Source organism: Malania oleifera, chromosome 3 (genome assembly GCF_029873635.1).
Source record: "Malania oleifera isolate guangnan ecotype guangnan chromosome 3, ASM2987363v1, whole genome shotgun sequence".
In the NCBI taxonomy this organism is placed as follows: Eukaryota; Viridiplantae; Streptophyta; class Magnoliopsida; order Santalales; family Ximeniaceae; genus Malania; species Malania oleifera.
Window position 1 is genome coordinate 6,122,405 of NC_080419.1, and position 72,089 is coordinate 6,194,493.

At 37.5% G+C, this 72,089-nt stretch overlaps 1 protein-coding gene across 2 annotated transcripts; it reads left to right on the forward strand.

Annotated features, from left to right (window-relative positions):
- Window positions 1-9,148: 9,148 nt before the first annotated feature.
- LOC131151374 (uncharacterized) lies at window positions 9,149-46,699 on the forward strand. Of its 2 annotated transcripts, XM_058102620.1 has the most exons (7): window positions 9,152-9,672; window positions 19,957-20,122; window positions 34,892-35,068; window positions 35,175-35,258; window positions 44,645-44,726; window positions 44,856-45,297; window positions 46,403-46,699. In XM_058102620.1, the coding sequence occupies exons 1-6, from the start codon at window positions 9,299-9,301 to the stop codon at window positions 45,287-45,289; spliced, it is 1,317 nt and encodes a 438-aa protein (XP_057958603.1). In that variant the 5' UTR covers window positions 9,152-9,298; the 3' UTR covers window positions 45,290-45,297; window positions 46,403-46,699. The 2 variants fall into 2 exon arrangements, with proteins under 2 accessions (XP_057958602.1, XP_057958603.1); XM_058102619.1 differs by lacking the exon at window positions 46,403-46,699 and having other exon boundaries at window positions 9,149-9,672; window positions 44,856-45,416.
- Window positions 46,700-72,089: the final 25,390 nt, after the last annotated feature.

A 72,089-nucleotide genomic window follows, 5' to 3' on the forward strand; every position in this document is an offset into this window, starting at 1 on the left:
CCTTCAAGTTCGACATTTTTCAGTAAGGAAATCAAACATTATTATATGTCTTGGCTCAGTCTCCTTAACTTGTTGAAGACTTTGCAAACCAAAAGCCCTTGCTTTGCTGTTTGTGAGAGGGCCCACAAAAGTTGAGTTATTAGAGGTGTTAATATCATCATCTACAGATCTAGGAGCTATCAAGGTAGTAACAACGTTCTTGTTGGCCTGATTCTTTGTCGGAGCCATTGGATTGGATGAAAAGAAATTGAAAGTTTGTGGTGAAAGAGAAAAAGATGAGAGGCAGAGTTGTCCATAGGGCGTGCTAGAAATTCGTAACAAAAAGAAAATTTGTGCCTTGAAATTAAGATAGGTAAATTTTGTAAAAATTTTGATTTAAAATAATTGGTAAAAACTATGTGGATCTTTACAATGAAGAATAAAGAAATTTCTTTGATTTGATCTCCTTGAAAGTGGAGTTTGAGGAGTGTATTCTTGAATGAGACGGTGTGGATCTTCTAGATGAAACATTTAGCTATGTCGAAAGATAAGCTTATATCTAATTTTCATAATGGCAAGCTTGATTATACATGAGATGTTTGAGTAAAGAACAAATTGCACAAGTATAATATGAAATTTGTTGAAGTTTCTAAATTCCAGTGTTGAAGAGTGAAGACTAGATTGATGTATGCCTTTTCTCTCTCTCAATTCTTCTTCTTTATTTTTTTTTTTCCGAGGTCCTATTGAGAAATGTCACAAATAGTACTTATAGGCAAATATTTAAAGTTGAATGAGCTCATTGATAATTTGCCATAACTTTATTCAATTTGGACCAATTAAATACTTTATTCATTTTTGACCAATTAAATTAGTTCATTTTATGTACTTTTTTAAAAAATCTACAAATGGTTAAAATAACTAGTCATAATTAAATTTATTTTACTTTAACTAATTAAATTAAATATATTCATATTTTACATTTTTATAGTATTGTCACTGTGGACGAGAATATCATAAAATGAAAAGAAAGATCTTACTTCTCAATATAATTTCATCATGTATAAAAAAATAATTATAACCACATAATTCAATTAAAATACATACATAATAGTCTGATGTATGCAGTAGGTGTATACGCTTGTGTACCTAACATTTTTTTTGTTTTGATAAATTTTACCCAATTCATTTTAATGTAGAAGACATCAATCTTCTTTAGATTTGACAAAAACAAAAAAAATATGAACCTTCTTTGAGAGAATAAAAATTCCACTGGTTTCTTTAATTTTGATTTTTGATATATTTATATTCATGAAAAAAATATTTATTTGCTAAATATAAAGAAAAGTGTATGTTTTTTGATAAATTTTAGAAACAATTTATAGAATTTATAAAATTCTTAGAAAAGGTTTCTAAAAATTTTAAAATTTCAGGAGATTCTTACTTTTTTTTATCAAACCTTCTCCCACATTTGGAAAGATAATAAATTTGATTTGTGTTGAACTTGAACAAAATATTATATAAAAATATATTTTAATTTAACAAAATTTAAATTTAATTGTGAAAAATTTATGTGTGCATTATTTTTCTTTTATCCATCAGCAAGCTAATTATGTAATAGAAAATCCTTTGCCTCTCATCCCAAGAAATTTCTATGGAATGAGAGTCAGGCTGGGGGGGAGTGGGAATTCACAAACTTAAATGAAACAGATCATTAAATTATTCCTGAAACACAAAAGACAGTTGCCACAAAAATTATTCAAGATCAAGAAGGAAATGTTAAAATCAATTTCCAACCCTTACTCACAAGAAGCCACAGTTTAGGACAGACTTCTAGACAGACAATTGATCTAGGAAGAAAAAGTATTTCAAGTCTTTACACTTGTGTTGAACCAAATCAAACAAATCTTAAGTTAAAAGGAGTTGATTTTGGTCCTGAAATACCTCAAGGATATTATCAAGAAATACCTGAATCAAGTTCTCCAACAGAGTCACAAATTTTAACAGAAGAACAAAGAGAAAATCTTTACGAAGAAAGAAAAAATGTTATGGTTATTAATAAAGAATTTAAACCAAATATAGAAATAATTGAGAAAGATTATTATCATGAATTTAATGCAAAAAACAGAAAATCATTTCTCAAAAAATATAACCAAGTAGAAAGAGAAAAAATTAGAGAAGAATGGTTTGAAAAGATGGAACAAACAAAAGAAGATATTCCTTTCTTCAAATTTGTCAAAGATAGACAAACGATAAATGTTATTCAAAATCCAGTTAAGAACTGGAAAACCACTGATAATTACTTTATCAAAGCCGTACATCCTCCAGAAAACTCAATCAAGTTTAATTATAAAGGAAACGAAATTTTAGCCTCACCTTATAAAGAATCAAAAGGTAAAGGAGAAATTGATCAAATAATTAGTCAAAATAATTACACAAATCAAATGCTAAGATCAATAGCTACTCAATCAACAAGGATTGAGGAACAACTTGAAAACCTTACTGAGATAAAGGTTAGCAGTACTTATGAAAAAGGTGAATCAAGTAAATCAAAAGAAAGACTAGAAGAACCAATTGAATTCAATATAGTTGATCATAATCTTAAAAATTTTAACTTCGACAAACAAAATGAACTACTCATCAAAAGAATTGATGAATTAGTTAGTCAAACCTCCAATCTTAAAATCAATACAATAACCAAAGAAGAAGCTATTAATGCACTTGAGTCCAACTTTACGGAATAAACCTTTGACATAAACAAAATCAAAGACTGGAAAAGTCAAAGTCAAAGAACTTATTATAAGAAGCCTACGCCGCCAAGTCTTTTATCAGAAGAGTCAAATGACTTACTTCCTCAAAGAAACTTTCAAGGAAATGAAATCCATGAATGGAGAATTGATAGTCTTACTGAACATCAACTTCATTCCTTTTTACATCAAATGGCTATGGCAGCAACTGCCTATAGACTACATTCAAACAAAGCCAGTGAGGAACAAATTGTTTCTCTTCTTACTCATGGTTTTATTGGAACCCTTAGAGAATGGTGGGATCATTATCTCACTCCCTTTGAAAAAAGACAAATTTACGAATCAAAGAAAGTTAAGGAAGAAAATGGAATCCCTATGCAAGAAAGTGATGCTGTTGCAGCATTAATTTGGTCAATCTTTAGACAATTCATTGGTGAACAAAGTAGTCAACACGAAAAGAATAGTGTTATTCTACTTAACCTAACTTGTCCAAAATTATCAGACTTTCAATGGTACAAAGACACATTTATTGCCAAAGTTATGGGTAGACCGGATGGAAGATCTGGTTTTTGGAAAGAAAAATTTATAAGTGGATTGCCAAAACTCTATGCTCAAAGAGTAAGAGATCGCGTTAAAGAAACTTTAGGCACAAATCATGAATCAATTACTTATGGTCAAATTGTCTGTACAATTAATCATGAAGGTCTTAAATTATGTAATGAACTCAAAATTCAATCCCAGATGAAATCTGAGTTCAAAAGAAATAAAGGTGAACTTGGAGATTTTTGTGCTCAATATGGGTATGAGAAAATTCAAGCACCTTCAAGAAAACATCTTAAAAAGGTTCATAAGAAATATAAACTATCTAAAAAATATTATAAAAATTACGATAGAAAATATTATAAGAAAAAGAAGAAGAGATCTGAAGATACTTCAAAACCTCGAAAAGAAGAAAAACCTCAAAAATTTAAGAATCAAAAAAATTGTTTCAAATGTGGAAAAAAGGGACATTATGCAAGAGACTGTAGGATCAAACAAGAAATAAAAGAACTTAACATTAGTAGAGAATTAAAAAGAAAAATGCTTAATTTAATCATTAATAGTGAATCAGAAGACTCTGAAACTTCTTACTCAAGCTTATCTGATAAAGAATTTATCAATGAAGTTAATACAAGTTCTGATTCATCAAATCAAAATACATCTTCAGAAGAATCCTATCAAGAAGATTTAGGATTTTGTCTATGTAATAAATACTCAAAATTTGTTAACGTTATTTCAAAAACAAATGAAATCATTCTTTTTTTTTTGGATTACGCACCGGGTATCCACGTGTCCGTTTTACGGTTCACGTGATTAATCCTGCGCCCCTTGAAGTTGACCCCACAACTTCAAAGGGAGGGTAAATTCAGGAATTTAGGGGTGGAAATGAGTCCAAGAGGGTTTGAACACCTGACCTCATGAGAGGCACTCCCGCAGCCCACACTACCACCTGAACCACACCCTATGGGTCAAATGAAATCATTCTTGAAATGATTGAACACATTCAAGAACCAGAAATTAAAAATAAGTATCTACAAAAATTAAAAAGAAATTTAGAAAAGGATAAACTTCCCAAAATTAATGAAGGTTAATCTTGAAGACATATTTAATAGATTTAGAGATAAAGAATTACCAAAAGAAAATTTATCCATTCAAGATTTACAAAGAGAAATTAATCAAACAAAAGAAGAAATAAAAAAGCTAAAAGAACAAAGTGAAGAATTTAAACAAGAAATGCTTCTTTTAAATTCAAAAGTTGAAAAAATTAATAACGAAGGAAAAGAGAAAATTAATTCAGACGATGAAGATGACTTTCAAATCAACCAAGGATTTCTTCATTATTTATCAAAAGTTAATATTCATAAATAGTATTCAGAAGTTAAGATTGTCATTAATAAAGATTTTATCCTTAAAGGTTGTGCCCTACTTGATACAGGAGCAGATTTAAATTGTATTCAAGAAAGACTTATTCCTACTTGTTATTACGAAAAAACAAAAGTACAATTATTTAGTGCAACAAATTCTACACTTAAAATACAATACAAAATTTTTAATGTTCATATTTGTAAAGACAACCTTTGTCTCAAAATCACTTTTGTACTTGTAAAAAATATGCAACAAGAAATTATTCTTGGAACACCTTTCTTTACGATGATATATCCCTTCACAGTAAATGAAAAAGGAATTTTTACTTCAATCAGTAAGCAAGAAATTACGTTTGAATTTATTGACAAAATGCACGAGAAAGAAATTAATACGCTTAAAGATTTAGGAATAAGTAAAATAAATCTTATTCAAAATAAACAAAAGCATATTAAATCCTTATCAAGAGAAATTTATCATAGAAAAATAGAAGAACAAATTCAAACTCCAGAAATTAAAGAACAAATTTACTTGTTCAAAGAAAAACTTGAAAAAGATGTCTGTTCGGATTTACCAAATGCTTTTTGGGATAGAAAGAGACATTCTGTTAAACTACCTTATACAAAAGAATTTAATGATGAAAAAATACCTACAAAAGCTAGACTTATTTAAATGAGTAAAGAATTACTCGAATACTGTAAAAAAGAAATACAGGAATTACTTAGCAAAAAACTTATTAGAAGAAGTAAATCCTCTTGGAGTTGCGCAGCCTTCTATGTTTAGAATCAAGCTGAAATAGAAAGAGGTGCTCCAAGACTTGTTATTAATTATAAACCTTTAAACAAAGCCTTACAATGGATTAGGTATCCAATACCTAATAAAAAAGATCTACTCAACAGACTTAATACTGCATCAATATATTCAAAATTCGATATGAAATCTCGATTTTGGCAAATTCAAATTGATGAAGCCGATAAATACAAAACAGCATTCACGGTACCATTTGGACATTACGAATGGAATGTTATGCCTTTTGGATTGAAGAATGCTCCATCAGAATTTCAAAATATTATGAATGAAATTTTTAACAAATATACAAATTTCACAATTGTATACATTGACGACGTCCTTGTATACTCTGAATCAATAAGTCAACATTTTAAACATCTTAACATATTTTACAATATTGTTAAGAAAAACAGTTTAGTCGTTTCTAAACCAAAGATTAAGTTATTCCAGACAAACATTAGATTTCTTGGACATCAAATTACAAAACAAAATCACCCCAATTCAAAGATTTTTAGAATTTGCTGATAAATTCCCAAATGAAATTACCAATAAAAATCAGTTGCAAAGGTTCTTAGGATGCCTTAATTACGTTGCAGATTTCATTCCAAATCTTAGAATCTTAATCAAACCACTATTTAAAAGACTTAAGAAAAATCCTCCAATCTGGAGTGAAGATTGTACCCAAATTATTATTAAAGTTAAAACTTTGGTTAAAACTCTACCATGCCTTAGCCTACCTGACCTTGAAGCTTTTATGATTGTTGAAACCAATGCCTCTAATGATGGATTCAGAGGTATTTTAAAACAAAAGGTTGAATCAAAAGAAACTTTAGTAAGATTCCATTCGGGAGCCTGGTTAGGACCTCAAGTCAATTACTCCACCATTAAAAAGGAAATGTTTTCAATTGTTTTATACATTCAAAAATTTCAAGATGATTTAATCAATAAAGAATTTTTACTTCGGATCGATTGTGCTAGTGCAAAAATATTATTGAAAACGATGTTAAAAATCTTATTTCAAAACAGATTTTCGCAAGATGGCAAGCAATTCTTTCGGTTTTTGACTTCAAAATTAAATTTATTAAAGGTACCTCAAATTCAATACCGAATTTTTTAACAAGAGAATTTCTACAGGGCAATAATGGCAAGAAGGCAAGTCGCCAATGACTTTTATTCAAAAACCTCTTCTTCAAAAGCCCCAGAAATTGCTTTATCAAACAGATTCTCCCCACTGGAGAGATCATCAAAACCTCAAACCCCTAACTTCAAAGACATTATGGAAGGAAAGGCTGTTTCTCCCCGACCTTCTCCATCAAAAGGTCCTTCAAAAGGATATTTTACTTAAAATATTTACGAAAATTTATTTCCAGTTGAACTCGAATGGGAAGCCTCTCAACCATTTGAGGTTATCAAAAAATATATCTTCAGAGGATGTCACTTTGAAACTCCTGATATTATCAAAGACAGAGAGTTTTACAAATTAATTCTTATTGAAACAAATTCTGTTATCATTGATCATACTTATGATCTTCAAGAACCACCAAAGATTAACTTTTCAAAAATAAAAATTATAAAAGTTATTTCTCCCGGTGTTTGGGGACAACATCCTCGAACTTCAAAAGAATTTAAAGGAGTTTATATTCCTCAAACTTATGATTATCAAGATTACCAGAAAGCCTGGTATTATGTTTTTTACGTAAGAAATTTTACTCACTCCTGGTTCATTCATTTTGATCAAAAGATTGTGAAAACCTTCCCAAAATGGTTTCTCACCTGGTTCTCTTTCTTCGGAGCTGAAGCAGGTATTTTCCCAAAAGAAATCCAAAATGATTTTGAGTTATTCAGAAAAAATTTTAAGCTCCCTCTTGATTATTCAAAAGGCCGTCTTAAAGAGACTGCTAGTCTCCTTTTCTTTTGCTCATTTTTCATGATTACCTGGATTTTTTGCTGGGATTATGTTCTTGTTTCCCCAGCAGATAGTTCTTTTGGACATTCAAAAACTTTACAAAGAATCTTCAAAATTCGTTGGTGGGATAAATTTATTATGCCAGAAGGAAAAGTTCATGCATGGCTTTCAAAATCCTCTTGTCCAGAACCCTTTGATCAGAAAAAGAAGATTGTTATTGATGAAGAAGACGATGTCATGTCTACAGTTTCTCTTTCTTCAAGAAAGTCAAAATCTTCTACAAAGTCAAAATTACTCAAGATGATTGCTCAACTTGCTTCCGATGATTCTGGATCCGAATCCGACTCGCCACCCGCTCCAAACTTCAATTTACTAGGATCCGATATTGAATTTTGGTATAAATTTATGAATGACCTTGAGGAAACTTCCTCGATGTAGACTATTTATCAAGACAAAGACAGACTTCTTTGGCATCTGCGACAGGCCATCTTGTCTTTTATCATCCTCGACTATTTATCAAGACAAAGACTTCTTTGACATCTGCGACAGGCCATCCTGTCATCCTCGACTATTTATCAAGACAAAGACCCCTTTGGTATCTGCGACAGGCCATCCTGTCATTTTATATTGTAAATTATGAGTGAGGTTTGAGTGTTTTTACACCTGTCCACCATTTGGGGCCAGGGTTGTATTTATTTTGTTCAGAGTCAATATTTTATTTAAAGGTGGTGGGTTCCCCACACAAATGCAGTCGTCCATGTGTTGTCACCTTTATTTAAAGTATTTTATTTTGTTGCGTCAGCTCGTTTGTCCTGTAAGGATTCCGTGTTTTAAGTGGTCGATGGGGCTCAAAGAGCACCCGCACTTATTTCCCCGGACTTCAAATTGTTTTAAGTCCGAGCTAGTCTGCCTATAAATAAGAAGCTTTGCTTCATTTGTTAGGTGCACCAAGTTGAGGGTTTAATTTCTCATAGAGAAAGCCTGAGTCTTTGAGCTCTACTCAACTATTCTCTTCTCCCATCCCTCTCAACTTCTGTAAGTCCTTCTTATTAATAATAAAAGTTTGTTTTATTAAAAGAATTTTGTTTAATCATTTTTAAGTATGCTCTGCACTTGCAACTTTGTTTGATCTGGTGCATCAGAAAAACTGCTAGTTTATTTAATATATTCTCAAGATTGCTTAAGGGTTGTCTGTTAAGCCTGACTAGTTCAGTTAAACAGACGTAATAGCCAGTCCCCCCAACGGATTCTTAGTTATCCCTTAAATCCGAGAAGAACTGCTTTCAATTTACTCATGCTATTTACGATGCTTATGTCCTTTTGCTTGCCAATTGTTTCTTTAATTTTGATTTTTGATATATTTATATTCATGAAAAAAATATTTATTTGCTAAATATAAAAAAAGTGTATGTTTTTTGATAAATTTTAGAAACAATTTATAGAATTTATAAAATTCTTAGAAAATTTTTCTAAAAATTTTAAAATTTCAAGAGATTCTTACTTTTTTTATCAAACCTTCTCCCACATTTGGAAAGATAATAAATTTGATTTGTGTTGAACTTGAACAAAATATTATATAAAAATATATTTTAATTTAACAAAATTTAAATTTAACTGTGAAAAATTTATGTGTGCGTTATTTTTCCTTTATCCATCAGCAAACTGTCGGCTTCTTTTAACCACGCACTTCTAAACGCGTGCCTCACAACTTCCAATCGTCGTCATTGGGCCATGCGCATTCGCCCCGCGTGCTTCCCTCCAGGCTCCAGGAACTGCATGTCATCCTCACGCGCTACAAAAGATTCGCGTAAAAAACTTCTCTCTCCAATCTGGTGTCATCTCACATTCTCTGCTCCCTCTCTCTCTCTCTCTCTCTCTCTCAGCATCGTTCTCTTTCTTCCTGCGATGACCAGAGATCCATGTAGCTCGATCCCTTGAGGTTCGTATTCTAGGGTTTCTTCCATTTCAGAACGCCGGAATGGAGGACAGCTTCTTCGATCTGATGGATTTCTTGAAGAAGCCAACGGTGGTGGAAACATTCGTCGACATTTTGCTCTGTGCAGTCCCCATTTGGCTCGCCGTGATGATTGGCCTGTTCATCGGATGGTCCTGGCGCCCTCGATGGACCGGTCTGCTGTACCTTGGCCTCCGCAGCAGGATCAGATTCCTCTGGACGCTCCCGCCGGGGCTCGGCGCTCGCCGCCTTTGGTTTGCGTTCACGGCCTTATCGGTGTTCTCCGTTGGCCGCAGGCTTTGGTTCAATTGCAGAGAAAAGGTGAAGCAGTCGCCCGGTGCGAGCCCAGAGTCGTCGGCGACGGACGCGTCGGCGGAAGGAAGTGGCAGTGACATCAGGTGAGTTTTTTTTTGGAATTGTTTTCGCGCGTTTTCTAGCGTTTCTGCGCTAGGATTTTGTAGGGTTTGTTGTTGAATTTATGCGAATCTCTTGCTTGCAGATTCATTTATGCGCTAGTATGCTTTTTTCTGTCATTTCAAAAACCTCGTTACTTCTTTGATAGTTGAACCAGGTCTCAATTATGGGAGAAGGATAACTCTTTTAGTTATAACCGAGCCTCAGGATTGTCGGTGGGGACCAGATCATGTGTTCCGTTTCGGAATTAAACTGGGGATTGTATTGCCTGACTGTATAGTTACTCAAAATTCTGGCCTGGTCATACAATGGAACTTTGTAAGATTGGTCTAGAGAATAATGGTCTTGATGGAGTTCATTGAGAAAGGTAGATTTTAGACGAAATGTGAATGCTAAAGGCCTGTAATTTGCATGAAATGAAGGGTGGTAAATTTGTGACTAAAGGCGTGATACCCTTTGCCCCTCAGTTAAAACTCAATCTTTAACCCAAGGCCTCTCCTCTGAGCTCAATTTCCCCAAACTTGGGTTAAGGAGTTGGACTGCTTCAGACTTTCATGTAAAGCCAAGCGTGGTCTCACAGGCTGGCTAGTCTAGGGCTCGGAATGACCATGGCTGCTTGGACCAGTCCTCCTTAACCCTAAGTGAATCTTATTGTAATCTTGTACATATATATTTTTTACTGTTTACTTCTGTAAATGGAGCCATATGACTCCTTAGCATATTATCAAATTGTGTGTCATACCCTTTATGGGATATATAGGTATATAACAGGCACAACGAGGTACTGTGTAACAAATAAACGATTTCATGAATGCCGTAATGCATAAAGACTCAAATGTGAGACAGAAAGACCATAGAAGTATCTAATTCTGCATTCTGTCACACATTTCATTGCATAATGATGTAGGAAAGGAATAGAAAATTAGAAACAAAGAGAGAGATGGAGAGAATTAGGGGAGAGATATAGAGTGAAGAAGAGAAGAATAGGAGGAGAAGGACAAAAGAGAAGAACAGAGAAGAAAAGAGGTTGCTGGACAGAACAGAGAATTGATGACAGAGTTGAGAATAGAACAGAACAGAGAAAGAACAGATGGAGAAGGGAAGAAGAAGGAAGAAGAAGAAAGGAGGAGGAAGAAGAAGAAGGGAGAGACAGAGAGAACTGGGAATTTGATATATTGTTTCATACATAACAAATGAAGTGCTTTTACACCTAGTGTTACAACTAAAACTTATATTACAAAATAACCCCAAGTAAAAGATGTAATTACAAACATAACCCCAATGTACTTAAAATACACAAGTAACCCTAAATTATAAAATAAAATTTTTCCCAAACTAAAAAGTATCCTAGCTATAGTATAAAATCCTAATGCTCTATATTCGTGGTTCTCCATCAAACTCACTTTGTTAGAGAAAAGTCGATCTCGAGTTCTAAAATGTTGTAGTAGGTTTAACTCCATGAGTCATGAGTGGGAACAAAGTTGAAGATGTAGGCAAAGCAAGAGGTGGCACGAACTGCATTGCATCATCAATCATTGAAGAGTTTCTGAAAATGTACCAATTGCAAATAGAAAAGAATGCTGCAATGTCCTCTACTAAAATGACAAGTCCTCCAAACAAGAGATCAATCTAGTATCCAAATTTTTTTGGCAGCTAAAGAAAATATGCATTTGGTCCATATTCTATAAGGATGGAAACTGCTTCACTAGATTTAGTTACAGAAGATGTGGAGGGAGAAGATGCGACCGGTGGAGGCACATATTTACTGAGTAAAGGAGAAATCATCTCAAATGGATTTTCAACAGTAGGCTCCATGATTAAAGAATTTTCAACAGACTTTGAAACAATAAATTGTCGCTCATTCTTTGGGTTAGAAATGGACAATTGAGGTTGAAGAGTAGTCATTGGCAAACGCATTTGTCCTAGTAGTTGGCAACTCATTTTCAAGTTCATTGCAAGTCTCAACATCCAAGTTTGGTGACAAATTGAGGTCCATTTCTGGAAGCAATAATATTTAAGGTTTCTAAAGACACGCGGAAGGCCCTACTTCAATAAGAATATGAGTTGAAAGAAGACTCAAAAAATTGTGCAATAATAATATGCAAATCATTTATGTAGTTGTAAGACTCAATTATGCAACAATTTTCTTGTGCACTTCTAGTATTTGATTGTTTATCCTCAACAATTTGGGTATTCTCTTGAACATCTGAGGTAGGGAGATGACTACCTCTTGACAACTTAGAAATTGATGTAGTCTAATGAAAGTCAACTTTAGAAGTGGTGTTATTGGGGGATAGATGAAGAGATCTCTTAGCTTCTAAAGCCATGCCTCAAATAGTGTGGTGGGGTGTATAGGAGTTTTTGATTTTTCAAAATAATGTACAAAAAAAAAAAAAAAAAAAAAAAAAAGCCAAGCCTTAGACCCACTAAGTGGGGTCGGCTATATGAATCCTTTTCCGCCAATTTATGTGATCATGAATCATTTCTTTTGATAGATTCAAGGATATTAAATCCTTACTCACTATTTCCTCCCAAGTTATTTTAGGTCTACCCCTACCCCTTCTACTACCCCCCATAGTAATTAAGTCACTCTTTCTCATAGGTGCACTATAAGGCCTACGTTGCAAGTGTTCATACCATCTGAGTCGTCTCTCCCTTATCTTATCTACCATAGGAGTTATACCTAACTTACCACAAATATGTTCATTCCTTAATTTATCTTTCAATGTTATACCACTCATCCATATAAGCATTCTCATTTCAGCAACTTTTACTTTTTGGATATTATGTTTCTTTGTCGCCCAACATTCCGATCCATATAGCATAGCTGGTCTTATAACTGTCCTATAAAACTCCCTTTTCAATTTTAAAGGTATTTTACGATCGCATAGCACACTTAAAGCACTTCTCCATTTTACCCAACCTGCTTTAACTCTATGCATTACATTATCTTCAATTTCTCCTTCAACTTGCATAATAGGTCCAAGGTATTGAAATCTACAAGTGCTATTTATTTCTTCATCTTCAAGTTTAACTTTGTCTACAATATTCCTCCTATCATTACTAAAATTACATTTCATATATTCTATTTTGTTTCTACTTATCCTAAAGCCTCTAGATTCCAAAGTTTCTCTCCATAATTCTAATTCAGCCTCTACTCCGTCCCTAGTTTCGTCAATTAATACAATATCATCTGCAAACAACATACACCGTGGGACCTTCTTTTGAATACTCTTAGTCAATTGGTCCATCATTAAAGCAAAAAGATAAGGACTCAAAGCAGATCCTTGATGTACACCTATGGTAATTGGAAATTCTCTAGTTTCTCCATCTATAGTCCTTACACTAGTCATTACTCCATTGTACATATCCTTAATGACATCGGTATACCTGCAACATACACCCTTTTTTTCTAAAACCCACCATAGAACTTCCCTAGGTATCCTATCATTTGCTTTCTCAAGGTCAATAAATATCATATGCAAGTCCCTTTTCTTTTTCCTAAGCTTTTCCATTAATCTTCTTAAAAGATAAATAGCTTCTGTGGTAGACCTCCTAGGCATAAAACCAAATTCATTTTCTGAGATCTATTTTTCAAAATAATATGCTTTCTAATTTCATTGCTCATCCATGTTTGGAACATGATCATTGCTCTAGGTTCCTCACTAAGAGCACATTGATACATTAGTTCTCTAAATTTAAGGTAATAATTGATGTTGCTATAAGAAAGTTGCCTAAGACCACACAATTTGGTCCACTAAGTGCTCCTACTAATTGCTCCTTGCAAGAATGTGGGGCATCTTTCTCCATTAAAATATATCTTATTTCAGACCGCAAGGTAATGAGCGGGTTCTCCAAGATAATTTTTGGCTTGTCAATTATTTGCCAGTATTGCTTTGCTAACCAAGAAGTTTTGATCGAATTAAAATTCTCCATGTCATCCAACCAATCTAAGAAAAATTGAGCACTTGAATTATCATTAAAATCACATGGACATCTAGATTTTGTTAGTTGTTGAGAATTTTCCAGCAAGGTGGGAACTAGATATGTGGAATTGACTCATCATTAGTTTTTTTTTTTAAAAGAAACAAAGAGAAAATATGGATAGATGCAAATTCAAACAAGTACTAATTAGATAAGTAACATTCAATCAATTTCTGTGGAACCCAAGTTCTTGGTGGTTGTCCATCACATAATCATATATCAATTTGTCTAATGAGTCTAAATACCAAAGGGAAGTAGCTAATGCAAAACAATTGTTCCACTTAAGCCTCATTTTCTTGCATCCTTTTGTGTATAGTGGCTGTAGCCCTTCCTAATTGCTCTCCGTCTCTACATATATAACTAAGCAAGGAGAAAAATAATAGAAATAAGATTTGTGAATTAAGAGTTACTTGTCAACATTTATATTATAACAAATTTATAAATTCTACAATGTTTTGTCTAATAAAACCCCTACACTTTCAAAACATATATAAATGTTGTCATTCAAAATGCAAATTTTAGATGCTGTTTTGATTGCATGGAGGATGTGAGGAGGAGGGGAGTGTGGAGTCTTATTTAAGTTGGATTTTGAAAAAGCTTATGAGAGCATCAAGATTAGGTCCTTCTGCTATACCGCACTTTGAACTCTCGGCCCTTAACATATGTTGGGATCCCTTGAGAGTGGGTGGCTTATTTTTGCTTTTTCTTGCTGCATCCTCCTTTGTTAACCAATAAACTTTTGAAGACGGGAGAGAATGACAGAGGTTGAGAGAGTTGCGAAGTAAAGAGGGCTAGTCTCAAAAGTCCTATTCCTAATTTAGGATGTCTGAATTTTGGTTTGTTTGATTTTATTTTATTTCCACTTACTTATTTTAGCCAAGTGTGCCATCTTAATTTGGAAAGTAGATTTAGGAAAGTATCATGAAGAAAGTCGATACCTAGGTCGCGGAGGCGAATGGCTCGCTTAAGATCGCTCCCCCTCTCCCTCTCTTTCTCTATTATATGAAATGCCCTTCGCTCTCCCTCATGTGTTCGGAGTAAGGGATTCTCTTGTGGAAGCTGGTGCTGAATCGATAGATTGAGATTGAAGTAAAATCCTTCGATCTGCAAATAGACAAGGTGGGGGAGCACCTCTGCTTGCTTGTGGTCGATATAATGTCTCCTGAAATAGGTGGGTTAGATTTTCCAAAAAGGCTGTGGTTTGGTTTGCTGAAGGTTTGTTTGCTTTCAGTCATTTGACTCATTTGCAAAGGGGCTTTAGATCTGTTCGAATGGGTATCATGAAGCTCTGGATGTCAATTAGATGGACGAAGGTGGGTAAGTATTTTTAGTTTGGGTTGGGGTGGAAAGGGAAGGCCTTCTCAGTTTTCATTCCTCGGGGTGGAAATGGTGATGGGTGGCGAAGCTTCACGAGTGTCTTTCGTGAGATATTCTAGGGTTTTCATGAGGAAATTGGGTGTATAGAAGCATTCAACACTTCACAACACAGATCATGGAGTTAGATGGTGGTGAAAGGCAAGAATTGTGAAGGTGTTGGCTGATGTAATCATGTTCAATCTGAAAATCTAGGATTGAACGCTGGGGACAAGGGCTGTGTCGTCAATATAGAGATGCGATGGAGCTGATTGAACTTGGGGCCAAGGAAAATTGGCCAAATTCAATTGATCAAAGCGAGATGGAAGCTAGGGTTCCGGATGGTGCAGAGACGATCATAGAGGCAGCTAGGGCAGCGTTTGGGGATGAAGCCATGAAGAGAATTGGGCTGGGATGCGTGCTTCTTATTCTGACTTGGCCAAGTAATTTAAAAAGGAACTATTTCTTTATTGATTAAATTGGGCCAATTAGTTGAACAGGCCAATGTTTAGGACAGCAGAGCTTGAACCCCGCACCTCCAACACAGAGAGGAGGGTGCCTACTGCCATGCCAAGCTTGTATTTTAGTAAAATGAGGAGGAAATAGTTAGATTTGGATACTTACTAACATGGAATGACACTAACAAATGTTTGTATGTTGTAAAACATTAGATTAGTATACACTTAAATCTAATATCTTTTAAAATATTTATTTATATGAAGTATGAAGTATGGACATGCGCGCATACACCATATGATAAAATGGTAATGTCAAATTTTATGCTAACATCACCACTTTGACCTCCATGTTTATTTAATCAACTTAGTTTTTACTGAGTTGGTCACTAGTCTAGGTTTAAAAAAAATGCTCGAGCACTAGCTTTTGAAGAGTCCAAGTTCATTGTTTCTTTGTTTTTGAACCTCCAACATTTGAAAATTCGAGGCCAAAATTTTTGTGGCTGGGGGAGATTTGAAATATAGCAAGAAGCAGGGCAATGAGTGGATCCTCGTTGGAGCCTGATTAAGGAGAATTGGACTGTGGACTTATTGGATTTCAAACCAATATATTTAGGAGTAATAAACTAGTTATTTTTAGGGATTTGTTTGTAGTATATGTGTGTTTTAGGGGTTTATTTGTAGTTTCTTGTATCTTTAGGGTTTTATTTGTAATTTTCTTGAATCTTTAGTCTTTTTTATAAATAGAGTGTGAAAGCCATGCAAAAGGTAGTTTTGTGAATTAAAAAATTGAAGTGAACGTGTCTTTTCCGTCCACTGGATCTCCTTCCTGCTCCTCTTTTGTTCCTTCGTCCCTTCTCCTAGCAATTTCTCTTCCAATTTCCCTCAACAGTTATTCCAAATTGCTGTTCTGCATCACGCTGTCGTACAAAATGTTACCTTTTCTTTATTTGAGAACTTCAATTTACCACCATTACAAAAATTTCTAACATATCCATTATTATTGGAGAAAAACCTAAGAAGAAGACTTCTTTCCCCTTTTTCTTGTCTTTTGGGAAAATTTTTATATTTCAATTGCACTCAAAGTGTTCCTAGTATTAGAATAATAGATTATATTGAAGTATGCATGATTTTGGTAGTTGTCAAATTCATAGGACTCTCGATTTGAATGTACAATTCAGTTCAATTCATTATCCTAATGATTCAAATCTAGTATGTGAATTGACGTACAGTGAATCATTTGATTCTTGCTTCTAATTTTACAATTCACGATTCCAAAAGCAGTTGTCTTAGTTGTAGTTTGAACATAGTGTCGGTGAAATGCAACTACACCAATTTTTAACGCCTTAAAACCTTTTCCAAGGCTTCTAGAATTAAAATAAATAGAATTCATCAACTCTTTTCTATCATTTGAATTGTTTGAAATATTTAGTGTTTTGAAACTTTTTCTAATGAATTTGAGAATCCCGATCTTGCTTTTTTTATTTTTTTATTTTTTTAATTTGCCTCAAGAAAACATTACTTGGAAGCTTGAACTGTTTGCATGTGAAGATTTTTTGAAGTCTTGATATTTAGATATGGGCTATTTTTCTTTTTCTTCTGTAATGAAAATTTTAAGAAATAATATACTTTTCTTGTGTGCGCGCATGTTGCGTCTTAAGGCACATAATCATTTAGTTTTGTTTTTCTTAAATGCATTTGCTTGTTTTAGATAGATAGTGTAAATCACAATGTTTTTTATGTGTTAAATTATCTTATAATTTGACTCATTTGTCAATTCTCGAGTCACAAAGTTTCAATTTTGATTCACAATTCAGATCTTGACAACCATGGATTTTAGATTGTAATGTGTCTAGAATCTTTGACATAAATCTTTTTATACAAAAGTAGTGCTCCTAAAATTTGCTTTTATTTTTGCTTTAGTTTTGGTTTGAAAGATGTGTGCCATGTGGAGTACATATTTAGCCTCCGTACTTATTTTTAGATCCTGCGACATAAGATTTTCAAAGGCTTTGGAATAAGAACACCACCAAACAAATTAGGCATCTGGCTGACAATGGAATTTAGGCTCTTCAAATAAAGGTTTGTTGGAACATGCGAGTGTGCATTATATATTATCGGGATGACTGGCATTCAGTTGCGGTGCTATATAACTTTTTAGATCCTGGGTATATACATGTATATTAGCCATTACTGGCACATAAATTTGCCAATGTGAGGCATTTTTGTTAGTATTTGATTTGTTTTGTTTTGGAACTTCTTGTTACCATTGTGATTGTACTTTCTTTCTCTCTTAACATGTTTCTTTTATATCCAAAATAATATATATATATATATATATATATATATGGAGAGTTGAGATGAGCTGATGATTGTTGTTCATGTTGCTTCCTGGGCTTGTGAGATATGTTGCTGAACCGGCTGAAGATCCCTTTAAAGTTATTTGTTTCAGTGCCTATTGTGCCATTCCTTGTAGATGAAGTGGCAATGCCATGGGTTTTATTTATGTCTGCCATTTTCTTGGATTGGTTGCTAATTCCAATCTGGTTGTCTCCATGCCATCGTTTGAGATGCATAAATCAGGATTCTTTAAATTTTTTTTTTTGGGAAAATTACCATGTGTAGATAATTGTAGAATTTGTTGATGCATGTGAGTGCATTATTTTGTTTCCTTATTTAAGAGAAGAGGAAGAGGGAGGTAACGGGAGCGCAAAAGAAGTTATTGAAGAGAAGGAAATGACAAGCTTTTAACTAGGTCTTTAAATGGTTTGGTTTGCTGAAGCAACCTACTTTGATTAGAAAAAATTGGAACCGGGATTTACTCAAATCATCCTTACATCAAACCCCAAACCAATTGAAATTTAGGTGAACAAAATTTTGTATTGTGTATAACTGTAGGCTCAAAATGTGGCCTAAAGAAGTAATAATAGAAATAAATTTGAGATGTTCTTTAAGAATTCAACTTTAAATTTAACTAAATTATTATTAAAACCGTGGATTGTAAGCTCAAAGCACTCCATTTTGAAGTAAAAACAACAAAATACATACTTGTTGCTTAATTTGACTAAATTGAACATTTTTAGTTCATTCATCCATCAATCTAACGAAAATTAACATAGTCCAAAAAATTCTAAGTTCCAAACTCTATGTTAAAAGATTCCAAGTTTGCAAAGTTGGAAACTCAAAAATTCCAGTGCAAAATTGACCGAATTGAGCATGTTTAGTTCATTCATCCATCAATCTAACGAAAATTAATATAATCCAAAACATTCTAAGTTCCAAACTCTATGTTGAAAGATTCCAAGTTTGTGAAGTTGGAAACCCAAATCATTCCAATGCAAAATTGCAGTAATCCAGCAAAATTTAACTAAACATAACTAAGAAAAATTTGAAGTTTCAAATTCAAAGTTGAGATCACATGCTCACAGCTAAAACAGAAGAGAAAAAGCAAGACGAAGCATCCAACTTCAAGTCTTCATGGAGAGCTTGAGAACTTGACCTTCATGGTGATGATGATGTTTTGAATCTGTTAGGTTAAGAAATCTCAATTATATTGTAATTTTTTCATTCTATTAGTTTTAAATTTACTTACGTGGTGTATTATTATGATGATGATGTTTTGAATCCATTAGGTTAAGAAATATCAATTATATTGTGATTTTGCCATTCTATTAGTTTTAAATTTACTTACGTGGTATATTATTATTATTATTATTATTGATACTTCAAAGCATATTTGGTTAATTGGTATTCCATTGAAACTTAACGCTCAAGTCTAGCATTCAAGTCTCAGCTTGACAGTTCTGAAAAGTGCAATTTTATTTTAAACTTTTGATTCCATTTAGTTGGGACAACCCAAGTTGCATAGATTTGAGTCTAACTTAGCTTGTTTCAATTCAGTTCTTTTAATGGTTCAGTTTGTGTCGTTTTATTAGTTCTGTTCCATTTTCTAGTAGAATCGAGAACCACACAGTTATGGAGACTCTGGACATGAAAAAAGGCAGCCCGGTGCACAAATCTCCCTCGTATGCGGGGTCCGGGGAAGGGGCGGATCACAATGGGTCTATAGTACGCAGCCTTACCTTACATTTTTGTAAGAGGCTCTTTCCACGCCTCGAACCCGTGACCTCCAGGTCACATGGTGACAACCTTACTGTTGCGCCTAAGCTGCCCTTCAGACTCTGAACATGAAACATGACCACATTCTAAAAAGAACCAAACTGACCCGGTTGGTTCAGCTTGGTTCTTCTGTTACCTGCTTCTGTTACAGGCTTAAAGGCTTAGTACTTTTAACAAGTTACACGACACAGAACAAATGGCTTTCTCAGATGCATGCAGAATTACGTCACAATCATTGGCTTACATTTATTTATTGCTTGGTTGAATTTTCAATGCTGGATTAGATTCTTTTTTTCATATTCTTTGTGTTAAACTTTTGCATTAATAATTTCTCCCTACCCTTTCCATGCTTTCCAGCCCCAGCAGTGGAACTGCAGAGAGAGAGCAGGATCTTGTCGCAGCGAATGATTTAGAGCACCTATGGCGTCTTATTGAAGGGAAGGTTGGGGAGATGACATGGCAAAATATGATGGAGCGCACCACCCCAAACTTTTCGTATCAAGCTTGGCGACATGAACCTGAGGTAGATTCTAATCTGAAGTTTTATGAACTTGAGGTAGTGTGTCATACATGCTATCAAAGTATTCCTAAGAATTATTGGAATCACCACCAAAGCTATTTTTGACAAATCACTTGATTTTGCAAAATGTTGGTTCTCCAACCTTCATTTCTCTTGACGTTGTGGAAGAAAGTACAGGTCAAAGAACTAGACAGTCCTTTTTACCGACATTTTCATCTTCATCTAAGTTTGTTGGGACTTCAATCTCAGCATTGATCACTTGTGAAGTTTTTTAATCGTCTTTTTCTGCCATTGCCATGAATTTGATTAGAATACTGTCCAGGATGATATTAAAAGTTGACCCTTGAACATATTTTTAAATAGAGAACAAGTGACACTTAACTTGTGGACTTTTATAGTGAGTGGAAGTGAATGTATTACTTAAGAACTCCAATGGGGGTTGCTGAAGTATGGAGAAAACTAGTTGCTGAATATGAGACACCACAAAAAACTGTCTGCAAAACCTATAATGGGAAGGCAAGACAACTATTCAAAACTGGTCTTGTCCAAAAACACAAGACAGAAAACCATTTCCCTCTCAAACTCTTGTAGGAAGATTTCATTTTTCGGAAGCTGTGGCATTTCTTTCTCCAAATTAACCATAAAACTGCTTAATAAATGGCATCCCCAATACCTTTGTCCTTTTTCTAAACTTGGAACCTCTCCAAGCCTGTAGCTCTTTACCCATACTTTCTGCTATGACCTAGCTAATGCCTATACAGCGGACACCACATAGACTTCATTCAATTGCAATGCAGGAGATGGTGATTAACTGTTTTCTTTTCATCTTTACACAAAAAATATCTATTAACTATACAACCTTAGGCTCCTTCTGACGTGAAGAAGGCCACCTTGATTAGAGAAGTTGAAATAGAAGTGAACACTTTTGCCAACCTACCCAATGAAACTTGTCTCACACAATGCCACTAATAATCTCCTGAAACTAAAGGTTTAGTGTAGCTCCAGGAGGATTAAATTGTGTATCTTCCTCTATGCAAGTGGCAACTTGAACTGTATTACCAACTACAGTGAGACAACATGCAACAAGCTTCGATGTACTTATTGAAATCAACCTTTTTCCTGTACAACAATGATGTTCCCTATCCATTCCATATCTACACTGGTATTAAATGATAGGATTGACTACTGTAATTGTCTAAAGTCATGTGTCCTTGTTTCAAATTGTAAAGTTGCAGTTGAACATGCTGTTGGTAGTTGGAGGTGGGGGTGGGGGGGGGACAAATTTATTGCAGATCTTTTTGCATTCTCTCATGTTTTGATGCCTTCATATCTCTCTTTATAAAGATCTCTTGTTGAATCAACTAAATCCAAGCTATGCCCTTCAATTTAGATTTAGCCAAATGCAATTTTTGTGCTTCGTTTGTACCATACTGTTGAAAATAATTCTCCAAAGAATAAGCCTAATGATCAAATTCATCAGGTGGACCATCTCTTAAAATGAGGAACTTCCTATTTAATTCTCCTATATAACAATTTGTTTGGGATCAAAACTGTATATAATTTGATTCAATAGAATTCCATTGAATTCTATTAAATTTATTTAGGAATCCAGTAGAACTGCATGCCATGAATATGATTACAAATGAATTCTATTGAACTTTTTTTGCTTGGTAAGGCAACAGATAAGAATAACCGTACTCACATTTCCTATTTTGCACCTTATTCTAGCATGTATTTCTATTCCCTAGCAAAGAAGAGAAACGTAATATACTAGAGCAACGTGAACTTATTGGTAGAGAAAAACTTGTTGGAGATAATCAATGTGAGGGAAGAAGCCTAGTGGCTTGCCAGCCAGTACCAACAATAATTGAAGAACTGTTGGAGTCAATAATGTCAATAAATGGTGATTTGGGGCCAATAATGTCATTTGACAAGGACAACTCTCCAATTCCCACAAATTATTCAAAGACCCAACTCTCTTTCGTCCAATTTGTGATAAAAAAATGTATCGTTTTTGAAGTGTAACTTAAGAAAATTCTAAATTTCTGCATACAAGTCACTAGATTTGGTAAAAAGAAAAAAAAAAAAAAAGGATTGCAATTTGCAAGTCTTGTGATTTGCCAATATGTTCATTCTGTGTGCAGTACCCAAAGATTATTCTGGTCTTACATTTCAAAATTGTGGAGAATGACAATGATTTTACCACATTCCTGTTTGGTAGGAAATTCAGTTGGCCACTTGCCCAAAACTGCAACATCTGTCGTTAGTATGATAGGCCAGGTAGGGATTGATGAGAGGGAGATATGTGAAAATTGGAATACTAAAGTGGAGAAAGATGGAGGAGTTTGAAGAGGAAGGTGGAAGGGATTGAAATGCTTAGATAACAATTGATGCCGTACAGCCACCAAGAGGAAGACAAGAGGCAGAAGAGAGAGGAAGAAAGAAAATTGATGAATGTAGAGGGGAGGGGGAGATTTGGGAGAAACACAATCAATTCTAAATTTGATTCCAAATAACCATCTTGAGTAACTGTCATACAAGTATACAAAATGCTAATGTATTAGAATTTAGAAAACTAAAATTAAGGAAACCACAAGCAGAGCAGCTAAGTCCTAGGGCATACCCACTTACTTTTAAGCGCCCTCATCATGAAACTCTTATTAATTAAACCAAACACATTTCAGCCCAAGACCCAACACTGTTAAGGATTCATTTACATTGTTGGCCATAACCTAATAGCTCTAAGATTTTTGGTGAAGTGGCAACTTGACATCAACAACCACTTGAACCTATCATTTCAAGTTGGCCTCCAAAGAGGGTTGACTTATCCAATCTACCACTTCTCATCCTACATCAGTAATATCTTAAATTATGGAGCATGGACAATATATGAATTTGCCCTTTTCATTTATTTTCTTGCAATTTTTAGTTGATTTTATTAAAAAAATTATTACTTTTAATGATTGCTAGGCTGTTTCTTATTGGAGATGGCATGCCTTTCTAGACTTGGTGATGCAGGACAGATGTTAGAATATATATATAGATAGATAGATAGATAGATAGAATTGTGAGAATTAGAAGAAGAGGAGGGAGGAGAAGAAGAAGATGAAGAAGAGAAGCAGCTGCCGCAGCAGGAATACAGAACAGAGAAGGGGAGGGAACAGAACAGGGGTGAGAGACAGAATTAGAAGAGAGATGAGAGAAGGAAGAAGGAGAAGAGAGGAGGAGGAGGAGGAGGAGGAGGAGGAAGAAGAAGAAGAACAGTAGAAGCTGTGGGAGAGAGAGAGAAACAAAGAGGGAAACTGCAATCTGATTCAAACAATACCACTAATACAACTAATACATATTTACGAATTGGACCCAACTAAACACATAATTACAACTACTAAAATCCCTAAAAACACAAAGAAGTCTTTCCTAAACCTACGCTTAAAGTACATGTGCCAAATGGGCGGCCCAGGGGGTATAGGTGGTCCTCCATCATTCTTCCTTGGCTGAAAGGAACTCTGCTCTGCAGAGTGGGACTGAAAATATGACTCCAGTAAGTCAGGAGCGCTGTCATAAACATCATCCTCGGCAAGCCATGTAGTGTCTGACTCAGGCCGACCTCTCCACTGAACCAAGTAGTGATGAAAACCACCATGGGGAGACGTCACAAACTCATAATCCAAAATAGGCTCCACTGTTTCCTGTGGTCAAGAAATAGAAGGAGGCTGAGGAGCGGCTGAACCTGCATGGGCATCAAATGGCAAACTAGGAGGCTCAAAAGTGCGTCGGTAAGGTGTCAAATCCTCTACATTAAAAACTGCTCTATGGTCATATGAGTAGGTAAATCAAGTACATACGCATTAGGTCCAAGTTTCTTAAGGATGAGGAAAGGGCCAATGGCATGAGCATGGAGCTTTTTAAATGAATTTCTAGGGTAGCACTCATTTTTTATGCTAACCATGACACTATCACCTGCATTAAAGTCTCTACCTCTACAATGTATATCTGCAGCAAGCTTTCATACTACTAATAGCAAGTTTTTGCCTAACCTCAGCATGCAGCTCATGAATGTGATGGACAAAAGACTCAGCAGGCTCAGAAATATGGGCATATGGTGGCAAAGGAACAAGATCAGTGGGTGCACGGGGTTTGTAACCAAATACACACTCAAAAGGACTCTTACCTGTGGACCTATTCACCGAATTATTATAAGGAAACTCAAAATAGTGGGCAGCACCAAGTTTCAATTGCCCTGTTTTTCTACCACAAAACACCTAAGTAGGTCACCAAGACTCCGATTCACAATCTAAGTCTATCAATTGGTTCGAGGGTGGCATGCAAAAGAAAACAAGTGAGTTCCACACATTTTCCAAAGTGTCTTCCAAAAGTAGCTTGAGAACTTGATATCCCTGACACTATGGAGGTTGGCAACCCATGCAATGTGATGACCTCTCTAAAGAATAATTTAGCTACATAAGATGCATCGAAAGTCTTATTATGTGGAATGAAATGTGCCATCTTGGAGAATCTTTCAACAACAACAAATATGGAATCATGTCCCTGGGCTGTTTTGGGGAGTCCAAGAAAAAATTCCATACTTAGGTCTCTCCAAGGCATATGTGGCAATGGCAAAGGGGTACAAAGGCCAGTGTTGTGCCTCTTAGCTTTGGCTAATTCCTTGGCATGCATTTCCCAAACTAAAAGATCTCTAAAGGAAGTATGGGGAATGCATGACCTAGTACGTTTAAATAGGTATCCCTCTCGGATGATGAAATCTATAAAATCCCTACGAGGGCTCTCACTCACCACCTAAAAGATAATCCCAAAATCAGGGCAAGTGGAATACTCATCCTTCAGACGATCAAACCCAATAACCTCAACTTTCAAGATATGGAGAATAATTGCTACCCTGCTAAGGCCATCAGCCACTTTATTCTCAACACTGGAATGATGCTTAAGAACAAAAGTGTACTCATTAAGGAACTCCACCCAACTAGCATGCTTCGCACTCAACTTCTTCTGCGAACTCAGATATCGCAAAGCAAGGTGGTCAAAGAAGAGTACGAACTCTTGGGGTAACAAGTAGTATCTCCAATGTTGGATGGATCTCACTACTACATAAAACTCTTTATTATATGTGCTATGTCTCTATTTGGAATCTGAGAGTTTCATTGAAAAATGCTATAGGATGTCCCTCCTGTCTCAAGACTGCACCTATACCTATCGCAGAGGTATCACAAGCCACCTCAAAAACTCTACTAAAGTCCGGATGCCCAAATATAGGTGCTTCGGTCTTCTTTTGTTTTACCTCTCTAAAAGATCTAGCAGCTGATGGGGTCTAATGAAACTCTCCTTTCTTCAAACACTTAGTGATAGGAGCCATGATGGTGCCAAAATGCCCTATGAATCGCCTATAGAAAGTAGCGAGGTTATGAAAACTATGAACCTCAGTAATAGTTTGAGGCTCAGGCCACTCTCTAATGGCTCTAATTTTTTTGAATTAGTGGCTATTCCTTGTGCTGAAATCACAAAACCGAGAAAGAGCGCGCTATATTGTAGGAAGCTGCACTTCTTGAGGTTAGCAAACAACTTCACTTCCCTTAAGGTGGCAAAGACCTCATGAAGATGTATCAAATACTCCTCCCTAGATTTACTATAGACCAGTATATCATCGAAGTAGACCACTTGGAACTTTCCTATGAATGGCTGTAGAATATGTGTAATAACCCTCATGAATGCGCTAGGTGCATTAGAAAGTCCAAATGGCATGACCAACCACTCAAATAAACTGTCCTGGGTCTTAAAGGCTGTTTTCCACTCAGCTCTCAGTCTAATTCTAATTTGGTGATACCTACTACGTAGGTCAATCTTGGAGTACCAACTAGAGCCAGCTAGCGTGTCTAGCGTATCCTCAAGTCTAGGGATAGGGAATTGATACTCGATGGTGATTTTTTTAATGGCTCTACTATGCACACACGTCCTCCAAGATCCATCTTTTTTGGGAGTTAGGAGAGCTCGTACAGTGCATGGACTAAGGTTATGTCTCACAAAGCCCTTGTCAAGGAGTTATTCTATCTGCCTATTCAATTCAGCACACTCTTTAGGGTTCATCCTATAATGTGGCAAGTTAGGTAGCTATGAACCTGGAATGAGATATATGGCATGCTGAATGTCTTGCATAGGTGGTAGCACTAGCTAACTCACAAGGCACAACATTAGGGAACTCATTTAGCAACTCTCCTACCTCAGGTGGGCACCCACATAAAGACCCTTGCTCCTTAGAAGGAACCTCTCGAGCGATGATAGCTAAAATGCACCTGTTTACTAAACTCTCTTGCTCAAAAGTCCTACGATCAAGCAAGTAAACATTTCTTTGAATTGGGGCTTGACAGACTATCTTTTTCCTTAACTTAGGATCTTTGGTGGTGGGCTTGGTAGGGGTCAAAATGATGTTCTTATCTTTATGCCTAAACACAAGTGTTTTCCCTATCATGATTAGTGACATCATGATCAAATAACCATGGTCGCCCTAATAGGACATGGGCCACAACCATCGAGAGTACATCACAATAGACCCTATCCTTATAATCTCCCATTTGGATGGGGGTTCAAAACACCTCTTAGTAATGGGTAGATTTGTCCTATTTACGCAATTCACCTTAAAAGGCTGAGGATGTGGCTCTCCTTTAAGGTTTAATCTTCCTAAAGCAGCCTTGGAGATCACATTCATGCTACTACCAACTACCCCCATCAATAACAAGCTTACATGTCTTCTCTCCTCAATGAATGAAAGTGTGGAAAATAGTGGTCTGTTTCCAATTCTCACTATCCATGGTAGTGGATAAGACACACCTAACCATGCTAACATGGTGGTCATCCTTCTCAAAATAATCTACAAGGTCCCCCTCATCTCCCGAGTACTCAACAACATCTACAACCCGATCCTCACAATCGGGCAAATCATCAGTCTCACGCTCTAAAGCTAAAGCTCATTGGGGACAACGGATAGCAATATGACATCTAGCGTGGCAATGATGACACTGCACAGATGAGCTACTAGCTTAAGGAATACTTGGTCCACTAAAGCGAACAACATGATGTGACTTTTTTTTCTTCATAGAACTCTCTCTAGGGGTAGATTAAGGGATGGTAGGCCTAGGGTGAGGAAAGGATTTGGATTGACGTGATTCACTCATTTGGGATGAAGCCCTATGAGAGTTCTTGGGGTACCTTTTAATAGCAAGTGCTTTTTGATAGGCTGCCTCTAAAGACTCTGGAGAGAACAACTCAACCTCTCGCTTGACATCCTCCTTAAGATCATTCACAAACCTCGCTATAGTGTGACGTGTGACCTCAACAACATCACTCCTAAGCATCAGTTCCTCAAATCGATCAATGTAGCTAGCTACAGTAGTGGTATGTTTATGGTTCAAGAGCTCGCTGAACAACTGGCTCCTAAAGGAAGGAGGAATGATTTTTCTTTCAATCTTTGTCTCATCACTTCCCACTTTTGTGTGAGGTGCTCAAACTTTTTGTCCACGGACTCTTGAAGAATGTTTAATCGGGTAGATAATATGAATCCTAAAATTACTACAATGCACAAACATAAAGCTATAGAACATAATGTATATAAATGGATAGGGTCACACATAACATGGCAACATGGGATTGACTATGTATGGATTTGAACAAGGATGCAATGATGAGTTAGCTAGGGGAATGTACAGAACAAAGGGTAGATTTTTTTTCCCCCTTTTTTTGAGTTATAAGAAACTTGGAAGTATGCAACTACGAATTTTCCGTAGTTATACAAACAATAGTCTAGAAAATGCAAGAGTTTGTTCACCCTGCGAAGGAATGGGAGCACAACTTGAGTTTTCCATCGAATTCCAATGTTAAACCGGCAATTCTTGTCCCTACTCCCCAATCCTCAGGAAAACAGCTTCCAAACAGTAGTTGGAACTCGATCTGAATGCAGACAATGCTTCAAAAGTCTGAAATTTGCTCAGGCAGCCTAATATTAGGCTGTATGTGATCTTAGGAATGCAAACCAAGCTTGATAACTCAATTTTTTTCTGACAGCTTCATAATCTTAGGAAACAAGTCAAATTATCAAAGCAGGAAGCAGTATCTTGTGAGTCTGGGCAAGACAGGGGAAGTACAGCAACTTCCTTATGCGCGTGGACGGTGCGTGAGCAGCCGGTGATGGGGTTCTGGCTGGGGGTAGATCAGGAGGTAAGGATTCCAGTGATGGTCTCTGTGCAGGAAAAAAAAAAAATGCAGGAAATGGGGGAATTAGAAGGGCTGCCTGCTGGGGTAGTTTAAGGTGGCGCATGGGGCCACTCCCTTGTCGGTTGAGGATTAAATTGTAGGGGAAGGGGTTTTGGGGGTGCCTGATTGTTGTGGTAAGGGAGGTGTTGTGGCTGGGTTGGTGGAAAAGGTTGTTCAAGTTTTAGGGACACGACTGGTATTTTATGGGAAGTTTTGGCAGTGTACAGTGTTTGAATTTCTGGGAATTCATAATTCGAATGGCTGCGAGGTTATTGTGGTGGGCTCTGATACCAATTTGATGCGGGGCAGATGTTAATATATATAGATAGATAAGATAGAAGAAGAAGAAGAGAAGCAGCAGCAGCAGAAGAAGAAGAAGAAGAGAAGCAGCAGCAGCAGTAGGAGAAGAGGGGAGGAGGAAGAAGAAGAATAAGAAGAAGAACAGCAGAACCTGTGAGAGAGAGAGAGAAACAGAGAGGGAAACTGCAATCTGATTCAAACATTAACTGTACAATAACTTGCATGTCCAGCACTTATACAGCACTTATACCACTAATACAACCAACACATATTTACAAATAGGACCCAGCTAAACACAGCTAAACACATAATTACAAATACTAAAATCCCTAAAAATACAAAGAAGTCATTCCTAAACCTTCCTAAACCTACGCCTAAAATACATGTGCCGTATGGGCAGCCTAAGGGGTACAGATGGTCCTCCATCACTTGGTTTACTGGGTGAGTTGATTTGACATGGATGCTGTGGTTTCCACGATTGCCCCTCAAAATAAGACTAACTCAAAATTTAGACCAAGGAACACAACAGCAAATTTGGGCTTTTGAATCTGCTCTCTAAATGATGATGCTTCTTCTTAGGCACAGTTTTATGGACAACTTCCTCTTTTCCTTTGACACGTATTGGAAATGGTTGCATGTGCATCATGTTGAAAAGAATTAGATGTCATAATTATTGATTGGGAAAAGGGTCTTACATATAGGTTTTAGTCCATATTTTCATGTATGAAGGCCTCATACTTTGGGTAAAAAACATTCATTTTCTCCAAATTTTTTTAGATTATATCGTTTCCCCTCTTTTATAGTTATGTTATTCTTGTTATTATTTATTTTTTTATTTATTTTATTGATTAATTGGATAAAATGGAAGACCTTACTTTAAAGATAGGTCTCTACCTCTATTTATAATTTATGTCAAGTGCAATACCAATGACCATAATATCCTTACTAACTCACACTTACTAACATAACTAACACATAATTATAATGCTAGATGACTAAATAACCATTAACACTCCCCTTCAAGTTGGAGCATAAATATCATATGCTCCTAACTTGTTACAAATGTATTTCACATGAGCACCTCCCATAGCTTTAGTGAACAAATTAGCAAGTTGAAACTCAAACTTCACATGCGTGGTTGTAATGAGCTTTTGTGAAAGTTTCTCCTGAATAAAGTGGCAATCAACTTCGATGTGCTTTGTCCACTTATGGAAGACTGGGTTGGAGGCAATAAGAATAGCGGCTCTATCACATATCAACTCCATAGGTTGAGAATGTTCAAAACCTTGTTCTTTCAACATGTTCTTCAACAAAATAAGCTCACATGTTGTTTGTGTCACAATCCTATGCGTTGACTCAATACTTGACCTGGACGCTACAATTTGTTTCTTACTTTTCAAAGACATAAAATTACTGCCAATAAAAATACAGTACCTGGTTGTGGATCTTTAGTCGGAAGGTGACCGACCCAATCTGCATCTATATATCCTTGAATGTGAGTGCGACTTCAATCCTGATATAAGAGACCTCTCCTTGGTGCACCTTTGAGATATCTCAAAATGCGAATTATTGTATCCCAGTGACTTGTTCTTAGGGAATCAAGAAACTGACTCATAATACTTGTTGCAAAGGATGTATTTGGTTGAGTGATTGTGAGATAATTCAACTTTCCAACAAGTCTCCGGCACCATCCTGGGTTAGGCAACACAACACCCATATCTGACACTAACTTACCATTGGGATCCATGGGTGTATCAATAGGTTTGGATGGCAACAGACCCATCTCATCTAAAAGATCAAGAACATACTTCCTCTGTGACAAGATAGTTCCCGTGCAAGATCTCGATACTTCTATACCCAAGAAGTACTTCAATGGTCCCAAGTCCTTGGTTTGAAACTTACTCTATAGGAAAAGCTTTAGGTCTTGGATGCCTTGACCATGGTCACTAGTGATCAAAATGTCATCCACATACACAATAAGCAAAATTTTGTTAGATGGAGTATGACAATAAAATACAGAGTTGATTTATTACGCAACGTTGTAGGCCAAACTCAAGTACTACACTAAATCAGCCAAACCATGCTTTAGGAGATTGTTTTAATCCATATAATGATTTCTTAAGCCGACAAACTAAGCTTTACTCCTTTTGAGCAACAAACTTAGGTGGTTGCTCCATATAAACCTCATGAAGATCTCCATTTAGGAAAGCATTCTTCTCATCTAACTGATGTAGAGGCCAATAACAAGTACTGGATAAAGAGATGAACAAATGTACTGAGGCAATTTTAGTGATTGGAGAGAATGTGTCAGAACAATCCACACCATACACTTGAGTATATCCCTTAGCAATACGGCAAACCTTCAAACGACCTGTAGAACCATCAAGATTGACTTTCACATTGTACACTCGATGACAACCAACTACAAACTTATAAGGAGGAAGAGTTACCAAATCCCAAGTATCATTGTCATGTAGTGCATGGATCTCTTCTACCATTGTAGTCTTCCACCTAGAATGGGATGGGACTTCAGAATAGATTTTGGAAGAGCAACAAAAGATAGAGTACTAACAAACAGTAATACAAGGGTGATAAGAAATCATAACAAAAAAAATTAGAGATTGGATGTCGGGTACAAGCAAGGTCTTAAATTTCGATTTCGACTCAAATTTCGAAGCTCCAAAAGTATGGAAATTTCGACGAAAATTTCAATTTCGATGTCAATTTTGATTTTGATTTGAAAAAATAATGGAAATTAGTAGTAAAGCATGGAATTCTTTGTTAAACTTTAGAATGGTTAACAAACATAACAATATAAGTTTTAGGAATAATATATTACAAATTAAATATATCTATGTTTTGTATAAGGTGGAAAAGTTGTAAAATAGTATGTGTATCAAGCATATTTGTAAGATAATGTACATTAAACATATTCAGTTAATACAAATGAAATTCATAAATCATTTAAATATTATTTATTATACAAATAATGATAATTTAGACATGAATGGTTAAATAAAATGTTACTGTAAGTTTATTTTTTCATATAATTTCAAAGCGCATGTAATAATCTTTTGTTTGGATAAAATAAATTGAGATAGAAATTTCACTTCACTTCTAAATTTCTCATTTGAATTCTGATGAAATTTCATCATATAGTTAAAATTTTGAGATTTCGATAAATTTCGAATGATTCGTTGAGATTTTGACGGAAATTATGAAATACGGAAATTGACTGCTATTTCGATTTTGAGGGTGACGGAAATCAGAAATTTTGACGGAAATTTCAACAATTTCATGGAAATTTAAGACCATGGGTACAAGTGCATTTACCTTTCCAAACAGCTATAGGAGGATCAACATCATGGGAAATAAGATCATTTGACGAGGGTACTAGAGGCATAGTAGTAAGCTGAAGCAGCCTCTCTCACTTTGAGTCGCTGTGTGTATACCTGCAAATTGGGATGATCCGAGCGACGAGAAGGACTCAAACTAGATGAAGATGTAGTAGGATTAGGCACAGAGGATAGGTTGGGATCTGGATGACAAGGCAGAGGATGGGACTCATAAAGGTCAATCAGAACTCAAGGAATCAAAGTAGTATGGTGTAGACTTAAAAAAGGTGATGTTAGCAGAGACAAATAATCGATGTAAAGGAGGCCTATAACCCCAATATCCCTTTTGAGAGTAGGAATAGCCTATAAAAATACATTTAATAGCATGAGGATCCAACTTATCTGTTCCTGGAGTTAACTGATGGAAAAAGGACACACAGTCGAATATATGAGGAGGAAGGGAGAGTAAAGAAGGCTTAGGGAAGATAACTGAATATGGGATTTTACCACCAAGGATAGAGGATGGCATTTTACTGATGAGAGAGCAAGTTATAAGCACAACATCATTCCAAAAAACTTTAGGGACATTTATTAGATAGAATAGGGTATAAGTGACTTCAAGAATATGTTTTGCAACTCCATTTTGCTGTGGACCGTGGGCACAAGAGGACTGATGGATTAGTGAATTGGGTATTGAAGTACTCATTAGCATTATCACTATGAAGTATCTTGACTAGCATATCAAATTGAGTCTTGATTTGAGAACAAAGGCACAAAAATAGTAAACAACTCAAAATAATCTTTCATTAAAAATATAACCAAGTCATCCTGGAGTAGTTATCAACAAATGTAACAAAGTATCGAAAACCCAACTTCGTTGTGACACCACATATCAGAATGGACTCGCATGAAAGGACTAACCACCTATTAGTCAACCTAGGAAGCAAAGGTAACACGATGATGTTTTCCCAATTGAAAAGACTCACATTCAAGATTAGACACAGAACTCAATGTAGAAACTAGTTGTTCCAATTTTTCCAAGGATAGATGATCAAGATGACAATGGATTTGAAGTGGTGTAGCTGCGGATGTGCGGGCAATGGGAGGAGAAAGAAACTCAAAGAAGTAAAGCCCACGAGCCGCACGTCCTGTGCCAATTATCTTCCTCGTATTCTGATCTTGAAAGACCACAACAGAATCAGGAAAGAAAGTGACAGAACAATTTAGTGACTTTGTAAGCGTAAAAATTGTCATGAGATTGAAAGGAGATTTACGAATGTATAAAACTGAAGAAAGAAAGATGAAAGGAGTAGGATTGTTCCTATCCCCTTAACAACAATAGTGGACCCATCAGTAGGGTAATTTGAGGTAGATTTTTAGGATAGGGCAGAAAAGAAGGTTGCACCTGTTATATGGTCAGTGGTAGTAGAATCGATAACCCTAGGACTAGTGGGAGATATACCAAATGACATACAAACTGTAGGATTACACTTTAGAGTAAAGATGCATTGTGATGAAATGTTTGTTTGGATGTTTGATACTCTAGGAACCTTGAATACTCTTCCTCCAAGATAGTTATAGTATGTTATTCACCTGAACAACTGCCTGACGATGGAAACACAATTTTGGGATTTGAGGACGCCTTCCCAACCTACACATAACCTCGATACAGAAGCAAATCAGAAATACATAGCGAACAAAATGCTCTTGGGATCCAAAAGTGAACTTTTGGACCAATGGAAACAACCACAAGTGAACTTCTAGACCAACCAAACCAAACACAAATGAGTTTGCTGCTGATTCAATCACGAACGAGTCTTTAACAACTGGACATAGCACTGCCACAACCCTACAAAATCACTGTAAATGCTGCCACTGCTCCAAGAGACTTAGACAGCCCCAAGAAACCAACACAGTTCTAACAGTACTAAACAGCCTCTATACAGTAGTAAATCTGAAGTACATGGTGAACAACATCCTCTTGAAATTCATGGACACCATTTCAACACAACATTTGACAACCGGAGCAAACCACAAGCACACAATGAACAAGAAAGATAAAAAACAAATCAAGAACACAGCAATACTACTGTTTCAGGTTTGAATGAACTATATAAGCATTGACCAACAGCTTCAGGCATTAGCAAGCAATCATTCCCAGAATGTTGCACATGCGCAACTAAAAAAGATGGTATCTTCGGACCAATGAGATGATAAACAACTTGGTTTTATGGTGTGAGGAAAGATTCATGACATTTGTGAGGATATTGGAGCAAAATAGCTGCTCAAAAGTGTCTCACGGTCCAGTGCATGAGGTTGGCACTGCCAGATTTTGGCCAGTGCGTGGAGGCTCCTCCGGATGTGAAATTTTAAGGGCTGGCAGATCGACAGGTTTTTGTGGCTTGCTATGTTGTTAGTTTTGTGAAATACGAGGTATTTCTTGAGGTGTTGAAGAGGACAGCAGTGTCCAGTATCTTTCCAGCAGCTGCAGCTTTTTCCAGTAACCGCTGAACCTGCTCCTGGACTTGCGAGGTATTATGATGTTTTGGGTTTGATTTAGCTGTGCTCATGCAAATTGGCAGGTCGGACATTTGCTCTGATTCCATGTTGAATAAGTGGGTAAAAAATGGAGGCCTTACTCCAATGATGGGTCTCATTCTGTATTTGTAATATATGTCAAGTACAATGCCAATGACCATAATACTCTTACTACCACTTACTAACATAACTAACGCATAATAATAATGCTAAATGACTAAATAACCATTAAAATATTTATTTATTATTTATTATTTTTAATGAAAAATGTTCTCTGTTCTTTTGATCCTTGTTATTATATAATTTGACAGTGAGTACTGACAATGCATTGCTTTATCAGATTGGTCCCACGGTGTACCGCAGTAGAACTGTCTTTGAGGATGTAAGTCCAGAGTTGGTTAGAGATTTCTTTTGGGATGATGAGTTTCGACCTAAGTGGGATCCTATGCTTGCATACTTTAAAATTTTGGAGGAATGCCCTCATACAGGGACAATGATTGTCCACTGGATAAGAAAGGTTTGTTGAAATTGATCATGAAGTATAAGCTTTTGAATTTTTGACTTTTCTAAGATATTTACAAGTTCATATTTTGTACCTTATTTTTTTCCCTTCTTTTGTGCAGTTTCCTTTTTTCTGCAGTGATCGGGAATATATTATTGGTCGAAGAATATGGGAGGCTGGAAAGACATACTATTGTGTCACAAAGGTACTGTTTAAGCTATAGTTAGGCTTTCCTTTCATGTAGAGCAATATCAAATAATAAATATGAAATTGGACAACAGCAGGGAAGGAACTGAAGAAGTGAAGAAGTGAAGTGTAATGACAATGTTCATATGATTAAAATTGCCCTTGAACTTGAGGAAAAAAATTGTTTTTAAGTGGATTAAAGAAAAAAACCTTTTACGTTTTCTTGCTTCTTTTTTGGCTCATTCTTGTTGGACTTTGGGGGCATTTTCGCTTTTCTGATATCCAAAAGAATTGGAAGGCAGCTTTGCTGTTTGCTTCTATGGAAGATATCTTCTTGTAATTATTTCTCTTCTTAATGAAGTGTTTCATTACCCCCGAAAAAAAAAAAAAAAAAAAAACTATAAAATTTGTTATTGTAATTTAAGTACAACGTAACTAGCCCAATCTAAGCCTCCCTTTACTTAAACCCAGTTGAAAAATGAAACAAATTGAAAATATTCAGTCCAATTACTTGTTGGTTCTTGATCTGAAAATAATTTTTTGATAGAAAAAGAATTTTATTGACAGAAAGGAGAAGAATTTACATGGATAAGAGGATAAGATATGCTCCTAAAAGAAACAAAATGACAATTACAATAAGTTCTCCCTTGAATCCATCTGAAGATCAAACAATAACAATCCCTGAAAAAAGCTGAAAGAGTGAGCCTGGAAGCAAGGAAAAAAACTCTTATCTGATAGAAGACAATGGATTTTTTTGCCATTAAAAATCCTTGCTTTCCTTTTGATCACCAAAGTCCATAAAAGGGCAAATAAAAGACACTCCATTAGGCCTGCCCTTTCTTGCTCCTCCTGAAACCTCTACTAGAAAGAAAGTAGAGGAAGTGTCACAATCTCATCAATAACTGAAAACAGAAGGACCCAGAGCTGCTTGGCCACCTGACAATGAAGAAACAAGTGGTTAGTAGTTTCACTTGACTCAAAACACAGAAAACTGATATCCAAGCTGATAGCCTGATTTGATCTCAATTATAACAAATTATTGTTATTAAAGCCTATAAAGGGCCCTAGTCGACAAGAAACCCCTGATTTTGTAAGGAAGCCTTCCAGATGAAGTTATTCAAGGGGAAATGGGGATTTCATGACCTGGGAAAAAAAGATTTTGCATATAAAGAGCTGGAGAAATCCCCTATTGAAATCCTTGAGTCATCTCTTAATTGAAGAGTAAAAGAATCCAGCACTTGCAACAAAAATGGTCATATCATCGACCTCTCTTTCATTGAGATTTTTGAAGAAGTGAATATCCTAGGAGAGAGAGCCCCCCCTCCAAAGAATAAAATGCATTAATTGAAGAATTGTATAAGCTAGACAGTCTAAAAAGGTGAGTGACAAAGGACCCCAACGAAACCTTTCCCGTGCACAAATATCTTTCCAAAATCGAATGATATTCCTATTTCTAACTAGAGAAGAGTTGGATGGTTAGATAAGTGGACTATACCTTATAAATGAATTTCCAAGGGCTTGCATGAGAAGCGTTGTCACTACCTCTAGTATCAACAATCAACCTCCAAGGGGAACCTTCAAAGCCATTTCCCTACTAGAGAGATGTTTTCAAACACAACATTCTTGAGGACTTAGGTCTTCAAACCTCAACTAACAAGATGGTCCCTCTTACCCTCTCCAGCTTTTGACCACAAAAAATCCCTCATAAGACTCTGCCACCCTCGTTGGAATATTAAAGAAAGAAATAAATGAGAATGTTAGAAGGAGCAACATTGATGAGAGTAATACAACCTCCTAAGGACCAGTTCGCCCTCTTCTAATCCTCCAACCTTCTACCCACTCTCTCCACCAGTGGTCCAAAAGTGAGGATGAATTAGGGCCACCCTAAGAGGGAGGCTCAAATCAGCCAAGCCTCTCAACTCAGTCCTACCTAAATTAATGCCTGTCGCCCAACTCTCAGACATATTGATCTTGAGACCTGAAATATTCTCGAAGATCTTATGAACCTTTTAAAATTTGTTAGCAGTATCTTCAAGAAAGAGAAGTGTTTCATTGACTAATTGAAGGTGGGACACTATAACCTCCTTGCCTACCTTAAGGCCTAGATGACATAAATACCCTAAGCATGTCTAGTTAGCCTACTCAATGCATTTACAATTGAAGAGAGTCCGGGAGAGGGGGTCCTCATGGCTCAACCCTTTTGCAGCCTTAAACCACTCCCTAGATTGACATTCACAATGATTGACATAGTCACTAAGGCTAAGCCCCCTTTATTCCACTTCCTCCAAACCCCTCCGAGTCCTTTCTTAACTAGCTTCTCATGCAGGAAACTCCAATTCACCATGTGGTAGACTTTTTCAAAGTCCAACTCCAATTCACCATGCTGTAGGCTTTTCCGAAGTCCAATTTGAACAAAACTCCTCTCCCTCCCCACCTCCCCACACCCTCCACCTCTTCACTAGCAACAAGACATCTAGACTTTGTTTATCCTTAATAAAGGCAGATTATTCTCCCTAACACCTCCCGAAGCCTCTTAGATGAAACCATGGCTTTTGTATACTAGTAACCAAGCTCATTAGTCTGAAGTCCCTCACCTTCTTAGAGCGGCCCTTCTTGGGGACAAGAACAATGAAAGTGGAGTTCACATTCTCCCTAATGTCACAAAGTTCTTTCTAGCCAAATAGTGGGGTATTCCTCTATAGGGTTCTAATCTAAACCTTCTATCATTTGTTCATGCACCTCTCCTATGGAAATTTGTAATCACCTTCCCAACTTGTTTAGAGTTGGTTCTTCGTTCTCGAGTCGGCCACCCTATGGAACAGTTTGGAATTACAATCCCCCTCTTCCACCCTCTTCATCCTAGATTTCTGCCTCCAACTAGTACCTTCTTGAAAGAGGATCACATCCAAATCATTAATAAGTAGACCCCTTCTAGCCCTATCTTCTTCACCCGCCAAGCCACACCTCTTGCGCATTTGAGTAGCCAATCTCTTCTAGAATAATGTATTTTTTCTCTCTTTCAAATGACTGAAAAGTGAAAACATCTTTGTTCCACAATTTCAACTTGCTTTTCACTGACTTTAGCTTACTCATAAATCTAAAGCTCGCCCACCTTTTGTCATTGCTCTCCCTCCACCTAGTCTTAATGCACTCCTTATAAGAAGGATGTGTTAGCCACATGCATTTTCATATCTAAAAGGGTAAAGACCACAATGAATGGGACTGACATCCAAAAGAAGTGTGTAGTGATCCAAAATTGGTCTAACAAAAGCCACTTGAGTAACAATTGGGAAGATGTCTTCACAGTCATTGGTGAGCAAGAAACGATCAATATAGGAAGAAGCAATCCTGTCTCTTGAGGTTACTGGGGTTAAATGGCCATTTTCCTAAATTCCTTAAGCCTATAGTCTTGGATGATGGAATCAAAGGTCCTCATGCACTCCCCCCCCCCCCCTCTCTTTGGGGCTCTAGCAAGCCAAATGGTATTGAAATCCCCACTAACCACTTGATGTGGACTACAAAGGCTGAAAAGACTAGCTAGCTCATTAAAAAAAGACCACAAAGAAAGTTGGTTGCAAACATACGAAAACCACCACTCTCCAAAACCCTTCACTTCTAACAACACAAAAAGAGAGAAGTGACCTGCAACACAATCCCTAGGGGACGCCGGTAACCCAAACAATAATATGTTCCCCAAAGCTCCTGTGGAAGGAAAGAATGCCTAATCTTTAAGCCTGGATGAATACTTCTCACTGGAAAGCATTTGCAGCATCAATCTTAGATTCTTGGATAAACAAAATGTTAGGAAGAATTGGATTGATTAACTCTCTACTCTTCTCTCCTTGCTACTTCTTGACCCTCAGATATTCCAAGAAAAAATTGTCATTGTTAATGACTATCATTACCCAAATGCCTTCCTTATATTAATTGACGAGGCAACTTGACCTAGCTCTCTGCTCAACTTTGTGGATCTTTTCCTTTCCCTTGTCACTCCACCACCAGTCATAACCACTTCCCCCTCAATGTTCGCAAAACTAAGGCCCAACTCATCAAGTATAGTTTGGGCATCGCAATTTTCCCTCTTATCTCCAAGGTTCCCTCTCATCTCCAAGGAGGTCTAGAGTATGCATGTCCCCTATTTTGGTTAACCCAACCCCCTTTGGTGCAACAATGTATTAGGTGTAGAAATGGAATGCTTTAGAATGGAAAGAATACCTGCTGAATTAGTAATGGTTTTCAAAGAACTCCTAGTAGATTAATTTCCAGGGGTATGAGCTAGAGTGGCAGAGTATCTAGAATGGACTTAGGAATTGAGCTTGGCATAGTCGAAGGGGAAGGACTTTGAGAAAAATCTGATTTGTTCTGGCCAAGTTCCTCTAAAGTTAGAGCCTCATCTAAAGACTAAGCTCCCTTGGCAGCATTGTTTCCTTGAAGCCTTTGTGTTCATCTCATCGCCTTCCTCAATTGTTGCTTGGGAATCCGTTTTCCACTCATCACACAGCTTCTATTCAAGCTGAGGCTCGCCGATAACAAGTTTAACATAAGATTTTTCTTTTTCTTGAGGAATTGTGATCCCTTCTATTCTCCATAGGTGCTCGATCAGGAGTTCCTCATTTTCTAAGCCTAATGAGGAAAGAGAATCATTTGTGTCATCAAAATATGTAAAACCTCTGGCATTGCTGGTGTTTTAAAAGGCGTTATTAGGGCGCGCCTTTTTCTACCCAAAACGCACCGAGGTGCAATTATAAAGGCGAAAATCCCCAAAGGCGTGTGCCTTCTCATGTTGGGCGTATGCTTCAACCCAAAAGCGCGCCTTTACAACTTTACTAGAGATAAATACGCATTCTAGATTGTGTGTAGAATCTAAATATTAGGGTTCTCGCTTGTTCATTCGTTAAGATTCTTCAAATCATGAAGCCTCCATTAATGAAGGATCCTCCTGTATGACCTTCGACAACGTTTCAAATGATCAATTGACTCCAAATCTTCCTACTTTAGCAACATTATCTTCTTGGGTGATCTCTCTCCATGTCAAGGACCTGGCATATCCTCTACCCTTGAAGTACTTTAGACCTCCAAATCTACAGTGTCTTTTGTCATCTTCTTGACCTCTATTTCATTCCGTGAGTAGCGACGACTATTCGAGGAACTATCTTCCATTGCATGACCTCTTTCCCATTGCATTTAGAGATTGTTTGGTAGAAAGAGATCACGGGGTTTGACAAGCAAGTGAGGAGAGAGAGAGAGAGAGAGAGAGAGAGAGAGAGAGACTGGAGACATGTGGGACTGGGATTTGTTGTTGAGTTTATATATATGTATACATGTTAGGGACATGCGGCTCTTTTTAACCAAGAAAAGCACGCATATGCTAAGATCTGAACTTGAAGTTCTGACTTTAGCCCCATTTTAAGTTATTTAGGGTTTAAAACGATAAAATTTATATCAAGTTTAATATTTATAATTTATTTATGTATATTTTTAATAAAAAATTAAATTCCAAAAAGGCTTACGCCTTGCCTTATCAAGGGTAAAACGCCTCGCCTTCGCCTTTCAGAACGCTAGTTGCTGCCATCAAACCCAACCATCTGTTTTCCTTTATTCCCATGGTCAGGATTCCCAACTCCCATTTTGTTTTGATCTTGTCATAGTCTTTTGAGAGTCTTCGTAATGCATGGTTTGAGTGCTTTGATCCTTCAAGGGCTTCAACCTGCTTCCTTTTTTCCTCACAGCTGTGCGCCTTGTCCCCTGAAACAATATGAGGTCAGCAGATGCCAGCCATGAGCCTTTGATTTGTCTGTCAAGGGGGCCTCTTTATTGTATGTTGGCCCCCCTGAAAAAAAATCCTGGGGCCTTCCAAGAGCCACCAGGTTATTGGGCTCGACTGGATGGTTGAGTGCTCCCAAGGTTATTCTGATATTGAGCCTATGGGAATAGGGATTAAGCAGTTGGTTGAGGCCCACTCCACATAAATGCATAAAGGAATTCAAGTTTTACTTTTTACCTGATTTGGGAAGGAATTTCCCTTTTCTAATCCCACGAAAATTGCCTTCCTTCCAAGACCTATCTTGCTAGAGTTCCTCCAATTCTAGTGAATTGGAGCTTCCAGTCTCGGGAAGATTGACTGTTTAGGACCCAGAGAGTGCTATTGCTGCCACTTGTTTGCAAGGAAAACGTGACCAGAGCTGCAATCAAGGCAGCCTATGATCTGATTTGAACTCGTGGCATTTCGAGTATTGCAACTTCTTCCACCCCACCGCCTCTTTCCCATCTGGCACATAAATCATTTGTATTGTGCCCTTGTCTAGGATCTTCTCCAGCGAGATAAATCAATCAGAAGCATTTTGAAGCATGATGAAATGATTTGGAGAAAAGAGGAAGAGCCTTAATTCCCTCAATACCCATTGACTCTCCTCCTTTGAAAGGGATACGGGGAATATACCATGTTTAGCCCCCTTGGTAATGGTAAAGGATCTTTCCTTTTTCTCAAGAGAATAAAGCTCCCCATGAATCCTAAATAGAAAGCATTGACGAAAGTTTATGGACTGTAGTTTTGGTTTTATGAGAGGATGACAGAGTAACAAGTGATTTTGAGTTGTCTTTCTGGCAAATGAAACTGGTATAGAAAATGTAGTTTTTGCAGACTTGATTGCAAGGTAGAAGAAGATAGGGTATGAAATTCCGGTGGAGAATATCGGCAGAGAGGTTCATTGTGGGGGAAATGAAGTCTACACTCATGTGTTTGAAACCTACAATGAGGAAGGATTTGGTAGCACTCTAGGAGGTGCTGCTTTATTTTATTTTAATTTTCATTTGGGTTGCTTTGAACCTTTTTGTGTTTTCCCCTTTCTTCTTTGTGGATCTATTTTGAAGTCTAAAAGGGTTTTTAATAGGGCTGCAATCTATCCAAACTGAGCTTAGTTCGTTTAATAAATGAATCTAAAATCGAGTTTGTGTTGGGATCATTAACTAGATGAGTTAAGCTCAGCATTATTTATGTTCAGCTCATCTATTAATTAGCTTAAAAGGAGTCAAGTCTATTACTTTTAATTTTTTTTTCATTATATATTAATGAGCTTTAAAAATTAAACATAAAATTACTCATTTTTTGTAAACAAACAATTTAGTAATATTATGATTTGTGTTTTACCATCTTATTTTATGAAAAAAGTTTTAAAGATAAATAAAAAAATGTGATTAGTAATGACGAGAGAAAAGTACTTCTAAAAAATATATACGTAGAATAATATCATTTTTAAAATGAACTCTAAACCAATTATGTAAATTAATGATCCTTTTAATGAATGAGTGGACAAATCAGTTTTTGATCCTATATACAAAAATGTTTTCATGAACTTATTTCTTTAGTTTACTTACAAGACTATTAAACAAACCTGGTGTTTGAGGTTTTGAACAAGTCATCCTGCAAACTAGTTAAATGAGCTAGCTGGTAAGCTTGGCAAGCCAAGTACCATCTAGCTCAAGCTCAGCTAGTTTATTTTGAGCTTAAAATCTAAGGTTGAGCTTTTCTAATTTATCTTAATGAAAAAGCTTGAGCAAGCCATTATTGAGCCAATCATTGAGTAACTTGCGAACAACTTAGCTCATTTGCAGCACTAGTTTATGTTTTTTCTTTGATTAGCAGATTTTTGTCAAGAATCTACTCAAGTTTGTTAAGTCAGTTTTCACTTTTGGTCATCATTCTATCTCCATCTTATTGGTGTCAATAATCAATTTTAAGGATGAGTCTGAGAAAATTTTAGTCTATGTTGCTTTTGTTCGTGTTTTGATTTGTGTTATATTTAGTTTTCTTCCATTTCTAAAAGAGAGCTTAAAACTTGGTTGTGATGTTTCGAAAACATGTTTGTTGTTGGAAATTAAACTAAACGGGTTTGTTCATTGTCTTTGGTACAAGTAGTTGGAATGTCTTTTTGATAATTGAATTCATTTATCTATGTAAATAGGACACTTTAATTAATATTATTACGTGTATAAGGCTCTATGTAAAGCCTATAAATAGCTATGTACTTGAGTCATTTTCATCACATGGAATCTAAGTTTCAAAATATTCCATTCTTTCTCCACTCTCCACCTATCTGAATTCTTTATTTTTCAACAAAGTGCACGGCTAGACTTTAAAGGAGTACAGAAACCATGCAAACAAAAACGTTCTTGGAAGACCTTGTTTCTACCCTTATCTATTGTCGGTACTGCTGGTAACATTTTGAAAGTATCATAAACCACCTCTTTGCACTTTATTGCTTATCTCTCGCCCTCATTAATTGAAAAGAAGTAACTATGCCATAATTAAATTTTTTTGGAAGGTAAAATTTCCTACTAGAGTGATTAAAAAAAAATAGAGAGAGAGAGAATCTGCCAATGCAACTTAAATGGATCATTTGGAATGGAATTTCAAAACATTATTGTTCGGTTATGAGCCAACAATGTATATCAAGCTTTGACACTCCCTCGCTCGTGCAGGTGGGCTGCATGTGGAGAGACACACAGGGCACCCATTACAGGGAATGTAATAATTTTTTTTAAACATCACATAATAAATGTGGGCAATGAAACTAGAACCCAAGATCTCTTGGTAACAAGCTCTGATACCATGTTAGGTTACCACTTTACCTAAAAGTTTAAGCTGTTAGGTTGTGAGCCAACAATGTATATCAAGCTTTGACAATTTTGGTTTCAATATTTTTATTAACATATGATGCTTAATTTTAATTAAAAAAATTGTGGATTAAGTTATCCTTTTAAATCGTAATGTTGTTTATATAATCAACTTCATGTGTCTATTTGCTAGTTGATAGACGAAAGGAGATGCAAGTAGTAGAATTAGTGATATTTTTGAAACATGCTGTTTCCTGTTTCCACTTTAGCACAATTTCATTTTCATATATAGCCTAGATGGATGAGTTGTATATTACAAGTGAGTTCAAGTGAGGTTTGAGTGTGGGTCATTCCCATTTAATGGAAGATGTTGAGGAGGGAAACCATTTTGATACATCTTTGCAGCATAAGTTTTGCATAGGGTGCTCACGAACATTGGGTCATAGTATGGAGGGTTCAGTGGCAGAATGTCGAGACTTGGATATGCTTTCTGCTTCCTTGTCTATTAGCATCTACATGCCTTGTGGTTATGCTTTCTGTTTCCTTGTGGTTATGCTTTCTCTTTCCTTGTGGTGCTGCTGTTTCTATGTTTGACTTTATTTTTCTGTGTTATGTTTTAAACATCTTGTTACACAATTATTTGATGGATTATCTGTTTCTTTGTTATTATTTATCTTGTATCTACATTATACAGTTCCACAGTTGATTTAGGGGGAAGAAAAGGGTTGAACAAATTACATAAATTATGTTGTGCATGTGGAAAACTAGTATTAACAGCCAATGCTTTTGCAGGGGGTGCCGTATCCAGGTATGCACAAGAGGGCCAAGCCAAGGCGTGTGGAGCTCTATTTCTCAAGCTGGAGTATCAAGGCAGGTAAAGTACAGCAATGGGTGAAGTAGCCACATGATTTTTTTTGCTACAATTCATTTGACAACATTTTAGTGATGATTCCATTAATTCAAGATTTTTCCTTGACTGGTTGAATCTGATAAATGAATGCAGTGGAATCTCGCAAGGGGGATGGGCAGTTGTCGGCATGCGAGGTGAACCTCGTACATTATGAAGACATGGGTATTCCGAAGGATGTGGCCAAGTTGGGTGTGCGGCACGGGATGTGGGGAACTGTCAAGAAATTGCACTCTGGGTTGAGAGCATATGAGAATGCTAGGAAATTGGAAGCAACAGTGTCTAGATGTGCCCTGATGGCAAGTATTACCACGAAGATATCTTTTGATGGGAGTGCAGATTCATCAGAGCTAGTGTTTGGTGAGGAAGAAAAAGGTCAAGCTGTGGATATTAGGAAAGAGAAGGTGCAGGGAATTGATTGGAAATGGGTGGCTATAGGGGGAACCGTGGCATTGGTCTGTGGACTACATACAGGTGTGATTGGCAAAGCTTTGTTGCTGGGAGCAGGCCAAAGACTTGCGCGGAGATGAAGGCGAAGGTGAGAATTCTTCTTTCTTGTGAAAGACATTTGTACTATTTTTTTCAAGGAATAGCAAAAAGAGCCCATTTATGTAACCATTGTTATTTAAAATCTAAGTACATCTTAATTTTTCTTCATCACTGGATTTCTCTCTCTCTCTCTCTCTCTCTCTCTCTCTCTCTCTCTCTCTCTCTTCCTGCTAAATTAATATGGAACTCAGGAGCCATAGTTTGATTTCCTAGAGCAGACATTAATTTAATAATTTATCCTCTGTAAGTGTCACTGAAGGAATCCGACGCCACGAAGAACAACTATTTATATCTACCTGACAGATTTTGGATGTGCATGCATTGGAAGCTTCATCTGCATCCAAGCATACTGTGAGGGAAAAAATAGAAGAAAAAGGAGCAAGGAAAATCAATTTTCATCCTCATTCTTTTCTCTTTTTAAATCAGTATTCATTTGTATCTTTTTAAAATTATTATAATAAAAATGAAAACTTATTAAGTGTAGTAGAAGATTAAGAAAAGTTAATGCAAACAGTTGACTCAAAAAGTATTTGTTCCTTGATATATATCTAGACAAAAAGAAGAAACTTCAATTTTTTCCTATTTTGGAAGTTGCAAAAATGGGAAGCAGACAGAGGTATGAAAGAATGCATAATACCAGAGTAAACTATAATTCACAATAATATTGTATTTATATATAATTTTTAAAATATTCAAAAATATATCTAAAATCCCACAGCAAAATTCCTTGATCCTAGCTCAAAATTTGCCCTCCTAGCGGGGTAGCACAACTAACTCAACGGCGGTCTCGATTCGCCGGTTTTTCTGAGTTTTCTAAAAATTATTAAAGTTAGGGTGAGACACTTCTTAATAAGGGAAAATAAATTAAATAGAATTGCGTGGTAACGTGAATATTTAATGTAATAGTAGATATATAGTACATTTCATATACTAGAAAAACATTGATCATAACATAACTGAGTAAACATATAATTTCATAATTCTTATAAATCATACTATTCATGAATTGTTTGATATAACTAATAATACTGAAATTTATCCAGGATGTATAGTTAGTTGATGTTATATATTATTCCCCATGATGGGTTGTGCAGCTCGAAGGCTAGACCTGACAATGGCTGACCGATCACTGCCGAGTCAAAAATGTCTGTAAGTACGATGGTCCCATCACACCCTGGTCTGAACTGTCAAGTGGACGTCTACAACTCTACACTGAAAGCCACATCGACTATCTATCTCTCACCCCCTCTACTTGCAGGGGTAGTTAGCACAAGTTTAAACTGTAATAATTTGAACTATATAGTTACAGTACCATGCTCTGGAAACTAAATTGAACTATCATTCGAGTTTTGATAATATATAATACATGATAATATACCGTTTAACGTAAATAGATTGATAGCATTTTTTGTAATAACATAAATAAATGCGGCCTTGCGCCGATTACTTTCATATTTTCGATTTTGCGCCGAAATCATTCATAAATACGGCCTTACACCGAAATCATACATAATACACGACCTTATACCGACTATCAATCACAGTCTTGCGCCGAACATTTCATACATATTGATCTGAATAAATATATTATTTATCATGTATTCTAAAATGATAATGTACTGCATTATTATATAATTCTTGAAAATTACTGAAATATACTTTATCTGTAAAATTACCTTAACATTATACAATTTGCGTAAAATAATATTTATGCCACACAATGCTAAATAAAACCATATATTTTGCTCTAAAATTATATTTTCTGGTATTTTATACTAAAAACATACATTCTAGTATAACAACAGTATTTTTCCAAATATGCATTTACTCAAAAATACTCAGATACAATACATGCTTTCTGAACATAAATCTGCTAATAATTTAATAGTAATTTTTATGAAAAATTACTGCTTTAGTTTATTCCTTTACCTGACAGTTGAAAAAATCCCTATGAAATTTTAGTCCTGCACTCGCAGGATAACCCGTTCAATACCCTAAAAATAATATCTCTTAAAACTAAACTTCAATATTTCTCTGTGTACAACATTTCTTATAACTATGATATAATCAAATATTGAATAAAAGGTCTTACATTGAATTTGGGATGAATTTTAAGGCAGCCTCACCAAAGATCCACTCTAGTAGATTTGTAGAGAACTTTTCCAAGAGTGTCGTGCTGACCTCGAATTGTCGAACCAGCGAGAATTTGGCCCGAAATCTTAGAGAGCAGGGAGGGACGAATTGACGAGAGAGAGAGAGAGAGAGGGATTTGTGCATGAGTTTCAACCAAAAAATGAAGTTTAGGCCTATTTATACACTGACCTTCGTCGACGAGTCATGTTACTTCGTCGACGAGGTCAAGAAGGAAATTCGTCGACGAATGCTCACCCCTCGTTGATGAAATTCAGAACTGCGAAACATCCTCTTGATATCTTCTCGTCGATGAGACACGTCCCCGTCGACGAACCCCTTTTGTGTGCTCGTCGACGAATCCCCTGTGTTCGTCGATGAGATCCTATTTTCCTTTTTAATTCCTTTCCCCTCTCCTCCTCCTATTATTAAATTATGATAATTATTCGGGTCTCTACATTCTCCCTTCCTTATAAAATTTCGTCCTCGAAATTTACTATTCATATGATTCATCATCCCTTAAAAATAAATGATCTACTTATTTTATTACTTACCCTCACTTATAGTGGAGGAATACTGTGGTTACATTCCAAATTCTGGAAGATTACATACATAAAATAAAATTCTCTCAAAACTAAAATATTACTTACTAACTAAACTATTACATGTACCTATAAAAGAAACATTGCATAACTATCTATACTTTACCAGGTTATAATTAAACTTCTTGGAATAATTATGGGTATTTTTGCCTTATCTATTTCTCGAGCTCCCAAGAAGCCTCATGTATTGCGTGATTTCTCCACAAAACCTTTACCAGAGGGATCTTCTTATTTCGCAATTTCTATTCTCTTATATCCAGAATCTGTACTGATACCTTCTCATAAACTAGTGAATCACTGAGCTCTAATTCACCATAATTGATTACATGAGAAAGGTCTGAGACGTATTTCCTCAACATGGAAACATGAAATATGTCGTGTATCCTGGACAATACAGGTAGTAAAGCTAACTTGTAGGCAGTCGACTCACTTTTTTTAGAATCTCAAACGGGCTAATAAACTTACGACTAAGTTTACATTTCCTTCCAAATCTCATAATCCTTTTTAATGGAACTATTTTCAAAAATACATGGTCATCACTATCAAATTCCAGTTTCATGCGACGATTATCAGCATAACTCTTCTGTCGGCTTTGAGTTGCACTATTTCTATCTCTGATGAGCCGAATCTTATCGTACGCTTGTTGCACTAACTCTGGTCTCACAACTCACCGCTCACCCATCTTGTCCCAATATAAAGGAGAACAACATCTCCTATCGTACAGTGCCTCAAACGATGCCATAACAATGCTGGCCTGATAACTGTTATTATACGCAATGTAGTGACCTAGAAAATTATAGTATTTAATAATAAAAGAAGAAGAAAATGAAACAGGGTCTCGTTGACGAACACAAGGGATTTATCGATGAGAGCACATGAGGGTCTTGTCGACAAGGACGTGTCTCATCGATGAGAAAATACTGAGAGGATGTTTTGACAATTCTGAATTTGTCAACGAGGGGAGAGTTCGTCAATGAATTACCTTCTTGACCTCATCGACGAGGTGACGTGGCTCATCTACGAAGGCTAGTGTATAAATAGACTTAAACTTCATTTTTGGCCGAAAATTCAGGTGGAGACTTTCCTTTCTCTCTCCTCTTCGGTTCCCACCCCTTCTCTCTTAATTTCTGGGTCCGTTCTTTCCCAAATCGACGATCCGAGGTCACCACGCCACTCTTGGGGAAGTTCTTTGCATATTTTATCGAGTGGATCGTTGGTGGGATGAGCTTGAAATTCATCACAGATTCAAGGTAAGACTTTTTATTTGAAATTTGGCTTTACCATAGTTATAGGAAATGTCATATACAAAAAAAAAATACTGAAGTTTAGTTTTGGAAGATGTTGTTTTCAGGGTGTTGAACGGGGAACCCAGCAGGTGTTGGATTGATTATTTTAGGGTTTTTTTTAGGAGTCAGGTAAGGGGATAAACTAAACTAACTGTTTTTACGAAAATATATGTATAAACTTACAACATTTAATTGCAGGAAAATGGTATATACATTGGCATTATGTTTGAGAAAATGCTATTGTAAATGAAAATATATTTTAAATATGTGTAACACCCATTTTGTATGGCATGAGTAGAATTTATAATGAATTACTTTTTTTTGGGAAAATGTTAAATGGTACAAAGTTGTACAAATGATATACCAACGTATGGGCTGAGAGTTTTTAAATATTATAACGGCATACGGGCCGAGGATGTTCTTACATGATATGCCGACGTACGGGCCGAGTCATTTATGTTATATGTCGGTGTACGGGCTGAGCCAATTATATGATATGCCGACGTATGGGCTGAGCTTCTTATTTAATATGTGATACGGCGTACGGGCCGTGCTTGATAAAATATGAAATGCTGGTGTAAGGGTCAATAATTTTCACATTATATATAAAATATGATATGATGATATTGAATTGACAATTATTATTATGGAATAACAATTTATCACAATTTGAAATATGTTATATGCTATCAGAACTTGGTTGGCTCGGTTTAGGTTTGCACTTGCACGGTACCGTAGTTATGTGTTCATAATCATCATGATATTGTGTTATTGCTGTCGTACAGGGCAGCGTGAGGATGGATAGTCGATGTGATTTATTAAAGTGTTGGCGCCCCTGGTGTACGGACCAGGTCTAGCAGACCCATTGTACTTACAGACTGTACTTTTGACTTGCCAGTGGTCGACCAGTCGCTGTCAGGTCCCACCTTCGGGCCACACAACTCAGTCATGTGGGGGTAATACATGACACCAACCAGCTAAGCTTCCAGGGTGGTTTTCGTATTATTATGGTTATCATAGAAGATGAATTATGTTTATGGAAATCCAGTATGTTTTGTCATGCAATGATTATATATGTTTTTCCCAAATATAATACAGACAGTTTTACTGTATATGTTTATGTATGGTTATATGTATAACACACAAATACTCATGTTGCCACACACTGGTATTAGTTTATTTTCCTTTACTGAGAGGTGTCTTACTCCCAATTATATGAACATTTTAGAAGCCTCTGATATGAGAGTGGATAAAGTTCCTCTGAGGTAGTTACAGCTGGTCTACTCTTTTGGAAGGGTAAGTGTTTTGGTAGGGTCGGATGAATTTTGTGGGAAAGGACCCTAGGACTTCTTTTGGGTTGTAAATATAAATACAATGAATGTAGTAACTCTGGTATTGTTCTGTTTTAGTGTTGTGAGATGTATATGATTATATGTTTCTTACTGCTTAGGCTTCCGTGTTGCATTTCTGATGTATCCTGGGTACCCACGGGTACAAGTTGATTATGATCTACTAAGTTTGTTATATTGGTTTTTATTATATTATGATATGAAAAAAAATAAATAATATATTGGAATTAAGCAGGTCGTTACAGTTTGGTATCAGAGCCTAAGTTGCTAAGTTCTATAGACTTTAGAGTACAGCGGAGACGATACTAGAGTATAGGAAAATGATTTAAGGTTTCGTTCTATAGTCTAGAGGCAAGACTTCCATGGTGGTTTCTGTGTTTTTCTTGGGGTGACGATTTCAAGAAAATCATAGTAAACTATTGTCGGGTTGTATTCCTAAAATGTAGGACTAGAGTTAGGAACGAGTTAAAAGTGAGGATAAGGAACTATGTTAGGCGTGTAAGTCATAAGTATAGGGTTCCTAAGTTACGTTTATTATTTTTTAGGATGGATCCAGGAGAAGGTAGTGCCCATGTGAGTGGCAGTGATGGAGCAGTGCCCTTAAGTGCAGGCGGGTCTGATTCCGATGCAGTACTACGCAGTGTGGCTCAGCAGGTTATGAATGAGATCGCTAGGAGCTCCAGAGAGCAGGGAGGTCCGTCTGCAGGCCATGGGTGCACTATAGAGAAATTTACTAAGATGAATCCTCTAGAGTTTTCAGGAGGGGTTGATTATACAGCTGCTGAGAATTGGATGCAGGAGATTGAGAAAGTCTTGGTTGTGTTGTAGTGTATAGAAGAACAAAGGGTTCTCTTCGCCACCTATAAATTGACGGGGGAGGCCGAGAGGTGGTGGACTGCTGTGACACTTCTGGAGCAGCAGAGGTCGACGCCGATAGCCATGACTTGGGATGGTTTAAAGAGTTGTTTTTCGATAGATATTTTCCAGCTATTGTTAGGGAGGCTAAAGTGGAAGGGTTCCTAAGTCTGAAGCAGGGACAGTTATCGGTTCAACAATATGCAGTGCGGTTTATAGAGCTCTCTAGCTTTGCTCCGTATATTGTTCCCGATGAGGGGAAAAAGGTGAGATAGTTTGAAAAGGTTTGGGGCAAAGCATATTCAAGCAGGTGGTGATGCTGAAGATCCAAGATTTTGCTAAATTAGTCGACAGAGCAGCCTTAGCAAAGGTTGGTGAGCATATGGATGTAGAGGATCAAGGACAGAAGAAGAGATCTGCATCTTCGGGTTACCAGCAGGGTCTTAGATAGATTCAGTGGAGGAGAGGAAGTCATGGAAAAGGACGGAGGCAGGAGACTGGAGGTCATGAGGTTCAGGTAGTGCAGAGTCCTCCTATCTGTCATACTTGTGGGAGGAGACACAAGGGAGAGTGTCGAGTAGGTGGAGCTGTTTGCTATCACTATGGTAGACAGGGACATTTGATGTGAGATTATCCTACACCACCAGAAGCAGCTCCTACTCCCAGACTGTACCGGGGAGGCTATCAGGTGCCACGTGGGGGCCAGCAGAGGAATATGGCTCCAGCCAGAGTGTTCACTCTGACGCTGGATGATGCTGAGACAGCCGGTGACGTGGTGACATGTATGGTTAGTATGCTTTCTTTTAAAGTTATTGGATTGTTTGATTTAGGAGCCACACATTCGTTCATAGCTATGGGGTGAATTAAATTGTGTGGGGCAGAAACACATTTGTTAAATATCGAATTGTTAGTGTCTACACCGAGTGGGTCCGTAGTGAGGTGTAGTAGGGTACTTCGGGATTGCCCAGTTGATATTCAAGGGGAAATTCTGTTTACTAATTTGATAGTGCTAGACATGCATGGGTTCGATGTAATCTTCGGTATGGATTGACTACCATCTAATTTTTTCAGTATATATTGCCATTCACGAGAAGTGATATTCACACCTCCAGGAAAAGCAGAATTTAGGTTTGTAGGGTCGCGAGTGCAATCCCTGCCTCAGTTAGTTTTAGCTATTCAGGTGAGGAGAGTACTACTAAGTGGTTGTTAAGGATTCGTGGCCCTTGTGAAGGAAATGTTAGGGAATGAATCGAAACTTGCTAGTACACCAATAGTAAAGGAATTTACGGATGTTTTTCTAGATGAGTTACCAGGCTTGCCACCTGATCGTGAGATAGATTTTCTTATTGATTTGCTTCCAGGTACAGCGCCGATTTCTAAAGCACCTTACCGAATGGTGCCAATAAAATTGGCAGAATTGAAGAATCAGTTGCAAGATTTTCTTGACAAGGGCTTTATACGACCTAGTGTATCTCCGTGGGGAGCTCCAGTTCTATTTGTAAGGAAGAAAGATGGGTCTATGAGGATGTGTATAGATTATAGGGAGATTAACAAAGTGACAATCAAGAACAAGTATCCTCTACCCCGTATAGATGATTTGTTTGACCAGCTCCAGGGTACATGGGTGTATTCTAAGATCGAGCTTAGATCAGGCTATCATCAGGTGAAAGTGAAAGGGGAAGATGTCTCAAAGACGGCCTTCAAGACTAGGTATGGGCATTACGAATTTCTTGTTATGCCGTTTGATTTAATGAATGCTCCTGCGATATTTATGAACTTGATGAATAGATTTTTTCACCAATATTTAGACCAGTTTATTGTTGTTTTTATTGATGATGTACTGGTCTATTCGAGGAGGTATGAGGAGCATGAGACGCATTTGAGGTAGGTTCTGTAGACGTTTCGGGGAAGGAAGTTGTACGCTAAGTTCAATAAATGTGAATTCTGGCTTGAGAAGTTTGTGTTTTTGGGGCATGTCATTTCAAGAGATGTTATTTCTATGGATCCTAGTAAAATTAAGGCGGTAGTGAATTAGGCTAGACTGAGGAACGTTTAGGAGATCAAGAGTTTCTTGGGGTTAGCTGGGTATTACCGTCGTTTCGTCGAGGGATTCTTAGTGTTATCGGGGCCTTTAACACGACTGACTAGGAAGAATGTCAGGTTTGAGTGGGACAATGGCTGTGAGTAGAGATTTCAGGACTTGAAGCAAAGACTTGTCAGAGCACTAGTGTTGATCATCTCGTCAGGGGGTGAGGGTTATGTTATTTATAGTGATGCGTCCTTGAAGGAACTTGACTATGTATTGATGCAGCATGGTAGAGTAGTAGTGTATGCTTCCACGTAATTGAAAGAATATGAAAAGAACTACCCTACCCATGACCTTGAATTGGCTGCAGTAGTGCACGCATTGAAGATTTGGAGCCATTACCTGTATGGCGAACGGTGTGAGATTTTCTTCGACCACAAGAGTTTAAAGTACTTTTTCACTCAGAAGGAACGCAATATGAGACAAAGAAGGTGGTTGGAGCTTATTAAAGATTTCGACTGCACTATCAATTATCACACAAGGAAAGCAAACGTGGTAGGTGATGCGTTGAGTAGGAAGTCTGTGGGACCAGCGTTGGCGGCTATGGAGATTCAGTATCTGATCATAATGGATCTGAAGAGACTCAGTATAGAGTTGGTTGAGAGTGATTCCTGAGTTTTTATATCCAATTTAGTAGTGTAACCTACTTTGCAGGAAAAGATTAAAGCTGCTTAGAAGGAAGACCCAGAATTAGCAAAGGTGATGGACAGAGTGCAAAGTGGTCAAGGGGAGGAATTCAGTATTGCAGATGAGGAACTTTGCGGTTCTGTTCTAGATTATGTATTCCTGCTAATGTTGACATTAGGAAGACCATCTTAGAGGAGGCTCATAGATCTTTGTACATGGTTCATCCCAGTAGTACAAAGATGTATAGAGATCTACGAGAGTCTTTTTGATGGAGTGATATGAAGAAAGAGATTGTCGAGTATGTAGCCCAGTGTTTGACGCGCTAGCATGTAAAAGCTAAGCACCAGAGGCCGGTAGGATAGTTATAGTCATTATTTATCCTAGAGTAGAAGTGAGATCATATATCTATGAATTTTGTGTCAGGACTACCGACGGCGTTGCACGATCAGAATGCCATTTAGGTGATTGTTGACCATTTGACTAAGACTACCCATTTCTTTCCTATCAAGAACAACTACTCTCTTAACAATTTGGCGGAGATTTACATTCAAGAGATAGTTCGTTCTCATGGGGAGTCAGTATCTATTGTGTTAGATCGAAACCCGCGTTTCACGTCACGTTTCTGGAAAAGCTTGCAAAGGGCTTTAGGGTCTTAGTTGTCTTTTAGGACGACTTTCCATCTTTAGTCAGATGAACAAACTGAGAGGATGATTCAAATATTAGAAGATATGCTTCGAGCATGCGTACTGGACTTTGGGGGTAGTTGGACTCAGTTCATGCTGCTGGTGAAGTTCGCGTATAATAATAATTATTAGGCCAGTATTGGTATGACACCATTTGAGACACTGTATGATAGGAAATGTCATTTTCCTTTATTCTGGGATGAGATAAGTGAGCGGAGAGTTGTGGGGCCAGAGCTAGTACAACAAGCGTGTGATAAGGTTTGGCTCATTAGAGATAAAATCAGTGCAACTCAATGCCGATATAAGAGTTATGCCGATAATCGCAGCAGAAATTTGGAATTTGATATGGGTGATCATATATTTTTGAAGATAACTCCGTTAAAAGGGGTTATGAGATTTGGGAGGAAAGATAAACTTAGCCTTGAGTCTATTGGCCCATTTGAGATTCTAGATAAAGTGAGGTCGGTTGCCTACAGGTTAGCTATACCACCTGGGCTATCCAAGATGCACGATGTATTCCACATTTCTATGTTAAGGAAATACATCCCAGACCTTCTCATATTATCAGTTATGGTGAATTAGAACTCAGCGATTCATTAGTTTATGAGGAGGTACCAATACAGATTCTGGATAGGAAAGTATATGTGAGGACTTGCTTAATTTCCACATTTTTATTTATTTATTTATTTATTTTTTTATATAATAAATTCAATATCACAAATCTCAACAGATCATAATCTACTTGGACCCGTGGGTACCAGGGATACATCAGAACACATAACGGAAGCCTAAGCAGCAGGAAACATAAAATCACATCATCATAAATACGAAAACATCCATCACAATACCATAAATACCAGAGTCACTATATCCACTGTATTTCAGTATATACATCCCCAAAAATAAAATCTAAGGACATTTTCCACAAAATCCAACTGTCCCTACTAAAACTTAACCTTCAAAGAGGGGAGACAAACAACACTAGATCAGCGGGGCTTTTTTCGCTTTCCTATCTAGGGCTCCTGAAAAGTTTATAAAATTTTGGGTTAAAACACCTCTTAGTAACGGAAATAAATTAATACCAGTGTATGGAAACATGAGTATTCTGTGTTATACATATACCATACAGAACAGATTCAGTAACTGTTTTGTCAAATCTAGGGAAACATATATATCATCAAAACATGATAGAACATAATGTATTTTCATAAACATATTTCATCTCATATAATAATAATACAAAAACATTCTTGGTAGGTTAGCTGGCTGTTGTCATGTATTACCCCCACATAACTGAGTTGTGTGGCCCGAAGACGGGACCTGACAATGGTTGGCCAACCATTGCTAAGTCAAAAGTACAGTCTGTAAGTATGATGGGTCTGCCAAACTTGGTCCGTACACTAGGGGCACTCACACACTTCTTAAAAACCACATCGACCATCCAATCTCACACCACTCCGTACAGTGGCATTAACACAAATATCATGATCATGATGACCATGGACACATAGCAACGATACCGTGCAAGTGCTAGTTTAGACCAAGCCAACCAGGTTCTGATACCATATAACATATACTGAAACTGTGATACTTGAATATTTCATATCATTAATTATCAAATCAATCATATCATTTTGCATATATACGTATATCATGAAAATCATCAGCCCGTACACCGGTATTACACATTTTACCATAGCTTGGCCCATACGCCGACAAATCGTATCATAGCACAGCCCGTACGTTGGCAAATCACATCCATAGCACGGCCCGTACGCCGAAAAAACATATAAAAATCTCGACCCATATGCCAGTTTTCCATTATAAAAATCCGTATCATTAACACATTCTCAGAAAATAGTATTTCATAACAATTTCTACTCATGCCACACTAACAAGTTTTTCGCGTATTCAACATACCATCATTTTCAACAGTATATTCCCAAATATATAAATCATATATAAATATATTTATTTTCTAAAATCAAATGCTATAAAAATATACATATTTTCATAAAATACTAGCTTAGTTTATCCCTTTACTTGGCTACTGAGAAAGCCCCCAAAATATCATAGTCTAACACCCTTAGGATTTCCTACTCAATACCCTGAAAATAAAAACTCTCAGTACTATCAGTATTTTCATGTCTATATCATTTCCTATAACTACCGTAAGACCAAATTTGGCTTAAAAAGTTTTACCTCAACTTAGGGATGATTTCCAACTTACCACTAATGATTCGCTTCGACAAATTTGGAGAGAACTTCCCTAGGAGCGTCGTGGTGGCTTCAGATTTTTGAACCGAAGGAAATTCGGCCCGAAATCGAAGAGAGGAGAGAGAAATCATAGGGAGAGAAAGAGAGAGTGAGAGGTTTCTTAATTTTGAAGTTAAAATCCAGGTTTTTGATATTTATAGGACTGGATTCGTCGACGAGCCACGTCATCTCATCGACGAGTCCTTTAATAATTTTGTTGATGAAAGCCACTCCTTGTCGATGAAATTCAGACTGCTTAAAACCTCCTTTGGTATTTCCTCGTCGAAGGACCTTGCCTTCGTCAACGAGGTCCTCTTATACCCTCGTCGACGAATACCCTGTGTTCGTCGACGAGGCCCTGACAATTTCCTTCAGTTATTCCTTCCAAAGTGCAATGTCGTCGACTCCCTCCTTCTGTTTCTGGTTTTCATTTCCCTTTCTTTTATTATTTAAATACCATTAGTCTTCGGGTCGTTACATTCTCCCCTCCTTATAAAATTTCCTCCTTGAAATTTACTATTCACGTAACTTGTCATCCCTTAACAAGAAAAGGGTCTACTTATTTTATTACTTACCATCACTTATGGTAGAAGAATATCGTGGTTACATTCCAAGTCCTTGGAGATTACATATACAAAAGGAAAATTCTCCCAAAACTAAAATGCTACACTAATTAAACCATTACATGTACCAACAAAAGAAATACTACCCAACTACTTACATTTTACCCAATCAAATTTCTTGGAATAAATGTGGATACTTCTGTTTCATCTATTCCTCAGATTCCCAAGAAGCCTTTTCAATAGTATGATTCCTCCACAAAACTTTCACCTGAAGAATCTCCTTGTTATGTAACTCCTGTACTTTCCTATCCAGAATCTGTACTGGTACCTCCTTATACACCAGTGAATCACTAAACTCTAATTCATCATAACTGATGATATGAGAAGGATCTAGGACGTATTTTCTCAACATAGTAATATGGAATACGTCGTGAATCCTGGACAACACAGGTGGTAAAGCTAGCCTGTAGGCTACCAGCCCTACTTTATCAAGAATCTCAAATGGACTGATAAACCTAGGACTAAGTTTACCCTTTTTACCAAATCGTATAACCCCTTTCATCGAAACTATCTTCAAAAACACATGATTACCCATATCAAATTTCAGATTCCTGCGGCGATTATCAGCATAACTTTTCTATCGGCTCTGAGCTGCACTGATCCTATCTTTGATAAGCCGAACCTTATCGCTTGCTTGTTGCACAAGCTCTGGCCCCACTACTCGTCACTTACCCACTTCATTCCAAAATAACGGAGAACGACATCTCCTACTGTATAAAGCCTCAAACGGTGTCATGCCAATGCTGGTTTGATAACTGTTATTATACGCAAACTCTACTAGTGGCATGAACTGAGTCCAACTACCTCCAAAATCCAATACGCACAGAGCATATCCTCTAATGTCTGTATCGTCCTCTTAGTCTGCCCATCTAGTTGAGGATGGAATGCCGTGCAAAATGACACTTGAGACCCTAGTGCTTCTTACAGACTCTTCCAAAAACGTGACGTAAAATGCGGGTCTCGATCTAACACAATCAATATTGGCACCCTATGAGAACGAACTATCTCCTGAATGTAGATCTCCGCTAAATGGTTGAGGGAGTAGCTGATCTTGATAGTGGGCGGTCTTAGTCAAACGGTCAACAATCACCCAAATGGCATTCTGGCCATGTAATGCCATCGGCAGTCCTGACATGAAGTCCATAGATATATGATCCCACTTCCACTCTGAGATAAATAACGGCTATAATTGCTCTGTCGGTCTCTGGTGCTCAGCCTTTACCTACTGGCACGTTATACATTGCGCTATGTACTCAGCAATCTCTCTAATCATACCACTCCACCAGTACGACTCTTGCAGATCTCTGTACATCTTCGTACTGCCAGGATGAACTGTATACAAAGATCTGTGAGCCTCCTCTAAAATAGTCTTCCTGGTCTCAGTATCGGTAGGAATGCATAATCTGGAACGGAACTGCAAAGCTCCGCAATCTGCAATACTGAATTCCTCCCGCTGACCATTCTGCACTCTATCCATCACCTTTTCTAATTCTGGGTCTTTCTTTTGAGCGGTTTTAATTCTTTCTTGCAGAGTAGGTTGTACTACTAGGCTGACAATGCACACTGGAGAATCACTCTCTACCAACTCTATGTTGAGCCTCTCCAGATTCATCATGATCGGATACTGGATCTCCATAGCTACCAACAATGGTTCCTTGGATTTTTTGCTCAACGCATCAGCTACCACGTTTGCTTTCCCCGTGTGATAACTGATGGCACAATCAAAATTCTTAATTAACTCTAACCACCTTCTCTGCCTTATGTTCAATTCCTTATGTATGAAGAAATACTTTAAGCTCTTGTGGTCGGAGAAAATCTCACATTGCTCGCCGTACAGGTAATGCCTCCAAATTTTGAATGCGTGTACCATTGCAGCTAATTCAAGATCATGTGTAGGGTAGTTCTTTTCATATTCTTTCAACTGTATTGATGCATACGCCACTACCCTGCCATGCTGAATCAATACACAGTCAAGTCCCTTCAAGGACGCATCATTGTAAATGACATACCCTTCACCCCCTGATGGGATAACCAATACTGGTGTTGTGACTAATCTTTGCTTCAGTTCTTGAAAACTCTGCTCACAGCTGTCGTCCCACTCAAATATGACATTCTTCCTCATCAGTCGTGTCAAAGGTCCTGACAAAACTGAGAATCCCTCAACGAAATGGCGGTAATAGCCAGCTAGCCCCAAGAAACTTCTAATCTCCTAGACATTTCTCGGTCTAGCTCAATTCACTACCGCCTCAATCTTGCTAGGATCCATAGAAATACAATCTCCAGATACAACATGCCCCAAGAACACGAGCTTCTCAAGCCAGAATTCATATTTACTAAACTTGGCGTACAACTTCTTTTCCTGAAGTGTTTGCAAAACCTGCCTTAAGTGCGTCTCATGCTCCTCATAACTCCTTGAATAGACTAGTACATCATCAATAAAAACAACAACAAACTGGTCTAAGTATTGGTGGAAGATTCTGTTCATCAAGTCCATAAATACCGCAAGAGCATTCGTCAAACCAAACGGCATAAAAAGAAACTCGTAATGCTCATACCTGGTTCTGAAGGCCATCTTTGAGACATCTTCTGCTTTCACTTTTACCTGATGGTAGCCGGATCTGAGGTCAATCTTCGAATACACCCGTGTACCCTGGAGCTGGTCAAACAAATCGTCGATACGGGGTAGAGAATACTTGTTCTTGATTGTCACCTTATTAATCTCCCTATAGTCTATACACATCCTCATAGTCCTGTCTTTCTTCTTCACAAATAAAGTTAGAGCTCCCCACGAAGATACACTGGGTCGTATGAAGCCCTTATCAAGCAGATCTTGCAACTGATTCTTCAATTCTGCCAATTCTGCTGGCGTCATTTGATAAGGTACTTTAGAAATCGGTGCTGTACCAGAAGGTAGATCAATAGGGAAATCAACCTCATGATAGGGTGGCAAGCCTAGTAACTCATCTGGGAAACATCTGTAAACTCATTTACTACAGGCGTGTTAGCAAGTTTCAATTCATTCTCTGACGTCTCCTTCATAACAGCCACAAACCCCTGACAACCACTCAATAGTAGTCTTTTGGCCTGAATAGCTTAAACTAGCTGAGGCGGGGATTGCACTCACGACCATACGAATGTGAATTCTGCTTCCCTCAGAGATCTGAATATCACTTCTCGTGCTCGACAATCTATGTTGGCAAAATTAGCTGCTAACCAATCCATGCCAAATATAACATCAAACTCATGCATGTCTAGCACTATCAAATCAGCAGACAAAGTCTTTCCTTGAATATCAACTAGACAACCTTAAAGCACCCTACTACCCCTTATTGCCGACCCAGTCGGTGTAGATACCAATAATTCAACATCTAATGATTGTGTTTCAGCCCCACATAATTTAACACACCCCAAAGACACGAACAAGTGTGTAGCTCCTGAATCAAACAATGCAATAACATTATAAGAAAGCATAATAACCATACCTGTCACCACGTCACCTGTCGTCTCTGCCTCACTCAACATCAGAGTAAACACCTTGGCTGGAGCCGTATTCCTCTGCTGGCCCCCACGTGGCACCTGATAACCTCCCCAGTATGGTCTAGGAGCTGGAACTGCATCTGGTAGGGTAGGGCAGTCTCGCACCATATGCCCCAATTTACCACAGCAATAGCACACCACTCCTCTTGCTCGACACTCTCCCTAGTGTCTCTTGCCACAAGTATGGCAGACTGGAGGACCCTGCCCTGCCTGCACCTCGCGTCCTCCCATCTCCTGTCTTTGCCCTCTGCCATAGTTTCCTCTCCTCCATTGACCCATTCTATGACCCTGTTGGTAGCCGATAAATGTGGATCTCTTCCTCTGTCCCTGCTCCTCTGCATCAAGACGCTCACCAATCTCTGCCAAGGTTGCCCTGTCGACCAACTCAACAAAGTCTTGGATTCGCAGCACCACCACCTGCTTGAATATACTCTACCTCAAGCCTCTCTCAAACTACCTCGCCTTCTTTACTTCATTAGGAACAATATACGGGCGAAACGAGAGAACTTGATGAAACGCGCTGCATACTGCTGGACAGATAGCTGTCCCTACTTCAGACTCAGGAACTCTTCTACCTTAGCCTCCCTGACAATAGCTGGAAAATACCTATCAAAGAACAATTCTTTAAACCGATCCTATGTCATGGCTATCAGAGTCACCTTCTGCTGCTCTAGTAGTCTCACCGCAGTCCACCACCTCTCGACCTCTCTTGTCAGTCTATAGGTGGCAAAGAGGACTCTCTATTCCTCAGTACACTACAACACAGCCAAGACTTTCTCGGTCTCCTGCATCCAGTTCTCAGCGGCTGCAGGATCAACTCCACCTGAGAACGCCGGAGGGTTCATCTTTGTAAACTTTTCTATAGTGCACCCATGACCTGTAGATGGGCCACCCTGCTCCCTCAATCTCCTAGTGATCTCATCCATAACCTACTAAGCCACGCTACGTAATACCGCGTCAGAGTCGGTCCCAGCAGCAACTGAAGGCCCTGCTCCATCACTGTCACTCGCATGAGCAATACTGCCTCTTGGATCCATCTTGAAACAACAAACGCAACTCAAAAATCATATTCTCATAATTTACCCACCTATCCTCACCACTTATCTCCACATTTCCAACTTATTTCTAATCCCCAGTCTTACATTTTAGGAACACAACCCGACAATAGGTTACTATGGTTTTCCTGAAACCGTCACCCTAGGAAAAACATAGAAACTACCACTGAAGTCCTGCCTCTAGACTATAGAACAAAACCTCAAATCATTTCCTAAACTCTGGTATTGTTTCCGCTGCATTCTAAAGTCTAGAGAACCTAGCAACCTAAGCTCTGATACCAAACTGTGACGACCTGTTTAATTTCTACATATTTATTTATTTATTTATATAATAAATTCAATATCACAAATCTTAGCAAATCATAATCTACCTAGACCCGTGGGTACCAGGGATACATCAGAACACATAATGGAAGCCTAAGCAGCAGGAAACATACGATCACATCATTATAAATACGAAAACATCTATCACAATACCATAAATACCAGAGTCACTATATCCATTGTATTTCAGTATATACATCCCCAAAAACAAAATCTAGGGACATTTCTCACAAAATCCAACTCTACCTACTAAAACTTAACCTTCAAAGAGGGGAGACAAACAACACTAGATCAGCGGGGCTTTTCCCGCTCTCCTATCTGGGGCTCCTAAAAAGTTTATAAAATTTTGAGGTGAGACACCTCTCAGTAAGGGAAATAAACTAATACCAGTGTGTGACAACATGAGTATTCTGTGTAATACATATACCATACAGAACATATTCAGTAACTGTTTTGTCAAATCAAGGGAAACATATATGTTATCAAAACATGACAGAACATACTGCATTTTCATAAACATATTTCATCTCATATAATAATAATACAAAAACATTCCTGATAGGTTAACTGGCTGTTGTCATGTATTACCCCCACATGAATGAGTTGTGTGGCCCGAAGGTGGGACCTGACAATGGTTGCCCGACCATTGCCAAGTCAAAAGTACAGTCTGTAAGTCTGATGGGTCTGCTAGACCTGGTCCATACATCAGGGGCGCTCACACACTTCTTAAAAACCACATTGACCATCCAATATCACACCACTCCGTACAATGGCGTTAACACAAATATCATGATCATGATGACCATGGACACATTGCAATGGTACCGTGCAAGTGCTAGCCTAGACCAAGCCAACCAGGTTTTGATACCATATAACATTTACTGAAACTGTGATACATGGATATTTCATATCATTAATTATCAAATTAATCAGATCATTTTGCATATATACATATATCACGAAAATCATCGGCCCGTACGCCGGTATTACATATTTTACCATAGCTCGGCCCGTACGCCGGCAAATCATATACATAGCCCAGCCCGTACGCTGGCAAATCATATCCATAGCACGGCCCGTACGCCAGTAAAATATATCCATAGCTCAGCCCGTATGCTTTCAAATCATACACATAGCACGACTCGTACGTCGGCAAAACATATAAAAATCTTGGCCCGTACGCCGATTTTCCATTATAAAAATCCTTATCATTAACACATTCACAAAAAATAGTATTTCATAACAATTTCTACTCATGCCACACTAACAGGTTTTTCACATGTTCAACATACCATCATTTTCAACAGTATTTTTCCAAATATATAAATCATATGTAAATATATTTATTTTCTGAAATCGAATGCTATAACAATATATATATTTTCATAAAATACTAGCTTAGTTTTTCCCCTTACTTGGCTACTAAGAAAGCCTCCAAAATATCCTAGTCTAACACCCATAGGATTTCCTGCTCAATACCCTTCAATATTTTCACATTTATATCATTTCCTATAACTACCGTAAGACCAAATTTGGCTTAAAAAGCTTTACCTCAACTTAGGGATGATTTCCAATTTGCTTTCACCAATGATTCGCTCCAGCAGATTTGGAGAGAACTTCCCCCAGGAGCGTCGTGGTGGCTCCTGATTGTTGAACCAGCGAAAATTCGGCCCGAAATCGAAGAGAGGAGAGAGAGAAATCGTAGGGAGAGAGAGAGAGTGAGAGGTTTCTTAATTTTGAAGTTAAAATCCGGATTTTTGATATTTATAAGACTGGATTCGTCGATGAGCTATGTCATCTCGTTGACGAGTCCTTTAATAATTTTGTGGACAAGCCCCCCTTGGTATTTCCTCGTCGACGGACATTGCCTTCGTCGACGAGGTCCTTTTATACCCTCGTCGACAAATCTCCTGTGTTCGTCGACGAGACCCTGACAATTTCCTTCGGTTATTCCTTCCAAAGTGCAATGTCATCGACTGCCTCCTTCTGTTTCCGGTTTCCATTTCCCTTTCTTTTATTATTTAAAAACCATTATTCTTCGGGTCATTACAGTATAAGAGTTGCGTAATAAGAAGATTCATCTGGTAAAAGTTTTGTGGAGAAATCATGCGATAGAAGAGACTTCTTGGGAGTCCGAGGAACAGATAAGACTGAGATATCCATAATTATTCGGGGAAGTGTAATTGTAGGTAATGTTTCTTTTGCAGGTACATGTAGTGATTTAGTTAATAAGTAGTCTTGTAGTTTTGGGAGAATTTTATTTTGTATTTGTAATCTCCCAGGACTTAGAATGTAACCACGGTATTCCTCCATCATACGTGAGGGTAAGTAATAAAATAAGTAAATCGTTTTTCCTATAAGGGATGATGAATTATATGAATAGCAAATTTCGAGGACGAAATTTTTATAAGGAGGGGAGAATGTAATGACCCAGGAAATTATAGTATTTAAATAATAAAAGAAGAAGAAGAAAATGAAACAGGGCCTCGTCGACGAACATAAGGGATTCGTCGACGAGAGCACATGAGGGTCTCATCGACGGGGACGTATCTTGTTGACAAGAAAATACCGAGAGGATGTTTTAGAAATTCTGAATTTCGTCAACGAGGGGAGAGTTCGTTGATGAATGACCTTCTTGAAATTCATCCCAGATTCAAGGTAAGACTTTTTATTTGGAATTTGGCTTACCATAGTTATAAGAAATGTTATATATGAAAAAATACTGAAGTTTAGTTTTGGGAGATGTTGTTTTCAGGGTAATGAACGAGGAACTCAGCGGGTGTTGGATTGATTGTTTTAGTGGCTTTTTCAGGAATCAAGTAAGGGGATTAACTAAGTTAGTTATTTTTAGGAAAATATATGTATAAACTTACAACATTTAACTTCAAGAAAATGGATATATATATATATATATATATATATTGGCATTATGTTTGAGAAAATAATGTTGTAAATGGAAATATATTTTGAATATGTGTAACACTCATTTTGTGTGGCATGAGTAGAATTTATAATGAATTACTGTTTTTTGGGAAAATGTTAAATGATACAAAGTTTTACAAATGATATACTAGGGTACGGGTCGAGAGTTTTTAAATGATATACCGGCGTATGGGCCGAACCATTTATATGATATGTCGGTGTACTGGCCGAGCTTCTTATTTGATATGTGATACGACGTACGGGTTGTGATTGATAAAATATGAAATGTCGGCATAAGGGCAGACAATTTTCACGTTATATATGAAATGTGATATGATGATATTTAATTGACAATTATTATTATGGAATAGCAATGTATCACAATTTGAAATATGTTATATGCTATCAGAACCTGGTTGGTCTTGTTTAGGCTTGCACTCGCACGGTACCATAGTTATGTATTCATGATCATCATGATATTGTGTTATCGCTATCGTATGGGGTAGCATGAGGATGGATAGTCGATGTGGTTTATTGAAGTGTCGGCACTCCTGGTGTACGGACCAAGTCTGGCAGACCCATCGTACTTACAGATTGTACTTTTGACTTGGAAACGGTCAACCAGCCATTGTCAGGTTCCGCTTTCGGGCCACACAACCCAGTCATGTGGGGGTAATACATGACACCAGCCAGCTAACCTTTCAGGGTGGTTTTCATATTATTATTATTATCATATGAGATGAATTATGTTTATGGAAATCTAGTCTATTTTGCCATGCAATGATTATATATGTTTTTCCCAAATATGATATAGACAGTTTTAATGTATATGTTTATGTATGATTATATGTATAACACACAAATACTCATGTTGTCACACACTGGTATTAGTTTATTTTCCCTTACTGAGAGGTGTCTTACCCCAAATTATATGAACATTTTAGAAGCCTCTGATAGGAGAGCGGATAAAGCTCCACTGAGGTAGTTACAGCTAATCTGTCCTTTCCAAAGGGTAAGTGTTTTGGTAGGGTCAGATGAATTTTGTGGGAAAGGAACCTAAGACTTCTTTTGGGTTGTAAATATAAATACAATGGGTGTAGTAACACTAGTATTGTTCTGTTTTGGTGTTGTGATATGTATATGATTATATGTTTCCTGCTGCTTAGGCTTCCGTGTTGCATTTTTGATGTATCCCGGGTACCCACAGGTACAGGTTGATTATGATCTGCTGAATTTATTATATTGGTTTTTATTATATTATGATATAGAAAATAAATAAATAATATATAGGAATTAAGCAGGTCGTTACACGCAAACTCTACTAGCGACATGAATTGAGTCCAACAACCCCCAAAGTCTAGCATACATGCTCAAAGTATATCTTCTAATATCTGTATTGTCCTCTCAGTCTGCCCATATGACTGGGGATGGAATGTGTTGTTAAAAGATAACTGAGACCCTAAAACTTCCCGCAAGCTTCCCCAAAAATGTGACGTGAAACGCGGGTCTTGATCTGACACTATAGATACAGGCACTCCGTGATAACGAACCATCTTCTGAATATAAATTTTTGCCAAACGGTTAAGGGAATATTTGGTCTTAATAGGTAGAAAATGGGCAATCTTAGTCAACCGATCTACAATCACCCAGATCGCATTTTGACCATGTAATGCCGACGGTAGCCCTGAAACAAAATCCATGGATATATGATCCCACTTTCACTCTAGAATAAATAGTGGCTGCAACTGACATGCTGGCCTCTGGTGCTCAGCTTTTACCTGCCGGCACGTCAAACACTGCGCTACATATTCAGTGATCTCTTTCTTTATACCGCTCCACCAATAAAACTCTCGCACATCCCTATACATTTTCGTGCTGCTGGGATGAACAGTGTACAAAGATCTGTGAACCTCTTCTAGAATGGTCTTCCTGATATCAGCATCAGCAAGAACACACAATCTAAAATGGAACTGCAGGACTCCATCATTTGTAAAGCAGAATTCTTCTCCCTCTCGTCTGTACTCTGACCATCACTTATGCTAATTCTGTATTGTCTTTTTTAGTAGCTTTAATACTTTCTTGCAGAGTAGGCTGCACCACTAAACTAGCAATACATGCCTAAGGGTCACTTTCAACTAATTCTATGCCGAGTTTCTCCAGATCCATTATAACCAGATATTGAATCTCAATAGTTGCCAACGCTGATCCCACAGATTTCCTGCTCAGTGCATCAACTATCACGTTTGCTTTTACTGGGTGGTAACTGATAGTGCAATCAAAATATTTAATTAGCTCTAACCACCTTCTCTGTCTCATATTTAATTCCATCTAAGTGAATAAGTACTTTAGACTCTTATGGTCGGAGAAGATTTCACACCGCTCGCCACACAGGTAATGCCTCCAAATTTTTAATGCATGTACTACTGCTGCTAATTCAAGATCATGGGTAGGGTAGTTCTTCTCATACTCTTTTAGCTCCCTAAAAGCATGTACTACCCTGCCATGCTGCATCAATACACAGCCAAGTCCCTTCAAAGACGCATCATTGTAGATAACATAACCTTCACCTACCTACGGGATGACCAGTACTGGTGCTATGACCAGCTTTTGCTTCAATTCCTGAAAACTCTGCTCACATCTGTCGTCCCATTCAAATTTGACGTTCTTCCTAGTCATTCGTGTCAAAGGCCTTGATAACGCTGAGAATCCCTCGACAAAACGATGGTAATAACCAACTAACCCCAAGAAACTTCTGATCTCCTAGACGTTTCTCGATCTAGCCCAATTCATTACCATATCAATCTTACTAGGATCTACAGAAATTCCATCCCCTGAGATTAAATGCCCCAGAAACACAACTTTCTCAAGCCAGAACTCACATTTACTAAACTTGGCATACAACTTCTTTTCCCTGAGCGTCTGTAAAACTTGCTTCAAATGTATCTCATGCTCATCATGACTCCTCGAATAGACTAGTACATCATCAATAAAACCAACAAAAAACTGGTCTAAATATGGATGGAATATCCTATTCATCAAAACCATAAATATTGCAGGAGCATTCGTCAGACCAAATGGTATAACAGGAAACTCGTAATACCCATACTTGGTCTTGAAGGCCGTATTTGATACATCTTCTGCCCTTACCTTTACTTGATGGTAGCCTGATCTGAGATCAATCTTAGAATGCACCCGTGTACCTTGGAGCTGGTCAAATAGATTATCTATACGGGGTAGAAGATATTTATTCTTGATAGTCACTTTGTTAATCTCCCTATAATTTATACACATCCTCATAGACTCGTTTTTATTCTTCAAAAATAATACTGGAGCTCCCTATGGGGATATACTAGATTGTATAAAACCCTTATTAAGCAAATCTTGCAACTGATTCTTTAATTCTGCCAACTCTACTGGCGCCATTTTAGAAATTGGCGTTGTACTTGGAAGCAGATCAATAGGAAAATCCACCTCACGATCAGGTGGCAAACTTGGTAATTCATTTGGAAACACATTTGTAAATTATTTCACTACTAGCGTACTAGCGAGCTTCAATTCATTCTCTGATCTTTTCTTCACAAAGGCCACAAATCCCTAACAGCCACTCAGGAGTAGTCTCCTTGCTTGAACAGCTGAAACCATTTGAGGTAGAGATTGCACTCGTGATCCTATAAATCTGAATTCTGGTCTTCCTGGGGGTCTAAATATCACTTCTCTCGAATGACAATCTATACTGGCAAAATTAGCTGCTAGCCAATCCATTCCAAATATGACATCAAACCCATGCATGTCTAGTACTATCAAATCAGCAGATAAAATTCTCCCCTGAACATCAACTGGATAGCCACAAAACACCCTACTACACCTCACTGCTGACCTGGTCGACGTAGTCACTATCAGTTCAACGTCTAATAACTGTATTTCTGCCCCACATAATTTAATACACCCCATAGATACAAACGAGTGTGTGACACTTGAATTAAATAATGCAATGACTTTAAATGAAAACATACTAACCATACCTATCACCACATCGCTGGCTGTCTCAACATCACCCAGCGTCAAAGGAAAAACCCTAGTTGGAACCATATTCCTCTACTGGCCTCCACGTGATGCCTGATAGCCTCCTTGAGTAGGTCTAGGAGCGGGAGTAGCACCAATCTGAGCTTGACAATATCTTATCATATGCCTTGGCTCCCAACATCGGTAGTAAATACCTCGCCTGGCATGACAGTCACCCGGGTGTCCCTTCCCGCAAATCGGGCAAACTGGAAGTGGCTGCATACCCTGAAAATCACGATTCCCTGTCTTTTGCCTCCAGTCTCTATAGTAGCCACTCTCTTCCATGAACCACGACTAGACCCCTACTAGGAACCAGAAGGTGTGGATCTCTTCCTCTGTCTCTACTCCTTAGCCTCTAACCGCTCTCCAATTTCTACCATAGTGGCCCTATCTACCAACTCAGTAAAATCATGTTACTTCAGTATCGACACCTGCTTATATATTTCTCTCCCCATACCTCTTTCAAACTATCGTACCTTTTTTTGCCTCATCTGGAATAATATACGGGGCGAAGCGAGATAGTTCAATGAACCTCGTTGTGTATTGTTGCACCGTCAGTTGTCTCTGCTTCAAGTTTAGGAACTCCTCAATCTTAGCTTCCTTGGATGAGGCTGGGAAATACTTGTCAAAAAATATATCCTTAAATCGCTCCCATGTCATCTCCATAGGTACTGTCATCTGCTTCTCTAGGAGTTTCACTACCGTCCACCGTCTCTCAGCCTCTCCAGTCAATTTATATGTAGCAAACAACACCCTTTAATCCTCACTACACTGTAGCACTGCAAACACTTTCTCAATCTCCTTCACCCAGTTTTCAGCGACTACATGATTAGTTCTTCTTGAGAAATTGGAGGATTCATCTTAATGAACTCCTCAATCGAGCTGCCGTGGCATGCAACCGAACCACCTTATTCTCTAGAGCTCCTGGAAATTTCAGCCATGACTTGTTGTGTCACGCTGCGCAATACTGCATCTGAATCACCACCTACTGCGCTTGAGGGCCTAGTACCCTCATTACCACTAGTATGGGCGCTACTGCCTCTAGGGTCCATGTTGAAAAAGCAATAATTTAACTTAGAACCCTATCACCGTAACATGTCATCTAATTAATATATTACATCTTAAACTAATCCTTCACCCCTAATTTGGATTCAAGGTTCAATCCGGCAACCTAAATACCTAACCTGACAATAGTTTACCATGGCTTTCCTGAAATCATCACCCCAGGAAAATCACACAAACCATCACGAAAGTCCTGCATTTAGACTACAAAACCAGACCTCAAATTCCCTAATCCTATACTCTGGTATCATTACTGCTGCATTCTAGAGTCTACAGAACCTAGCATCCTAGGCTCTGATACCAAACTGTAACGACCTGCTTAACTTCTACATAATAAATCACATATAATATAGTCAATCCGAACCCGTGGGTAATGGGGACACACTTGTCACACACAGCGGAAACCTAAGCAACAGTAAAATAAATTACATTCACCAAATCACATAGTGCATAATACCAGAGTTAACTACAATCAACAATAATTCTTTGTTTATATACAATCCTCAAAATATTCAAAAATATATCTAGGATCCCACAACAAAATCCCCTGATTCTAGTTCAAAACTTACCCTCCTAGCGGGGTAGCACAACTAACTCAACGACAGCCTCGATCCGCTGGCCTTTCTGGGTTTCCTGAAAATTATTTAAGTTAGGGTGAGACACCTCTCAATAAGGGAAAATAAACTAAATACAATTGTGTGGTAACATGAATATTTAATGTAATAGTAGATATACAGTACATTTTATATACTAGAAAAACATTGATCATAACATAGCTGAGTAAACATATAATTTCATAATTTTCATAAATCATACTGTTCATGAATTTTTTGATATAATTAATAATATTGAAATTTACCCAGAATGTATAGTTAGCTGATGTCATGTATTATCCCCTAAGACGGGTTGTGCAGTTCGAAGACGGGACTCGACAATGGCTAGCCGACCATTGCCGAGTAAAAAATGTCTGTAAGTTCGATGGGCCTGCCACACTCTGGTCCGGACTTTCAGGTGGACGTCTACAACTCCACACTGAAAGCCAAATCGACTATCCGTCTCCCACCCCCTCTACTTGCAGGGACAGTTAGTACAAGTATGAACTGTAATAATCTGAACTATATAGTTACGGTACCGTGCTCTTAAAACTGAACTGAACTATTATCCAGGTTCTAATAACATATAATACATGATAATATACCATTTAACATAAATGGATTAATAACATTTTCTGTAATAACATAAATAAATGCGACCTTGTGCTGATTACTTTCATATCTGCGGCCTTGTGCTGAAATCATTCATAAATATGGCCTTGCGCCAAA

Bases quoted from the DNA above. Each gene is read 5' to 3' on its own strand.
- LOC131151374 (XM_058102619.1), top strand. From the start codon at position 9,299: ATGGAGGACAGCTTCTTCGATCTGATGGATTTCTTGAAGAAGCCAACG. The intron at 9,673-19,956 runs GTGAGTTTTTTT...CATGCTTTCCAG, and splicing joins GGAAGTGGCAGTGACATCAG to CCCCAGCAGTGGAACTGCAG. The intron at 44,727-44,855 runs GTAAAGTACAGC...AAATGAATGCAG, and splicing joins AAGCTGGAGTATCAAGGCAG to TGGAATCTCGCAAGGGGGAT.